We start from the raw sequence: 72089 nt of genomic DNA, 5'->3' as shown, positions 1-72089 counted from the left end.
CGAAAATCTTGGGGTCATCTTGATCCCTTCTCTTTTACCAATCCTATCTGCTTCTCCAGCATATCCTGAAAGCTCTCTCTTTAAAACATACCCAGACTCTGAACATCTCTCTTCTGCACATTTGTCGTAACCTGGTAACTAATCTATGTGCTTCTACCTTTTCCATAATAAAGTGTATACTCCACAGAACCAAAGTGAGGCTTTATTATTTATTCAGGACACAGCACTTTATTTACTGAGTCAGACCACATCACACCCTGCTCATAACTCTCCGATAACTTCTCATCTCACTCAGAATAAAATTCAAAGTTCTAGCACAAGATGCCTCAAGACCTGATAAGATGCAGCCAGGAATCAGAGTGTCTTGCATCTCAGTTAACTTAATGCCCTTCTCCAATGCCTCATCCTCAAAGACATGGTCTCTGACCAGAGGACATAAAACTACAGCACATCCCCCGTCACTCTATCCCCTCTGTTGTAATATGCTTCCTTTTTATCCATAGAACTAATAACATAGTATTCCTACACACTTCCTGACATTTATTTATTATATATTAACAATCTGTCTCTCCAGACCTTGCTGTTACTTCCATAAGAGCCAGATCACTGGCCAGGAACAAAGTAGGCACTTTATCAATATTTGTTCATCCACTGAAAAATATTTGCTTCACTATATTTAGTGTTCAGAACAAAATGTTGAGCCAAATATCCATGTGTTTGATGCATTATTAAATGGATAGCAATGAAAAATGTATTTTGGTTTTATAAAGGATATGTAAACAGAACCTCTCATCTGCTCTAGGGAACTGTGAGTCACTTCTCTGAAGAACTGACATCTGTACAGATATGGGTATGTGAAAGGTGTTTGAGTGACAAGGGCATTTCAGGTGGAGGATCAGTTTGTGCAAAGGCCCTGTGGCAGGAGGAAGCAAGGCCTAGACATGTAACTTAGAGAAGCCCTGTGTGCCTGGTGAAAACAGAAAAGGGGGAGACTAAGACTGATATTATGGGCAAAGCACAAAAGTCTGCACAGATCTTGATAAAAAGTGTTCTTTATCTTTGAGCAAGTGAGCAGTCAGCGCTGTTTGAAGTTGGTGGATCAGATGATCTGGTTTCCATTATAAGAAGACAATTATGCCTCCAGGGCAGGAAATTCAGAGATGTTTGCGGTAATGTGCAATATGAACTAGGAGATGGATGACAGTCTATCCGTGTATGGTTTCCTAGAGATATTTGGAGGTTAAATTGGCATTGCCTGGTGACTAACTAGGCTCAGAGAAAATAGTTAAGTATTGAAAACACATCCTAGATGAATAGCTTGCTCAGATGGAAGGAGAGTGGCGCTAGTCCCTGATTTGGGAGGGAAAGGAAGGTGTGAATATGAATGTGGACTCATGCCTTTCTCTGCTTCAGCACTGACATTTAGAGACTACATTATTGTTCCTGCACAAACTCTGCCCTCCCAATTCTGCAAATTACGTTGGTAAGAAAGCTGCTCATTTAAAAACTGTCTTCACATGTGTGACTGCCTCTTAACTGTGGCAGAGTCTCCAAGTGTCCCAGCAAATAACTTTAATACGTCCCTTCTGACCTTCGTTTTCTCTTTGCTATGCTGCTGAGGAGTGATTTACTCACACTACTTTGCAGGATAAGGTGGGAGAATTTGAACCTAAAGAATATTTTAAAAAGTAATTCTTGTCTCCAAACAATTTAAAGTTTGAAATATGCAATAAATAATATCTCAATAATAAAGTAATATATCTTCTAGGAACAGTTTTCTATAGGAAGCAGGTATCATGGATTATCTTCATTGCCAATAACCAGAATCTTAAATCAGAGGCAAAATATTAGCCCCTGAAATATTAGTGTCAGTAGAAAAATATAGAGATGCCTCATCATTTACTTTTGTCAGTGGCTACCTGAGTGTTTTCAAATAAATGACAGAAATAAACTCAACAGAACATTTTATTAAGTTAAAAATTGGTCATTGAGTGGGTTTGAAATAATAATTCTGTTTTACTGAAAATATAGATCTTGAAGTCAACTAATTTAGGTTTGAGGTATGAAAGAATCATTACTTAGATGCCTTAACAAAATCAAAATATCTGAATAATTATGTACTTTTGCTTTTTATATAAATGGCTACTATTCTATAGAAACAACTGCAATTGTAAATGTATCATTAAAACCTAAATGCAATATATTAATTTTACATTTTGGTTCAGAGTATAATATTGAAGGAAACAAAAAACAAGACTGGATCTAACTCATGAGGAGATAAGTAAAACAAAAACAAAAACAAAAACAAAAAAACACAGCTACACATCTAGCTATTTTCCATTAGTGCAGAGTATTTTGTGACTTAGAAAGTCAGCCAGATATCCCACAGAAAGGAAAAATCACAAGCAGTTGTCTTTGAAGTAGGTCTGACTTAAACTACCTAGAAGCTGAAAAGCACATTGAAAAAGAATCTTTTTGTGATTTGAAGGCAGTCATTTCATTGTTGTTGAGAATGATCAGATGATCAGAATTGGAGTGGGAATGTGTAAGGAGAAATTATTTTAAAGTAGGTTGGTTATCCTTAAACAAATGAATACATGATAAATCTACATAAAACATGGAATTGCCATCTTTGTGTCTATATAACATTTATTTTGATATCCTGGATATATATAAAACATTTGGCAAAATTACTAGAAAATCATGTAATAATCATTTTGTTATTGAACACAATTTGTATATAAGAAACTTACTAATTTACAAGACTGGGCTCTTATGAATAAAGCCTGCTGTGAACACTTGTGTTCATGTCTCTGTGTGACATGTTTTCATTCATTAGAATAAATATCTAGGACTTGAATTGCTGGGTTGCAGGCAAAATCTATGTTTAATTCTTGAAGAAATCCTCAAACTATTTTCTTAAATAATTTTTCATCCTATCCCGCAACACAGTGCAGTTCCAGCTGCAACAAATATTCACCATCCTTTGGTATTGTCAAGCGCAGTGGTATTTCACTATGGCATTAAATTGCATATCCCTAATGACTAGTGAGGTTGAGCATCTTTTCATGTACTTAACAGCAAGTTACGTATTTTGTAACTCGTGTTCAAATTTTGCCAATTTATTTTAAATCATCTTTTTATTTTAGAAAAAGTTTCAGATTTATAGAAAAATCTGTGAACACAGTATAGTGTTGTCATAAACCCTAAGCCCAGTTTCCCCTACTATTAATATTTTACATTAGCATGGTGCATTTATTAATTTCATTTAGATGATGATATTGGTACATTACTATTAGCTTAAGCCCATGCTTTATTCAGATTTTCTTACTTTTTCCTTTTTGTGCTTTTTCTGTTCCTGGATCCTATTCATGACAATGCATTACATTTAGTAATCACATCTCTTCAGGCTACCCTTACTTGTGATAGTTCCTCAGTCTTTCTCTGTTTTTGGTAACTTTAACTTAAGTGCAGAGTAGGGGTCAAGGATTTTGAAAAATGTACCTCTACTGGGATTGTTCTGATATGTTTCTTATCATTAGCTTAGGGTTATGGGTTTGGGGGAGGAAGAACACAGGGGTAAAGTGTCATTTTTATCACATCATATCAAGGGTACATAAATCAATGTGACCTATTACTGTTGTTCTTAACCTTCATCACCAGACCGAGGAAGTGTTTGTTGGGTTTCTCCACAATAAACCTACTCTATTTTTTTTTCCTTTTCCATACTGTGCTCATTAAAAGGAAGTCACTGGCACAGCCCATGTTTAAGGAGAGGGATTTATGCTTCAATTCTTCAGGGGCAGACTATCTATATAAAATATTTAGAATTTTTCTGCAGGGCAGATTTATCTCTCATCCTCCATCCATTTATTTACTTTATGAATATCATTTATGAATATCAGTATGGACTTATGGATGTTATACTTATTTTATACTTTGTGTTATAATCCAATACTACTTTATTTCTTTTATTGCTCAAATCATCCCATCTTTAGCCACCGGGAATTCTTTCAGTTGGATTTCGTGTTGCTTGGACATTCAGTGTAGGTTTTTGTTTGCTTGTTTGCACAATTTCGTTACTTTTTGGCACTACAAGATATACCAGGCTCACCCTGTCTATTTTCTGCTCTAGTTCTATAATTAGCATTTTCCCAAAGATCCCTGAATGCTTTGATTGGAAATGTGGATATCCAGCAGCAATAATTGTCCTTATAAAGTTTTCAGTGACAGAGAAAAGTTTTTTAAATGATAATTTGCTAAAGCAGGATAATCCAAATAGTCTCTCTTTATCAATTACTACTTCATATTTGAATATATAGACTTTGGAATCTGTGATGAGTCATGTTAAACATTACAAAAGATGACCCTATGTTCTAGATATTTTAATTATTTAAAAATCTGGTGGGTCACAAGAGAATTTTATAACAAGTATAAAATTTACGATGTAGCCTTTTCCAGCTATCGTCTCCAACCTTAACATACTCTAGGGCACAAGAAAAGCAGACTAAAGTATTTATTAAATGCCTGCCCTACCTGCAGGTTTTTTCCAGTTAACCTTCCTGTGTATGGTACAAAGAGACATTGCAGACTGGTTGGAGAGGCAAGGGTACCACAACGTAACAATAGTAAATTCCTGGATTAGACACCAGTACATTTAGAGTCTAGTTTCAATTCTGCTCTACATTAGGTACTTAATATAGATACTGTAAAAATCACTCAGCAGCCTCGGGTCACTTTCAGTTAGGTAAGGAGATGAGATTAGAGAATTAGCAAGATTCTTTCAGGTGCTACCCTATTTTGCAAACAATGCAGCCACATAATTATGAGGTGAAGTACTGAAGTATCATTGCTACAGGAGTTGCAAGAACAAAAAGAACGATGCTTGCTAAAACCACAGGGGAGGAAATGATGAAAGAGATGTGTGACCCAGGATTTCAGGTGACTGCAAAATATTTAGTGCTTGGATTTATAACCAAAGTCAAATGTTTATGACCTGGTAATCACCCTTATGTTTTATTTTGTGTGACAACAGCAATGCTAATCTGAGCCACTTTTAATCAAATTGATCAGTTGTTTTATTAAACAGCTTACTATTGGACAGAGGTTTAACAGAAATGCAGGACATGTGTTTCATATAAGAATAAAACACAGTGTTTATTTTAGGCCTAACTTATCTGCAGGAGTAAAACACCTGATATTTTAGTTGTCCCTTACTAATGAACTGTTCCAGTGCTAACAGTATCACTGCTGACTGGACCATAAGATGGCTTTTTAAATGATGCCCAGATGTTGGAGAGTTCTGGTTAGGTATTCTACTTGAGTTATTTTTTCTGGCCCCAAGAATTGTGTGAATCCCCACTTGCAATCAGAGAGCAGCATATAGAAGGATCTACCAAGTGTGGCAAATAATGTTTGCTACCAACTGCTGCTCATCATTTTTTTTGACAGATTCAGCTCACGATTAGAGACTAAAAAAACATTCCCCATGGTGTTGAGATGTGAATTCATGAAAATAACTGCCATTGGTAAACATTTTAAATGTTGAAACAGCCATCCGCTTCCAGTCCCAGGGAAAAATGTAGAGTATAATGAAATTAATAAAAGGAATAGATGTGTTTCTTTGATTCAGATCCTAGTATTACTACAGCACAGGGAAATTCATGTGGTTGGACGAAGAAGGTGAAAAAAATTCTATTTATTTATATTTTGTCTCTGATTCTCAAAAGTAAGATGCCCCAAATTTAAGATTTAGGAATTTGTTGTGGCTACACTAAGAACATTTCAAAATCACTTGGATGGTAGTTAAAGTACAGATGCTAATATTTTATCAGTGGGACTATCTTCTCTGGGAATGCTGCATTATTCTTTATAAAGAAGTTGGTTTTGTTTGTTTACCAATTATAACCTCACATGTGTTTTTATTCTTTCTTCTAGGTTGGTAATTGCTAATTGAAGACAACTTCTATCTGTTCATGTAGTAAGAAAACAAAAGCAAGCAATGAGAAGAAAGCAAGATGTGAATTAAATCCTAAATAACAAACTAAGCTCTGTTGAACTGATGCAATCGACGAGTAGAAAGAGCTCTCTCTTTGCAGCAAATCAGAAAACCAAGACTCTTGCCCTTATCACCAATTCAATGTGAAACTTAGACAATTCATGTTATGTATCAGAGTTTCAGTTCCTATGTTAAAAAAAAAAAAAAAGAGTAAATAGGAAAGGATCACCTATAAGATTTCTTCCGGGCATCAATAACTGGTATTTATGTTTGCAAGAACACTACCTCCAGAGCAGAACTTTCAGATAAAAGAAAGACTCCACACTAGCAAAGCAAATAAATAGAAAAAAGAAATCAAAGAAGTTTGCTAGACTTACACAAAAATATCCTGAAAAGAATCACATTTGCAAGGTGTATTATACCACAAATAATAGAATATTTGCATGTTAAAGTTTGGCCTTCATGAGACAGGTGAGGAAACTGGCCTCCGAGGAGGGAAGGGACTGATTTGAGGTCAGGGATTGTAAAGAATCCAAGATTGGTAGTGAGGATCCCAGATGGCCAGTGCCCCAGCTACCCCTCAGATCCCCAGGACCCTTCTGTCATTGCCACCTCATTCGTTTTTTGTTTTTTGTTTTTTTTGTTTTTTTTTCCACTTCATTCTTAATGACATTCATTACATGTTCTTCCTCTTCCTTTCATCCACTCTGGGGGAGTAGATGTTCCTCCTTAATCATTCATTCAGCTCTACTTATGGAGCATATACTACGTGTCAGGTACCACTCTAAGCAAGGGATGCACTACTATAAATGATGGGGTATTTTTCTGTCATTAGAAGAATGCAAAACAAACATTGTATGAAAATATGTATCTGTAGATGACATTTTGGGCTTCTCTAGCACTTCCACAGTGAGAGTGAAATATCTTATCAGCTCAGATTATCTGCTCTATATCAGCAAACAAAAACTGAATGTGGACAATGCTACTAAGATTTAAACATAATCCTTCAAATAGATACAAATTTGAAACAAAAATCATCAAGGCAAATCTTTGTTTCCTAAAAGATATTCAAAAAAAGTTATGGATCTTGAATAGATGTAGTGAGTGTGTACAGAATGAAATTCATCCACTTAAACATGAATCTATCATTCTCAGAAGCACTGACATGGTGTTAGGGAAATAAAAAATAATTGTATTTTTGGGTAGGATTTCATATATACCTTATCCACATAAATATTTGGATATTTGTTACATGTATTTAATTTTTTAAAAACTTGAAAGGCTATTATAGAGATGGAAGTACAGAGATTAGTTATAGAGATAACGATGCCCCAAAGAAATCAGTTCTCTAATATAGAACACCTATGGATAACAGAACTAAATAAAAATGGTAAAAATACTAAAAAGAATGGCTTTGAAGATTTACATTATTTTTCCCCATCTCTAGCCTAAATTGATATTTTTGCCCATCTTTGGGAGATGTTAACTGGACTTCTGTGATACTTGTGTAAAAATGCTGATTGAACATGAAATAAAAATTACATCCACATTTTCTTTAAAATTTCTCGAGAACCACATGAGTGCCATGGGTAATTCTGCAGATGAAGGATTGCTTGAGAAGATGTATTTAGATGCCCAGACAATTTAGGTCACTTAGTAAATAAGGAAAATAAAAATAAGCAAGGCAGCAACAACAAAAACATTGAGTAACAAACTCTGTAAAACAAATAAGCCAACCAAACCTATGAGATAAATTGATAAAATTGTGAAAATAATTTGCAAGACCAAAGCAGAGGGAGTGAGAAATGCACATGAAATTTTTAAAAAGCACATCAAATAAATGTGGCGGTTTTTATGGATCATTATCAAAAGATCAGAGTGTGAAAGGAAATGATTTCCTCAATCTCAGGGTTGGCAGCCTCGATTGATGAAGTGCTGAAATCAAATCAACAGGGTCCGTGTGCTCCCTGAGACCATCCTCACATAGCAAGGGGGCTGCACTGACACATGCTGGAAATCCAGACTATAAGCCTGTGGTCCTTAGACTCAGGGACCACCAGCTCCTCCCACTCCTGCTGTATCTCATCACATTTTCATCGTCCACCTAAAAAACACCTCGCCATGGCCCAAAACTCATGAGATACAGTTTCTACTTACTAGTCAGTGCAAGTGGCAGTTTTACTGATAAACTGCAGGTTACCATTTTTCCAGCATCTAAAAATTTTTCTCACTGGTTCCCAAGCCTTTGCAGCAGAGTTTCTTGGGGTTCCCCCCAACCCAGCTCTGGCTAATGTTTTCCTTCTTCCCAATGCTGCGTATTTTAGATTCTTGCTAGGGTTGCGTCCCATTCCTAGGTCACACTTTTTATACCACAGTTCTGCTCCTGCACAGGAGCCACCCCCAAACTTACTGACTTAAAATAACAATACTTTGTTCCTGCTTCCCTAGTCTACTCACTGGGCTCTCTCACCTGTTGGGAGTGGCTGCAGGTCAGCTAAGGCATCTCACCTTCTAAGGGGCTCTCTCTTCACACTTCTCTTCTCTATAGTTTCTCATACACCTGCTGGCCAGTTCAGCCTCTTTCAAAGGAGGCCAGATGATTCTGAGAGAGAATACGAGCAAGCAAGCCTTCTTGAGTGGTAGGATTGCAACTGGCACACCGATACCTCCTTTGACTTCTATTGGTCAACTCAAATCATAAGGCCAGCCCAGATTCCAGAAATGGGAAAACAGCTCTCTCTCCTAAGGGGAAGAGGCTGGACCACAGGAGACAAAAACAGGCAGAAATGAGGTCATGTCAAATCAAAACTTTCCCCCAGATTTCCTCTGTTCTGAGCTGATAAATTAATTAACCAATTAATTGAACATAAGAGCACATATGCTATAAAGAGCCAGTACTGACCCTGTGCCATTAAAAGAAAGGTCCCTCTTTCTGAACCATCAAAAGCAATAAACATTTGTATTTGTTACTATCCATTTACTAAGAGCAAATCATACTGAGTATATATGATTTGTTCTATATAGCGTGGCTGTTATTAAATATATGTAATGATTCCTTTTCCCCTTTTCCTACTACATTCTATCAAACAGTATGAAGTAAATACCATGACTGGGATTTCATTGCCACCTGCAGAAGTGAGGGGATCGATCAGCTTTTGTTCTTAGTCATGTTTCTGACATTTCATAAAATATACGAGATATGCATCTTAAGTTTTCTGTTGTCCTAAACTCGTAAAATGAAATTTCCCATGGCAATCTTTGTAGCTATAGTTAAGGATAATGAAGTGAGTGACCAAAAAACAGCAAACTTCCAGATGGTTTATTTATTTTTTAAGATTTTATTTATTTATTCATGAGAGACACAGAGAGAGAGGCAAAGACAGGCAGAGGAAGAACCAGATTCCCTGTGGGGAGCCCAGTGTGGGACTTGATCCCGGGACTCCAGGATCATGCCCTGAGCTCAAGGCGGATGCTCAACCACTGAGCTACCCAGGCATCCCATCCAGATGGTTTAAAAGCAGAGTAAGCAAACCAGCAACCACTTCTCTTTAGCCCCCTGGGTGCCATGTGGTTCCCCACAACCCATCTGTGGTCCCTGTTACATAATTTTCAATCCTGCTTCCTCAGGTTCCCCAAGCTCTCTCCATCTCTGCTTTCTCAACTGCAATCACACCAATGATAGGTGTGAGTTTTGCTTTTTATTCATTCTAATAATGGAATATTTCCCAGGAAGAACCAGACCATCAGATATATGAGCCAAAGGCTTATTGTATTTTAAATATCTAACAATGTGTGATGTTTATTATTTGTTAGTTTTTGTATAAAAAACTATTGAGAATGTGAAGACATAAAGGGTTATCACCAAAAACGTCTTCTTATACTATTTTCTTGGGAAACTTTAAGAGTTCATTGCTTTCAATAGTTGACACAAGTTCTAAATCCAAAGTTGACTCCTGCTACTTGAATAGATTAGACAATCATGCCAGTTAACAACGGTCCAGTCTGTCTCCCTCACCCCCTGAACCCACAAGTAAAAGAAACTTTAGTATAGAAACTAAGCCATATTACAGGTATTTGGTACTTCTCAACCTCATCTCTGAAAGGCCCATTCCTACTAATTTAGCTCTTGGTTCTCAACCTTGGCTAAATATTAGAATCACTAGGGCAACTTCTAGAGTATACCACAAGCAGAGCTACTCCTTCAGATACTCTGATTTGACTGGTATAAGATGAGGCCATTGTTCTATTTTAAAATGATCCCTGGGTGATTCCACTGTACAGCCCAACTCAAGGACTATTATTAGTAGCCACTCACTGAACATTCTTTTGACTGAGAGATACTTAATTTTTTAAAAACATTGTTTCTAAGTTTACTGACACATTTTGAATCAACATTCCATTCATTGTTCTCTCATGTGCACACATCATCTTTCCTGATAACGGGTTATTGTTAGGTTATCTTTCCTGATAATAGGTTATTGTTAAGTTATAGGAGCATCCACATGACAAAGATGGAAAGGCATTGTATGACAGAATAAGCTTTGCATACAAATTACTTCAGCTAATCATATTTTGGGAACATAATTAGCAGCCTGGGGAAAAATAAACAAAGATAGCTGTAGGTTCTGATGCAGCATCTTCGGGCCTTAATCTCTCTGGTATGGGAAATCTGAATAAATGTATGCTCCTTTGAGATTGGCCAAATCAGAGAGTGGCATATATTATTATTCAGCACCTTTGATGAGTTACAATATTAATTAAATGTTACAAGTAAAGGACATTCAATGCAAATGAGGATAACTTTATAATGTGATTTTTAATCTGACCATCTAGGGTCATAAACAAGAAGTGACTTTTACTGGTTTCCATGTAGGTCAATAAAACTACATTTTTCCATAAAGTGGAACATGTGTCCACACATCACTGGAACATGCATGTACACCAATGATAGTTAATTCAACACATTTATATTGCCCTCCCATATTGATGGGCACTGTGAGCTCGTAATACTACAGTTTCTTCAGTCTATGATATTGTTGAGTGCTGGGTGAACATTTGGATGTATCACTGAGAGAAAAAGTTGCTGATCAAAACAGTTGCCATTGCTAACAAGTATCTTAGAATTGGTAAAAGCAAAGACCAGCAAAATTTATTGAACACTTACTATGTACCAGGCATTGTGCCAAACTCTAAACATCACAATAACCGTATGAGGTATCATTATAATTCCTAATCTAGGGACAGGGTGGGGGAGGGATTAGGTTTAGGGAAGTTACTTCCCTAAGGTCCCGTGATCAGATACTAAGATTCAGAGTCCTGTCTTTTAACAACATAGCATTCTATTACTACTACTATAGTCTATTAAAGAAAAAACAAACTTTACTTTCAAAATAATATAATGTGTAGTTTTGCATAGGGTTTCATGGTACCTCAAAGGAAGGACATTTAGGTCAAACTCTGGGTTCTCAGAAAATACCCTGGAGCAGAGAGTTCTGGTTTTTAAAATACATTGAACAACAGGTTTTGCAAAACACATAAAGACTGCCAATTTGTATAGGTAACTGAATTATATAAAGAATCTGAGAATTTTAGAGGGAGAAGAATATTATAAATCATTTAGCCTAGCTTTTAGAATGAGGACTTGGAATCCAGGGAGGTCAATGCACTTGCTGAAGGGCAGAGTGGCAATTCATATCACAGACAGTACAGTGCTAATAGCTCAGGACCTGCTTTCAACAATGCCATTATTTACAGTGCAAATTATAAATTCTGTAGACATGGTAACCCAGTAAAAAGTATATTAGGCAAGGTAGGGACACAATTGGAATTTTTATTCTAAGAATATTTTATTATTGGCAATGTGACAGATTTTGGGCAGAGGAAGACACGTATCAGATTATTACCTAAGTCAAGTGGTTCTCCAGAGAGTAATTTTGATACCTAAAACCACATTTGGTAACATCTAGAGGCATTTTTGATTGTCAAGACTGAAGGGAGGTGCTACTGGCATCTTGTGGATAGAAGCTAGGGATGCTGCTAAATATCCTACAACAAATGGAAGAGCTCCTTCCTGCTACCATATACACATAATAATTTTCTGGCCCCATGTCAATGATGCCCAGGTTGGGAAGTCCTTTGGTCATCCAATATGACATCAAGATCTGAACTAGCATGGCTGCAGTGAGGATGAGTTCAAGTTTCATTCATGCATTAAATATTCACTGTGGATCTATTTTTGTGCCAGTGACTATGATGTACTGCAGATAAAAAATATAAAGATATGCACAGGGAACCCGGGTCCTCCATGGTTTACAGTATTGTGGGAGATATCGGTGAGTACTGAGCTACTTAAATATAACATTAAGAGGATCATGGTGGTGGAAACGCATACAGAGGACATGGAGAATTAGCCTCCTACCAGAGGCTTACCTTCTGTCAGTTTCTTACATCAACCTTTTCATAATGTAATTATAATTAAACTGTAATGAAAAAGATCCTAACACATATATGGTGCTACAAGGGTAAGAAATGGGCCTACACTGGGAAGTCACATTGAAGGTACAATTTTAAGACAAAGAGGAGGAGGAAAATTCTCCAGGTTGTTGGAACACCATCTGCAAAAAAAAACTGAGTCAGAATTAGAAGGAAGGTAACAGATGGTGACCAGATCACAGAAAAAAACTGTGTGGGGAAAGAGGAGGCTGATGAGGGTCATGGGGCAAGATCATACCAGCCAATCATTATTTTTAATCCAGCAATGGAAATAAAGTGCTCTGAAGTACTGATCTGTAAGAGAACAATGTCCACTGATCTTAGTGGAAACCCTTGATGATGTAAACATGAAAAACACACTTCCACACGCAGCTGTGCTTTCTGAACAGTACAGAGGTACGATTAGAGTTTTGGATTCATTTACCAGGTATTTGGGGATGGTCCTATTTAGGATTTAGAATGGTCCTATGAACTTTTGGACCTGATTTCAGTTGTAACCCCCCCCCCCCAATACATATGCGTATACTATTTATTTAAGTCTCACTACATTTTTTAGAGAAACTACTGTAATGGCTATGAACTTACTTATTTAAAGTCATCAGAATGTAAGAAATAAAGCATCTGTGAATGTGGCATTTCAGTAAATTGTGGCCTTTTCTAAGAACATTTTGAATTGAAAAGGAGACTTTTTTTTAAAAGAGATTGCAAATGAAAACAGGAGAAAGGGTTTTTTGGGGGTCTATCTTATATTTTCTTAACAAAAATTAGTTTTGGAGAGAATGGCGTCCTCTGATTTCATGGTGTTTATATGAAAAATCACGCTTCTCAGGGATAGTAATTAAATAACTGAAAAAAAATTAAGATGATAGGGAATTAGTGGTGCATAAAGAATAAAGCTATTTCTCTTCCTTTAAAATACATTTGTGAGGTTGAGTACAGCCTCTGTGTGGCAAAATGGTGAATCTCTGTAGTGTTTAAGATATTTAATGCACAATTTACCTGTGGCATAATTAAACTAAACAATGAACTAGCAATTTGTATAAAAAGCAAAATGTCAAAGAGGAACAAGCACAGACATTAGAATCTAACCAACCTGACTGTGAATCTTGGCTATGGCCTCTTGCTTGCCCAATGGCCAGGTAGTTTTGAGGGAAGGCTGGGTTAGGGTATCTAGGACCTGTTACTCAAAAACTGAATATTGTTGGAAAAATGATATATGAAAGCTAGAAAGAAGGCAGTATAGGTTAATTGTGTCAAAAAGACCTTACCATTAGAGAGATGGTGTTTTCTTTCAGAGTAATGTTCCTATTGGTGGGGAACCAATAGGAACCTTGATACCAAATAAATGGTAAGGTCCAGCTTACCTATTTTAATACCTTTAATTTTCTTAGAGAATTTGCCCATCCAGTGCAAATGAAAAGGCAGGATTAGGACATAGAGAAATTGGAAATGGCTTTAAACTGATAAATTATTTCTTGCCCTTAACATTTGGGTAATTCTAAGTCATTTAGACACTGGGTTGACATACATATTATTTAAAGTAGCACTGATGTGGCACCCATGCATCTTCTTTTAAAAAGTGACATTTCACTCACAAACTTCTATCATTAATAATAACTGGGCATGATAAAGATAGTGACATATTTGCATTTTCAGTTTTAAGGGAGCTGTACTTTGTGATATGAGTTTAGTATTTCCAAATTTCCCAGAGGGCCTAAAAAGCTTGTTATAATATTACTGCAATTATAATGATAGAAAAACAATGACAGATGATGGCTTTGTTTCTAGGGAATTACACTGGAATATGGGAAATATGGAAAATTAGACTATTTTCTAAGTTACAAATTTGCTTCCAACTTGTTTGTATACTTGAGATGCAAAGTTTGACAAATCTCCTCTACCCATCTGAATGATTATGGCTTCTTGTTTCCAGTAGAAGGTGAGCTGACCTCCTATTTAAAATGTAAAACAAAGTGTCAAAGCTGCCAAAAGTATCTTTAACGGACTGGACAAAGGAGAGACTAATTGAAATTCAGAGCAAGCAATTAACTCCACGGTTCATCAAATCACTAAATCTCCCTACTTTCTTTCTTTTTTTTTTTTTTTAAAGATTTTTTAAAAACAAAACCCATGATAATCAAAAGACTTCCTTCTTGTAAATTAAGCATGTAAAACCACATCTGCTTCTTCAGGATAATTAATTCATTGACATTTAAATCAATTGATAAGAGCTCAAGCTAGTGCCATTAGGTAATTAGTAACCTAAGAAAACACGCGTGGAGTGTTTACCGTGTCCTCAGTACGGTACCAAGGGCTGGAGACACAGTAAAGAACAAGATGAACAAGATGTAGGCACAGGCCTCACAGAGCACATGGTCTGCCGTGGGATTCGAAGTTCAGGCTTATCTGGAAGCAATCGTGGGTCAAGGCTAATGCTGCCAGGGGCCACCCAGTTCAGGCAGCAGGTGGAAACAGGAATGTGACGAACAGGAAGACACACACTAATACAACACATCGTGACGACCACACACATGCCTTTGAAACCAAGTGTGAGCACCAGCTTCTACCTGGAGCCCTCTGGCTTTGGAGGACTGGGCTTGTGGTGGGGGGGTGGGGGTGGGGTACTAAAAGTAGAGGGAAGTAGAAGTGGCAGGTGACTGCGTGCAGCCCACTGCTCAGGTGCTCATCCACGGGCCCCCATCAAGTCGAAACCTAACCTGGATGGTCTGTGATCTGTCCAGTCTTAGCGGATCTGATTCTGACTCATGTGCTAGGAGATATTCCTGGGATGAGAAGGCCGCCTGCAGGGAGCAGGCTTTCAAACTGGATTCTGAGACGGGGTCATCAGAATTGCCTTGGAGGAGGCGAAGTGCACTGGCCACCACGGCCAGACCCTCAGGCGCCCCTGCCTGTCCCCACTTCGACTGGAGCAGAGTCCCCTTCTGCCCTACTATCCAAGGGATTAATGGAGGTGGCTTTCTGCTTGAAAAACATGAAAACAGGGGATCCCTGGGTGGCTCAGCGCTTTGGCTTCTGCCTTCAGCCCAGGGCGTGATCCTGGAGACCCAGGATCGAGTCCCCCATCCGGCTCCCTGCACGGAGCCTGCTTCTCCCTCTGCCTGTGCCTCTGCCTCTGCCTCTCTCTCTGTCTCTCATGAATAAATAAATAAAATCTTAAAAAAAAAAAAACATGAAAACAAATGGAGAATAATTAGCTAATTAAGTCTTAAATCCTTTAATATTTAGTAAATTGTGTGTATGTATATATGCATATATATATAATAGTTACATAAAATAAATAGGAGATAGATATAAAATAAAAATGAAGTCATTTTGGCTTTGGGTGGGTCTTTCTCGGGTTATTCGCGTTACCACTGACTGGATGTGTGTCATCGGCCAAATTATCTAATTCATTTAAGCCTTGATTTCTTCTGCCAAGTGGGGTTAATAGAGGTACCTGTCTGCTAGCGCGGCCGAGAGAACGAAGAGTCGGTATGGACAGCGTTTAGAAGACAGCCTGGCACAGTGAGCTCCCAAGCGGTGTCATCGCTTCTCCTTCTGTGGCCAAGGGCACCTGCTGCATCAAGGAAGAGCGGGATGTTAAAAGGCGGAGGGAAAAAGCAGCCTCAGGATTCTGCTTTTGACTTTTAGCTAAGACTTTTGAGTCTGGAGTGACAAAAGAGCTTTCGACAGCTGGAGGGGCTTTGTGAGAAAAGGATATGCTAAATTCAAAAACCTCCTGCATTTTACAAACTAAGTCAGGGTGGTTAGGAGTGTGGGTTTTACGGTGAGTAATGAGGTAGGTAGGATGTAGAAAGGAAGGCAGCCGGCCTGAGAAAGTGGGGGTGCAGTGGTGCCATCACCAGGTGTGGTGTCCTGACCCAGCCCCGGAGGGAGGACCAGCATTCTCACCCCTGGGCATTGGTCGAAGGGGGGTGTGAGTGGCAGAAACTGTGCCAGCACCCCACTTCACAGGGTGTGAGAGCTATGCAAGGTGCAGGGTGGAAGGTGGTCCCTGAGGTCAGAGCCTTGAAACTGTACCCCGAGTCTGAGCTCCCACAGGTGGCACTGCCAAGCGCAACAACAGCCGGGGGTTCCCAAGTGCTTAGATCATGAGGACGCCAAGGGTACATTCAGCTGATGACCTGTGGAGGCCTCTGAGTGGGACAAAAGTATCTGGGGCCCTTTTAACTGCAGGCAGAAGGCTACAAACAGCAGTGGGCCCCAGACATCATCAACACCCTCTCCGTCAAGAATAGGACAGATAAGCTGCTGCTCGAAGGCTGAACCCACAACAGGGGCCCCAGGAGCTTCATCAGCCCATTCACTTCTGAGGGCAGAGCGAACAGAGCAGGACTGCCCAGACATACTAGGATTTGCACACAGCCTTCTTCACACAGCAGCCCTCTGGGGGATAAGGAGGAAAAAAGGAAAGAGGGGTTATAGAGAAACAGCCATGAAATGGGATTTCAATTTTGCCGGTGCTCTCCCCTAATGAATCAGAACTCAACAGGAAGAGATGGTTTTGAACTGGAAAAAAAAAACAAAAAACAACCCCCCCCCCCTTCAAAAAAAAAAAACTAAAACCTGTTGCCTTGAATTTATTCATTTTAAATCATCCCCATCTCCCTGCCGTGGCTTACTACTCAGGAATCGGGCTCCACAGAAACATTAAGAAAAATGACTTCTGTTGAACATTTCAGTTTGAACAGGATAAAATCTGACCCCTCTACAAAACATAAATGGTTAGCCATTGTTAATGGGGCCATCCATCTCCCATTTATAGAAGGTCCTCTCAGTTTTGTGGAGTCCCAGTGCGGGGGTTTCAGAGTGGTCACCACAATGTGATGTTTCTAAGGGTGGTTGTGTACACAGAGGCCTAACATCCAATGTCCTTTCCAAAGCCAAGCGATCCTCGAATGGGAACTCAATGAGGGCTGACCATGAATCAGGAAGCATTTCTGATTTTTTTTTTTTTTTTGAGTCACTAGTCATCCATTAAGAACATCCACCTTGCTTTCTGTAATTTCCCCTTGGGTGGGCTGGGGAGAATGTCCTAGAACCTTCAGAATTAGAAGGAACTTTATAGAGAATCTAGTCTAAATTCATAGACAAACTGAGTCCCGGGTGATCTAGATGACTTGAGGGAGGCTGCCTAATAACATGAGTGGCACATCTGAGCCTCAATGGCCTCTTGGTGCCCACTCAGAGCCCTCAGACACACACTCCGGGGCACATCACAGAGGTGGCTTGAAAAATGCATGAAGGCTAGCCTTCAGATCCACTGAGACCAGCATTCTCTTTATAGTTATCCATTAGAAAGCAATTTCCAGAGCACAGCGAGCACACGTTGTTAGCTCCCACAAACAAGAAACTTTGACCAGGGTTAGCCACATTTTTCTGAGTGCTTGATTTTCTGAGGAAACCACTAGTTATCAAGTTATCAAGAACTGAGTGAAGAGTGTACCCATTGGGGGACCTGATGAGGAAAAGCAATCTCATTTGGGTTTTGTTCAGAAGAGGGAAAGTCATTTGACTTATAGGTTCACAAAAAAAAAAGTAAACTTCACTGCAGAAAGAGAACACTTCCAGTTGAGAATTCCTAGGTTTTATTGGAGTTCAGTAAAAGTAGAAGCTATTGATGTAGGAGGTTAATGTCTGTCACAGTCTGGGTATTTTGCAATGACTTCCTTCACAGCGTGTTCATTTTAAGAATAAAGAGGTCTTTATGGTTAGTAGAGGTTTAATGAGGATTACAATGGCCCCCCAGATGCTTACAACCCATTTAAATAACCCATAACCCCTATGTTTATCATGAGAGGGAACATGCCAATTTAAGGTATTACAAACATTCTCCTGAAAAACTTTCGTTTCCACAGGCATTTTCAATAATTTTCCTCTACATTCTGCAATTTATAAATTGCAGAAGTTGTGTCACTATGGAAACGACCTCTGGTCTGTTACTCGAATGCATGAACGATAAGCTTTGGGGATACACCTCCACTAGCAAATAGCTTTCTTTACTGTTTATCCCTCCATACTTCCTTCTCCTGTTATACATGTTAGCTTGGAGACATCAGAGTAGGTATCACAAAGAAGACAAATATGGAATTAAATAAAAGCACAGATGTTTTCTGGGAACGGAATCAGGAGAGCCTGAAGAAGACAGAAAAGTAATAGAAGTGATGTCATCACAGCTATTATTTGTTGACTACTTACAATAGTTTGCTTCTGTAAATTCGAACTTTAGTGCAAACTAACATCAGGATCACCCAGCAGCTTGGTGAAGCACCCTGCTGGGCTCCACCCCTTCAGTACAGAAGACAGCAGGTCTGGGGGTGGGGCCCCAGCTTTGCTTTCTTAGCGAGTCCCAGGTGAAGCTGATACTGCTGGGCTAGACACCCTGCGCTCAGCATCCAAGTATTTTTTAAATTGTGATGAAATACACAGTATATAAGATTTGCCATTTTGGGGCATCTGGATGGCTCAGTGGTTGAACCTTTGGCTCAGGTCGTGATCCTTGGGTCCTGGGATCAAGTCCCACATCTGGCTCCCCTCAGGGAGCCTGCTTCTCCCTCTGCCTATGTCTCTGCCTCTCTGTGTCTCTCATGAATAAATAAATAAAATCTTAAAAAAAAAGATTTGCCATTTTAACCATTTTCAAGCATATGGCATTAATTACATTCACATTGTCATGTAACCATCTGGTGATGGTTCCACCTCCCAAATTCTTCTAATAAGTAACTTCTATTCCTCCCTCCACCCAGCCTTTGGCAACCACCATTCCACTGTCTCTATAAATTTGCCTTGTAGGGACCTCATAAAGTGAAATCATACATTATTTGTCTCCTGGTGACTCCCTTATTTCAGTCAGCATAGTGTGATCAAAGTGTATCCAGGCATGTGTCAGAATCTCCTTCCTCTTTAAGGCTGAATAATATTCCCTGGGTGTGCATACCACATTTGTTGATCTATCCATCTGTTGATGGACATTGGTTTGTTTCCATCTCTTGGCTGTTATGAATAATGCTGTGAACACGGCTATACAAATATCTGTTCAAATACCTGCTTTCTATTCTTTGGGGTATAAATCTAGAAGTAGAATTACTGATTCTAAGCATTTTACATGTATACTTACACTACAAATTTAGAAAAAAATAAGTTCTCATCCCTATCTTATAGTTGAGGTAACAGATACCCGAATTCACCTTCTCTTCCACAGGCCATGCAGCTTGGTAAGCAGCTCCGGGGTCCTGGCACAGGCACGCTGCCTCCTCCTCTCAGGTACCCAGGTCACTTAATTTTCTTTTCCACCTGAAGAAAGCATTTTATTTCCTGGGAAAACTCCCCTCATTGATACAGACATTAATTTTTGACAATAAAGGTGGAAGTAATTACCTTTCAAAATTAATGGCTAGCATGAGATTAAATAATAATATGTATATAAAAATTCTGGTAGGGGAAAAAGCAAATTATTCTTTCCAGTTTGTTAATTTATGCATTTCTCCTTTAAATTATTTCTGGAATAAAGTAAGCTCAACTATTTCGAAAATCTGCCACTTAGGGGCCAGAGCTATTTTCCATTGCCTCCACAGTTCAACAAAATGACAATCTGACAGTGGAGTGGAACAGTCCTTCCAATGATCAGAGTAGCAGGATGGGCCATGGTCATATATTCGGCCCTCTGGATAATTAAGCCAACCATCCACTGAGAAATTCCTGCAGTGGGCTTTACATGCAGTTAGGTTAAATTAATATGCCACAAGAATTAGAAGCCATGATCTGAATACTATGGGGAAAATCTAGTACAGAATATAGGACATAGGAAAACAGAACAATGTGGCTGAGAAACTCACAGGGAGCCCAGTTTAAAACACTAGATTCTATTTCTGGAATATACCTTCCTCCTATGTGGATTGCTTATGTCCATAACTAAGACTCAAAAAAGCTGGTACATGTGACAGTGCACGTCAAGTATGAGGGATGATGAAGACGGTGGATGAAAATGGTCCGAAGACTGGAGAGTATCATTAATTATGGATATTTTAAATATTTTAAAAGTGAAGTGTGCATGTATTCTCCTGGATTCATAATCAGGATGTGGTGGGTTTTAAGGCTGTGTGTAGGGAAATAAGCATTTCCGTTCTCCAAATCCTGTCTCAGATCATACATAGATAGTCTTCCTAGCCAACCCCAATCTTGGAGAATATTGAAAGATTTTTAGAGCGTTATTGCCTTTGTAACTGAAAGCTAACCTTTAGGTAAAAGAGACAGGAGAGAATATGAGAGTATATGAGAAAAGCACTTTCCCACTCCTTGGTCTAGTTCCTCAGGCAGTAGGATACTGTAATTCTAGAAATCAAGCGGAGAGAAGGATTTGTTATAGAAGCAACTGAAAGGTTGGCACTTTGTCCTACATGGAACAAAATCTGGCAACTATTTTCCCATCCCTAGTCCTGTAGACTGTAACCTAGAAGTTGCTGGCTCTCCTAGTTGCTCCGTGAATTGTATAATTTTCCATCTTACTTGTGGAACTCTAAATGAGCTGTCTTTTGTGGGAGATTATTCCTAGCCTTTCCCCCATCTTCCAGAAAATAGTCCTTTCCCCCTTACATCACCATAAGCATGGCCTTCCTGGTACTTTTAAGGTAACATTTAGGATTGCTATTTAATGAATCTGGAAATTTAAATTTTCACTCAATAACAAAGGGCTCTTATCACATCTCCTATAGTTCCACTTTCACTAAAATATTTTTCTCCTTCCATTTCAAAAGTTAGTGATAATTCATTCAAAGGGAGAACAACCAGGGGGTAGAGCAAGGTGGTGGAGGAGTAGGGTCCCCAAGTTACCTGTCCCCACCAACTCACCTAGGTAACTTTCAAATCATCCTGAAAACCTACGAATTCAACCTGAGATTTCGAGAGAGAACAGCTGGAATGCTACAGAGAGAAGGGTTTTCACCTCTAACAAGGTTGGGGGGGGTGGGGGATAAAACAGAATCCGGGGGGGGGCACGGCAAGGAGCTGGGCTAAGGCCATGGGGAGAGCTTGGGAATACATGACCACCAAACCAGCTCTGCAAGAAATATTAAGGGGGACTCTGTAAAAAGAAAGAGGAAGCCCAAAGAAATAAGCCACAATAAAAGGGGGTGAATAGGTACTATGATGACACTAAATTCATATCTTTCAATAGTAACTCTGAACGTGAATGGGCTTAATGATCCCATCAAAAGACTCAGGGTCTCAGACCGGATAAAAAAGCAAGACCCATCTATTTGCTGTCTACAAGAGACTCATTTTAGACCTAAGGACACCTACCACCTGAAAATGAAAGGTTGGAGAACCATTTACCATTCAAATGGTCCTCAAAAGAAAGCAGGGGTGGCCATCCTCATATCACATAAATTAAAGTTTATCCCAAAGACTGTAGTAAGAGATGAAGAGGGACACTATATCATACTTAAAGGATCTATCAACAAGAGGACCTAAAAATCATGAATACTTATGGCCAAAATGTGGGAGCTGCTAAGTATATCAATCAATTAATAACCAAAGACATACTTAGATAATAATACACTTATACTGGGAGACTCCAGCACGGTGCTTTCTGCAAATGACGGATCCTCTAAGCACAATGTCTCCAAAGAAACAAGAGCTTTATATTTTTTTATTTTTATTTTTTTGGGGGGCTTCAATTTTCCAACATATAGCATAACACCCAGTGCTCATCCGGCCAAGTGCCCCCCTCAGTGCCCATCACCCAGTCACCCCAATCCCCCGCCCACCTCCCCTTCCACTACCCCTTGTTCATTTCCCAGAGTTAGGTGTCTCTCATGTTTGAAACAAGAGCTTTAAATGATACACTGGACCAGATGGATTTAACAGATATTTACAGAACTTTACATCCAAACGCAACTGAATACACATTCTTCTCAAGTGCACAAGTAACTTTCTCCAGAATAGACCACATACTGGGTCACAAATGAGGTCTCAACCGATACCAAAAGATTGGGATTGTCCCCTGCATATTTTCAGATCATAATGCTTTGAAACTTGAACTCAATCATAAGAAAAAATTTGGAAGAGACTCAAACACATGGAGGTTAAAGAGCATGCTGCTAAAAGATGAAAGGGTCAACCAGGAAATTAGAGAAGAATTAAAAAGATTCATGGAAACTAATGAAAAAGAAGATCCGACTGTTCAGAATCTTTGGGATACAGCAAAAGCAGTCCTAATAGGGAAATACATTACAAATATCCCTCAAAAAAATAGGAAAAAACTCAAAAACACAAGCTAATCTTCCACCTAAAGGAACTGGAGAAAGAACAGCAAATAAAACCTACACCAAGCAGAAGAGAATTAATAAAGATTCAAGCAGAACTCAAAGATAGAGACCAGAAGAACTGTGGAACAGATCAACAAAACCAGGAGTTGGTTCTTTGAAAGAATTAATAAGATATATAAACTATTAGCCAGCCTTACTAAAAACAAAAGAGAAAAGACTCAAATTAATAAAATCACAAATGAAAGAGATATCACAACCAATACTAAGGGAATACAAACAAGTTTAAGAACATATTATGAGCAAATATATGCCAATAAATTAGGCAATCTAGAATAAATAGATGCATTTCTGGAAAACCACAAACTACCAAAACGAGAACAGGAAGAAATAGAAAACCTGAACAGGCCAATAACCAGGGAGGAAATTGAAGCAGTCATCAAAAACCTCCCGAGACACAAAAGTCCAGGGCCAGATGGCTTCCCAGGGGAATTCTATCAAACGTTTAAAGAAGAAACCATACCTATTCTACTAAAGCTGTTCCAAAAGATAGAAAAGGACAGAATACTTCCAAACTCGTTTTATGAGGCCAGCATCACCGTATTTCCAAAACCAGACAAAGACCCCACCAAAAAGAAGAATTATAGACCAATATCCCTGATGAACACAGATGCAAAAATTCTCACCAAGATACTAGGGTGATACAATAGGATCCTACAGTACATTAAGAAGATTATTCACCATGACCAAGTGGGATTTATCCCCAGGATGCAAGGCTGGTTCAACACTTGTAAAGCAATCAACGTGATAGATCATATCAACAAGAGAAAAAACAAGAAGCATATGATCCTCTCAACAGATGCAGAGAAAAGCATTTGACAAAATACAGCATCCATTCCTGATCAAAACTCTTCAGAGGGTAGGGATACATTCCTCAGCATCTTAAAGCCATCTACGAAAAGCCCACAGCAAATATCATTCTCAGTGGGGAAACACTGGGAGCCTTTCCCCTAAGATCAGAAACACGACAGGGATGTCCACTCTCACCACTGCTATTCAACATAGTGCTAGAAGTCCTGGCCTCAGCTATCAGGCGACAAAAAGAAATAAAAGGCATTCAAATGGGCAAAGAAGAAGTCAGACTCCCTCTTTGCAGATGACATGATACTGTACATAGAAAACCCAAAAGCCTCCACCCCAAGATTGCTAGAACTCATACAGCAATTCGGCAGCGTGGCAGGATACAAAATCAATGCCCAGATATCAGTGGCATTTCTATATACTAACAATGAGACTGAAGAAAGAGAAATTAAGGAGTCAATCCCATTTACAATTGCACCCAAAAGCATAAGATACCTAGGAATAAACCTAACCAAAGATGTAAAGGATCTACACCCTAAAAACTACAGAACACTTCTGAAAGAAATTGAGGAAGACACAAAGAGATGGAAAAATATTGCATGCTCATGGATTGGAAGAATTAATATTGTGAAAATGTCAATGCTACCCAGGGCAATTTACACATTCAATGCAATCCCTATCAAAATACCATGGACTTTCTTCAGAGAGTTGGAACAAATCATCTTAAGATTTGAATGGAATCAGAAAAGACCCCAAATGCCAGAGGAATATTGAAAAGAAAACCATAGCTGGGGGCATCACAATGCCAGATTTCAGGTTGTACTACAAAGCTGTGGTCATCAAGACAGTGTGGCACTGGCACAAAAACAGACACATAGATCAATGGAACAGAATAGAGAGTCCAGAAGTGGACCCTCAACTCTATGGTCAACTAATATTCGACAAAGCAGAAAAGACTATCCACTGGGAAAACGACAGTCTCTTCAATAAATGGTGCTGGGAAAATTGGACAGCCACATGCAGAAGAATGAAGCTAGACCATTCTCTTACACCAGACACAAAGAGAAACTCAAAATGGATGAAAGATCTAAATGTGAGACAAGATTCCATCAAAATCCTAGAGGAGAACACAGGCAACACCCTTTTTGAACTTGGCCACAGCAACTTCTTGCAAGATACATCCACGAAGGCAAGGGAAACAAAAGCAAAAAGAACTATTGGGACTTCATCAAGATAAAAAGCTTCTGCACAGCAAAAGAAACAGTCAACAAAACTAAAAGACAACCTACAGAATGGGAGAAGATATTTGCAAATGACGTATCAGATAAAGGGCCAGTATTCAAGATCTATAAAGGACTTATTAAACTCAACAGCAAAGAAACAAACAATCAAATCATGAAATGGGGGAAAGACATGAACAGGAATTTCACCAAAGAAGACATAGACATGGCCAACAAGCACATGAGAAAGTGCTCCACATCACTTGCCATCAGGGAAATACAAATCAAAACCACAATGAGATACCACCTCACACCAGTGAGAATGGGGAAAATTAACAAGACAGGAAACCACAAATGTTGGAGAAGATGCAGAGAAAGGGGAACCCTCTTGCACTGTTGGTGGGAATGTGAACTGGTGCAGCCACTCTGGAAAACTGTGTGGAGGTTCCTCAAAGAGTTAAAAATAGACCTGCCCTACGACCCAGCAATTGCACTGCTGGGGATTTACCCCAAAGATACAGATGCAGCGAAAAACTGAAACACCTGCACCCCGATGTTTCTAGCAGCAATGTCCACAATAGCCAAACTGTGGAAGGAGCCTCGGTGTCCATCGAAAGATGAATGGATAAAGAAGATGTGGTTTATGTATACAATGGAATATTACTCAGCCATTAGAAACGACAAATACCCACCATTTGCTTCAATGTGGATGGAACCGGAGGGTATTATGCTGAGTGAAATAAGCCAATCTTAGAAGAACAAACATTATATGGTCTCATTCATTTGGGGAATATAAAAAATAGTGGAAGGGATTATAGGTGAAAGGAGAAAAAATGAGTGGGAAATATCAGAGAGGGTGACAGAGTATGAGAGACTCCTAACTCTGGAAATGAATGAACAAGGGTAGTGGAAGGGGAGGTGGGCAGGGGGATGGGGTGCCTGGGTGACGGGCACCAAGGGGGGCACTTGACAGGATAAGCACTGGGTGTTATGTTGTATGTTGGCAAATTGAACTCAAAAAAAGAAAAGAAAAGAAAAATAGGGGGAACAAATTAAGGATACAGGATGGCATTCTCTATCTTTTTTGAACATATTATCCCCACCCCAAGTCAAGCCTTTATTTTTTATGTTATTTTTTATGTTAATTTTTATGTTAATTTTCTTGCACAGAGGACTTTAAAAATACTTTTCTCATATTTAGAGATACTGTTGAATCATGAATAAATTCTGAATGGGTCCCTTCTTGAAACTGTTTCTATAGCTTGAGGCTCCTTCCTTATATCAGTATTTGACTATCTTCCTTTCCATATCTAGAACATTCTTTTACTGAGCTCTGATCAGAAACAGTGGTTCCACTAAATAACTCTTTCAGTTCTCAAGGTACTTATGATTCTCCAGACATTTAATGGGAGATCCAAATATTTACTTATAAAGCTCCATCCTGTTGTAATAATGAATCTTAATTATTTCTTATTGATATTTCCTTAAATATTGGATTCTCCGACGTCAACATGGTGCCTGAACATTCAGTGTTCTCTTGCCCATCAGTCAGGATTCCTTTTTGCATATAAGAGACACACACACTGGACAATTTGAGCAAAAAAGAGCTTCATGAAAGAAAACTGAATAGTTCACAGTTGTCTGGGTCCAGAGAGAGTTGGGAGGTTTTCAGGAATACCACCCCAAATCTTATCAACAGAGCCTCCTGCATATCTGTGCAAAATCTGATTGGCCCCACTTCTTTCTCTATTCAATGCTTCAGGAGTCAGTTCCATGAAGACTTTGATGGGTTTTCTGAATGTGATATCAGACAGTGCCTTGTCTTGAGCCTGCCTGCACAACCTACTTTTATCGCCTGAGAAGGAACTTCCTGAAGCTGCTGGGAGAGACAGCCTCAAGAACCCAACCGTGCTGGGGAGCCAAGGCGTATGGAGTCACAACAGGGCAGAGGATGGGTCTATGCTGATCCCTTCCATCACTCAGGTGCACAGTTAAGACCTTTATTTCATTAAGGCTCCTCAGATGGTCCTGGGAGGATGCAGCCTTATAGCTCATCATGGTGGCTAAATGGGTAACACATCTTTGTATCAGCTTGCTTTCCTTTCCTGTTTCAACTCCTACTATGAGCTCCTGCTCCCTGGGATCACATGCCCCCCAAAACTACTGGCTCACAAGTCTGTTCCTTCAGACTTTTCTTTGAGGAAATCAATGATAAGAAAGCTTGGTTTACTATGAATTTATAATTCCATTTCTATCTCAATTAGCTTATAAGTATAAGCTTATTAGTATACTCTTTTATTATTTTTTCAAAAGTTATTCTATAGAACTGAGGGTTGATGGAAGAAGGTGGGTCGGGGATGGACTAGATGGGTGATGGGCATTAAGGAAGGCACTTGTGATGAGCACAGACACTTACACTGTCTGTAAGTGACGGATCACTGAATTCTACTTCAGAAACCAATACTGCACTGTACGTTAACTAACAAAATTTAAAAAGAGAAAAACGTTACTCTAGAGATTGCAACATGCATTCTTGATTAATTAAAGTCTAATTTAAATTAGTACTTTTTTCATGTCCTGGTCAGTTGCATGGAGCTTTTTCTCTGACACATGGACTACAGGTGCTGAATATTTTATAAGAATTTCAAATTCCACATGGTATCAGGATGTGTTGTTCTGTACAATAGATAATGACTATTTTTAAAAGGAAAGGACTATTTATTAAGGAGGAAATAGAGTCTTATAAATTGCTTTCATAGCTGAGGTTGGTGCCTTATGTGTCAATACAGTGGCAGAAAATGAGCAAGTAAACCATGAGTTTAGTGAACTCATCACTGATGCACCCCACCAGAAATACTATTTTTTAAGCTGCCAATAGGTACTGAGTATTTATGTATTCTTTGTATCTTTGTGTGTACATATGTGTATTTCTTTTTCAGTTTTATTGTGGCAAAATACACATAAGATTTACCATTTTTAAAAAACATTTATTTATTCATGAGAAACACACACATACAGAGAGAGAGAGAGAGAGAGAGAGAGGCAGAGACACAGGCAGAGGGAGAAGCAGGCTCCTTGCAGGGAGCCCGACATGGGACTCGATCCCAGGTCTCCAGGATCATGCCCTGGGCTGAAGTCTGCGCTAAACCACTGAGCCACCGGGGCTGCCCCAGATTTACCATTTTTAAGTGTAAAGTTCAGTGGTATTAAATACATTTCTTGTATGATGCAAGCCATCATGATATCCATCTCCACAAATTTTGTCATTTTGTAAAACTGAAACTGTATATTCAAAATGACATACTTTTGCTAGCATATTGATCTGTTTAGTTTTACTCTTTGATTTGCCTTTAATATAATTTTCTTTCTGTGTGAGAACACATGTCAGTATGACTTTGAATGAAAGACTGTGGTGACAGATGCTCTCACATTTTGTTTGTCGAAAAATGTTTTGCTTCCGTTTTCCAAAGGATGCTTTTATTGGGCATGGAGTGCCACATTGACTGTTACTTTCTTTTAGCACTTTTTAGAAATAATGAAAAATAATTGTATCTTGGCTTCCACTGTTTCTTGTTGAGAAATCAACTGTCATTCTTATTTTCCTGCTAGGAAGGAAAATATAAACTTTTCCTTCTGGCTGATTTTTGAGATTTTTCCATTTGTCTTTGGCTTTCAGCAGTGTTTTGGGTGTGGCTTTTTTTTTTTTTTTTTTTTTTTTAGATTTTATTTATTTATTCATGAGAGAGGCAGAGAGTGAGGCAGAGACATAGGCAGAGGGAGACGCAGATTCCCCACAGGAAACCCAATGCAGGACTCCATCCCAGGACTCTGGGATCACAACCTGAGCCGAAGGCAGATGCTCAACCAATGAGCCACCCAGGTGCCCCTTGGGTGGCTTTCTAAAAGCACCCTGCTTGGAATTTGTAACACTTCTTGTTTATGGCTTAACGTCTTCCATGAATTTTGGAAAATCGTCTGCCATTGTATTTTCAAATATTGCTTCTGCCCCATTATCTTTCCTCTTTCCCGCAACTACATGTAGTATTACACCTTATGTCTAAGTTTTATCCATGTCATGTATCTCTTTTTCATTCTTCTTAGTACTTGTCCTACTTTTTTCCACTCTCCGCTTCATCCTTGAAATTTTCTTGTCACCTACTAGCCAAACCATCTCGCAAACTATGTCTAACATATATTCATCTACTTGGCAACTCTTTCCGTTTTGGATGGCTTTGTTGCTAGAACTTTTCTTTGCCCTTCATTAGACATTCTAGTTCTCTGCCAATTCTAACCTGTCTTTTAAACTTGGAAATGTTTAATTACCATGATCTCAAGGCACATATCTGATATTTTCATTGTTTTTCTTTTGCATCTATTTTTATTGTACGATTTTTTTCTTTTATGCCAAATCATATTTTATTGAGTCTTGTACATTTATATAAAGATATGGAATAAGGATTTGCTTTTGCTACAGACATATAGCTGGATTGGAGAGTATCACCTAAATCTAACTAGGAACTGAGTAGGTTTTAAGTGAGAGATTTCAGTATTAGTGACTGCTGGTTTCTGGTTCTCCTATCACGTTTTGTGTGGAGATTTTGGGGAGCCAACAGAAGTCCCTATTAATTTAAAAGGGTCCCTCTCCTTGTGGGGTGAACATAAACTCCGTTTTTTTTCCTTCTCCCAATCTAATGGGACTATTGGAATGTTTACTCTCCAGAGTCCCTTAGCAACTGCTTTTAGCTTTCTCAGTGCCTTGAGTGGAGAATGATGCCAACTGCCAGACTTCTATTTCTTTGGCTTTTTTCTTTTCCTAGATCTTAGCCCCCCAAATACTTACTGCCTTAAAAGTAGCTCTCTGATTTCTTCTAACAATTTTGTTTGGTTTTGTCCAGTTTATTCCAGTGATTCTCAGGGCAGAAGTTGGTCTATCACAAACTATGTTGCTATTAACATAAGCTGAGATTACAAAGGCTAGGAAAGATTTGATGGAGCATTTACACACCCACTACTATATTAAGAGCAAATCTCACTGGCTGGTCTTGCCAGTTTCCCTAAAGCTCACTCTCTTTCCCCAGATAGAACTCTGGCCAACAGAGTTAATCTCATCTGAGTGTTCTGGCTAAAATGCCTCTTGGATATCGATTCACAGATCAACAAGGTGATAATAGCTTCCATTTTCACAAGTATTGTTTGCTGACAATTAAAGCACTATCTTTTTTTTTAGGCTAAAATAATTTTTCTTCCAAATGGCAGAGAAAATGTGGATAGTGCAGACAGTAAAAATTTACAATAAGAATCAATAAAGCTGCAAAGCAAGAGAATAGACAAATTATGAGATTGCTGAAAGATACTAAAAATGAATAAATATAGTAACAGTAATATTTTCATAAAGCATATTAACTTCCCTTTGGGTAGAAATAGTGTTGTTTCATAGAACCAAGAACATGCTAACCCTGGTAGGTAAATATAAAAGCAAAGCAAAAGCAAAACTATGCTGGTATAATAAATGTTAAATTCTGGTTTAAGTTCACTTTGCCAATAAATGGTGGTGAAAATGAACATGTTAATGTTAATATATTGTTAAAATTGTGCTAGTGGGGAGGATATGGTATCCCTGCACTCACACACTCCTCCATCTGGACAGCTCTTCCAGACTTTCGCAAGCAGATGCATAAGGAAAGGCAGGGAAAGCATGAGAGTAGAATACATAGTTCAAGCATTATGAATCTATCAATCTGGAAGAACTAATGGCAGAGGCAATCTCATATTGCATCTAGAAGCCCAAGTATGTGCCAATTATTTTATATAATAATAATAATAATAATAACTGTTCGAATATATGAGAAATAGCAATGTCCAATGTGCTCTGTTCAAAAAGTTAAGATTATAAGCAGTTTTCACTTTGGAGAAACTGAAAAAGTAATAAATCCTGGATAAAGAGATAGGATAAATAGCAAATGTTATTTATATACAAAAACAATCTCCACAAGCTTGTACTTTGGTTTGATTGATAATAATAATTTTATTAAGCAAAGTTTGAGGGATTCTCAGGTATTGACTTCACTTTGTTAGGTATTAAGAAACAGAACATTAGCAGGACTGCAGGAACTCCTGTGCTGCTACATCTGGTCATAACCTCCAGCCAAAAATAACCATTACCTAGCTTTCCAATCCAATTGATTAGTTTTGACTGTTTGTGAAATCTATCTAAATAGCACATTGATATTTGTGTCTTAACTTCTGTTGCTCAACATACTTGTAGAATTTATACATGGTTGTTTCTTGTAGCAGAGGCTAAATAATTTCTTTTTTTTATACATTATTCCATTATATGGATATACTATAAATTATTTATCCGTTCTACAGTTGTTGAGTATTTGGGTGTGAGTTTTGCAAACAACATTGCCATGGATATGATCATGCATCTTTAACGTACATATCCTATGCATTTCTGTTGACCCATTCCAGTGGTTGAATTGCCAAGTCATATTTAGTCACATTCATATTTAGTATCAGACCAAAGACCGATCCCAAGTGCTAGTAACCATTCTACCTTCTACCAGCAGAAAAGGAGTTATTTTCTTTCACACCCTCTCCATCACCAGCCTTTCAACTTTAACACTCTGGCAGTCATATAATTTGCATTTTTGAATGATGATGTAGAGTATCTTATATACTAATGCCTTATTGGTTGTTTTCTTTTGTGAAGCATAATTGGTTAAGTTGTTGATCTATTCTGTATATGAGTTCCTTATTTTATATTGCAAATAACTTCCTCCACTCCCGGGTTTGCCTTTCTAATCTCTTCTCTGTGTCTTTTAATGACCCAAAGTTCTTAATGCTTAAGAAAATCCATTCGTCAAGATTTTCTTATATGGCTTCTGTTTTTTAACCATAAATATTTAAGTTATATAACATTATGCTGTGACATACACATACATTATGAAATGAGTACTACATCCAAGCTAATTAACATATCATCTCACACAGTGACTAGGTTTTTGTGTGATGGGAGCACCTGAAATCTATTCTTTTGGAAAATTTCCAGTTTTCAGTATGCATACTATGGTCATCACACTGTACAGTATATCTCTATACTTGCTCATCCCATATAACTGCAGGTTTGTACCCTTTGACCAACATCTGTCCCAGTCTCTATTTTCTCTTTCTCTCCATCCCTGGTAATAACCATTCCACTCTCTGCTTCTATGTTTGTGGTATTTACAATAGCCAAGATTCGGAAACAATCAGTCTGTTAGCAAATGGATGGAAAAAGAAATCATGATATACACACATACAGAGGAATATTATTGAGCCTTAATAAAAGCAGATCCTGCTATTTGCAATAACATGGATGAACCTAGAAGACGGTACGATTACTGCTTTTGGCATCCAGTTTAAGAGAATGTTGCCTATTCTGAGATTATGCAGGGATTTTATATAGACTCCAGTTCTCTGTGGTGGACCCTCTAACTTACCATCTTTCCTCTTGGTCAAAATCAGTTTAAAACTTCTTTTCTAGGTACTTCAAAATATGGATGCTCATTGGCCCTGTTTCTAATGTTATTTTCTTGGACCTACTGTTCACCTCATTTAAAAAAAAAATAAATGTCACCCATTTTCAATGAAAAATGTACAGGCTCTAGCTGATGTTCTATTCCTCTAAGAAACTAGGTTTTAAATTCTTGCATGTACTAATTTAGGCATCCCCTTACACAAGCAGGATTTGTACAGGTTCAAGGGTGGGTTTGGGTTTTTGTAAGGTCTGGTCCATTTCCCAGATACCTTTTTAAGATTTTATTCATTTACTTATGAGAGATGAGAGAGAGAAGCAGAGACATAGAGAGAGAAGCAGGCTCCCCACAGGGAGCCCAATATGATATGGGACTCAATCCCAGGACCCTAGGGTCACAACTTGAGCCAAGGGCAGACGCTCAACCACTGAGCCACCCAGGTGTCCCTTCTGGCTACTTTTCTTACAGGTTATAAGGATCCCTTCCTTCTTAGGGGACCTAGATTCTAGGTTTTCAATTTCTCGTGCTGTGAATCTACCAAAATTTCTGAGAATCTTCAGACATTTAGGAACTGATCTCTGCTTTGCCTTTTGCTCTATGATCCTATTTTCACTGACAACTTTGAGATGAAAATGGAAGCAGTGTGAGATTTCCTTTGCTTCTCTTCCCTTCACTATAGGAGTTGGCCTTTCCAGTCCTGGCTGCTGTAAAAGATCTGATCCCCAGTCTTTGGCTCTCACACCTGTAAGACTGTCACTAACACTGCTTAGCTGCTACTTTCTGCTCAGCTCTTCTACATCCTGCCCCATGCTGCTGAACAATCTGCAAATGCCCTAACTTAAAAAAAAAAAAAAAAGCCACAGAGAACATTGGGCTTACCTCCAATGCGTTTTCCTTCTCTCCAGGCTCTTGGCTCCACAAATTCTAACTGCCTTGATAACTCCCCGGTACCTTCAGAAATGTGTTCTCATTGCATTTACCTTTCCTTGTGTTCTTGGTTTTCGGTTTGGTCAGCTGCAAACGAATGCATCACAGCCAGAAGCAGAAATCTTCGATTACCACACTCCTGAGTCCAAAACTAAAGCCCTGATAGTAAAAGAAAATGATTGATAGGTCAAAATGACTGGTAACTGAATATATTTAAGTACATGCATGACCATATTTCAAATGAGATTATCTGGTGAGTTGATCATTCAAAGGACTCAAAGAGTTACATAAATGATGCCAACATGTAAGATATAATTTGGAAAATAGTATGTATTTAATCCAATTGAAAAATATAAGAAGTTTATTTCACTTAAAATAAAATCTACGAAATATTCTTGCCACAGAAAGCCACTGCATGATGAACTCTACCAGTAGCTGGTATTTCATTGTACATAGTACTTTAATCCACATTTGCATTAAATACACAAAAGGATCACTGATATTTCTATTTTGGAAATGAGGAAACAGGCAGAAGAAGAGAAACTTGTTCAATGCTATAGTCTATAGGCACCAGAGAAGTCAATATTCCAACTCAAGTGTATTTGATTCCAAGGCCCAGAGGTATATCGGTTGTATATGCTGTTCAATAAACCTACCCAGAGTTTTATTTGGAGGGCAAAATATTGAGTATGAATACAAATATAAATATGGAACACTCATATAAAGCTAGCCACCGAAGGAAATTCCAGCATTCCTAACGTGGTGTGTACCCACAAAAAGGACAAATGAAACAATGGCTTTCACCTCTACTCATCAGATTCACCTAATCTGTTACGATCCTTTAATAGTTTGAGGTTCCCGCTGGGAGAGACATTTCTGATTACATAAGCTTCACCAGGAGCTGCAGCTGTTCCTGGACCCATGCTCGTTAGCTCAATAACGTGGAAGTGAGTATGAAGGCTGTGGGGGCCTCCGTGATGATGATATTGTTAGGTTTTAGGATGTTATTTACAATTTGCAATACAAATGAGTTGTCTGCAGGAGGGGGAGTCACACTGTGATCATACCTAATCAATGTAAGAATTAAAAACAAGCTAACATGTGGGGAGGCACAGATGTGGATATTAGGACCTAAGCTTTAGCCTGCCATTAGCCTGCCAATCATCGGACTCAAGGTCAGGACGGATGTGCTCAGGTTTATTTTATGATTCTGTCTGTCATTTTCACTGAACAGAGACAAAGCTAGCAAATCTTACAGGAATGTGGATAAAGAGTTCTCTTTCTTTCCCAAGCTAAACAGAGACTCATGGGACCACACTCCTTGGAAATCACACAGACTGAGAGGAGAATAAATGAAATCAGCATTTACATACTGCATTCATGACCAGAAAACATTTTGGGGGGAATCTTCGTAAGGTTGTAATCTCTTTCATTTCTTCTCTTCAGCAATTCCACTGCGTTAACTCAAGCATCCCATGCACCCCGCATCCCAAGATCTAGGAGCCAGTAGAAATTCTGTATGAAGCAGGAGTCAAGCACTTTTTTTTTTTTTTTTTTTAATTTATGATAGTCACAGAGAGAGAGAGAGGCAGAGACACAGGCGGAGGGAGAAGCAGGCTCCATGCACCGGGAGCCTGATGTGGGATTCGATCCCGGGTCTCCAGAATCGCGCCCTGGGCCAAAGGCAGGCGCCAAACCGCTGCGCCACCCAGGGATCCCGAGTTAAGCACTTTTGAACAGATAGGAAGCCTGGGAGTATAAAAGGACTTCACAACATGTAACACTTCATCTCCAGGAAGTACAGTCTCTGGTGTAAAAAATATGCATTTCCTTGAATTTTTTTTTTTTTTTGCCTCCAAGTGATGGTTTCTTGTTTCATTGTTCCAGTGAAACATTTCTAATGAGTCTTAAAATTATATTTTCACTTCATACATATACTAAGATTTTATCTTCTTTATTCTGACAACAAGTTGAGGTGATTGAGAAAGGATTCATTGAAAGCAATTGCAAATAATCTAAAGAATAACCAACAGGCCCACAGGCAGGTTGTGCTGCTGTCCAGCCTTCAGAATCTAATTACCTCTTTCTTCATGTTTCCATTTAAATGTTTTTTGGTTGTCTTTTTTTTTTTTATAGCAGAATCCACTTCAGCAATATTTTGTCCTCCTTTTTGTGCATCGTATCAGGAGGCACCTGCTGTCATTTTATCCTATTAACAGTGATATTAATTTTGATCACTTGGTTAAGGCAGTATCCATCAGGTGTCTCCACTGCAAAGGCATTTTGCTCTTTTTGTTATGAATATCTGTGGTAAGGAAGTTTTAAAACTTGTTAAGTGTCCTGTTGACACTTACACCTAATGATTTTAAGGACTAGTGTTGCACTAGTTCCAAACTAGTTTCAAAATTAAGGTTTCTCTATAGTCCTGTTTATAGAAATGTCTTTCTACTCGGAGAAACCCTTCTCTCTCCTTACGTTTGTCTGTTTGTGGATATTGTTTCATATGTGAAAGAACAATTTTGTAGAAAGGGAATAATTATTTTGACAAACTTCAAAAATACGAGCCACAAACACGCACTACATTTGATGCCGGTTTCTTGGGAAATTTGGTTCAAGAATCTGTGCTGAGCACAGTGTACTTGAATATTATTGGCACAAAATCCTTTCTGTTTCTTGGTATGCGTCTGGTTGGGACGTGGAAAGAGTTTTTAGTGAAATATTTGCATGGCCTGGAGAGAACGTGCCAGAAACAAGGAGAGACAGAGGATTCCTAGCCTGAAACCCCATGCTCAGGATCATGTCTGAGTCTGTGGCCAGCTACTGATAGGAAAAGATGATGCCTTGCTTTTCCCACAGCCAACAAACCAACATGTCTCTCCAGTTTTGATGAGTTACTTCCAATTGTTAAGTAGGCACATGCAAATATAAATATATATATTAATTAAATATATTCAAAAGTTCCTTATATATTTTTAGATAATTTGACTTAAAGTGCTTTGTAAAACTTTCTAGCTTTTTAAAACTCTTTTGATTGTGACACCTTATTACATAAGATGTAATAGGTTACCACTGTATCTTTTACATGCATTTATTTGCCCTCAAACTCTAAATGTATCTAGAGTTTCTGGCCTCAAATCTTAACTTTTTGAATGATGTCTGTCTTCAATTTTGCTTATAAAAATATTTTCATAGATCATGAAAGTACTGGGAATGGTACATCTAGCTAAAAAGATTATATATAAGATTATATTAATTTTTTAACACAACCCGATTGAATTGTTTGGTTTTATCAACAATGATAGATGAGACATTTTCTGAAATCAGCAGGAAAGGTTTTTAGATGATTATTTGTTTGGTTTGTCTTTGGGCTCTCTTGGAATTTTTTTCCCCTAAAGATGATAGCTCTGTGGTCTAGAAATATGCTACATAAGACTCATCTTTATTTAGCCTTGAAAACTTCAATAGTGAAATATTAAATGCATGTAGTTAAAACACAGCGATTCAGCCTGGGAGCAAACTGAATGGAAGAGCAAGAAATGAACCAAATCCAGTTTAGAAAGAGCTACGGGGATGTTGATGGCTTGTGTTATGAGCACAGACCCCCTGCCAGGCCTTCACTGGCCACTCTGTCGATGAAATGTTTGAAGTGAATCATTACCCAAGTCAAAGATGGCCATGAGAAAATTCAAAGAACATGACTATGTTGCAACTTGTTTCAACAATATTTTTCTTTTCAAGATACTCACATATATTAAATTCCTTTCAGAACACAGAACAATGGAAAGGAAAGGAAAAGGTCAAATTTTGGAGGTGTGCAATCAGTGTGTTGTGTCTATTATGAGAATGGAATGAAACATAGGATGATTATCTGACATGGTTAGATTTCTTAAGTGATACGAACTACTACTTCATCAAGCAAGCCAAGTTTAATATAGCAATGACTGAAAAAGTGGACTATTTGCCACAACCACATTACTCAGACTGCAGAAACTCAGACATCTATTTTATTGTGTGTAAATGCAGTCCTGATAGAGATGTGTGTGTTCCTCATCCACTGGCAGTGACATCCTCTTTGAAATCTCAAGATACAGAAGTTCATAATTTTTTTTTCAGAAGTTCATAATTTAAAACTGCTCATTGCCAAATAAAAACAAAGCAAATTAGTTTTGTGAGTTTCCAAATAGTCCTCCAAAATACTGATTGCTAGAGAGGATTTGATTCCATGGTAATTTCCTGATGCTACAGAATTACAGTAAAAAACTAACATACCAGGCTGTGCTAAGCTTTCTGAAGACAGAAATCAAGGAATTTCTCCCACTAACTCTTTGAATTAGTATCTGTTTTGCAGGCAAAGAATTGGAGGTAAAAGAAGGCTAGTTAATGGTCATGGTCATTCAGGAAAACTAAGTTTTCATAAGTGTAATGTCTGAGGTAACTAATAAAATATGTTAAATTAATAAACATTTGATTCTTTATTTTTCTTAAAATTAACCTATGTAGTTAAAATGTCAGCATCTAGTAACTTTTTAGTGGCAAACAGTCTGGGAAACTGAAACAAACATTTGTTTACAACTTCAGAGTTCAGTAATATGTGCCAGTGGGTGAAAATATCACTTCCATTGCCAAAGAACCATCCCAGTGTTTGTATAAAGATCCACCAAACTGTAGAAGTATCTGTGGCTCTCTCCCATTTAGCCTTAATCGTTTTTGAACAAATCCTGCTCCAGACTATACTGTGGTGTTCATTTCAAGAGTTTTATTGTCTTTCCTGCCCAGCTCCTGCACCTTGCTGCCCACCCCAGACCTTGGTATTGGCTCCTGGATTTGTTACGAGGCAGCAAAGGTAGGGCCCGACACCAGCTGTTCCTGGCACAAGGGTCCAGGATCCCTGAGAGGCCGCACAGAGTGTGTGTGCGTGTGTGTGTGTGTGTGTGTGTGTGTGTGTGTCTGAGTCCAACCTGGCCCTTGTGTGGGTCTCTTGGTGACATGCTGTTGGTGTACTCCTGTGTATCTGCAGATGAGTCTTGTGCTTTGCTTTGTGTTGCTGGAAAAGATGTTCTAATGAGGAAAAGAATAAGTAATAAAGGTTTTCTTTTTGAAAAAAAAATTGTCTTTATAAATTTTTTAGTACATTATTCTTTAAAGTTAATTTATGTTAAGAACTATGCAGTACACATTATTTTAGTAGCTTTCATTTCATTTTTAAAAAGTGTCCCTGGTGATTTTGCTAAGGTGTATACAGGAGTCAATAGATGCAAAAAAAGAGAGAGAGAGAGAGAGAAAGAAATTAAAAGATGTATAGCAAAGCATACAAATGGAAATGGAATGTAGAAGGATGCCTGCCTGGGTGGTTCAGTAGTTTGGCACCTGCCTTTGGCTCAGGGTGTGATCCTGGAGACCTGGGATGGAGTCCCACATCGGGCTCCCTGCATGGAGCCTGCTTCTCTCTCTCTGCCTGCATCTTTGCCTCTCTCTCTGTATCTCTCATGAATAAATAAAATCTTAAAGAAAGGAAATGGAATGCAGATAGATATTTCTCAAGCACAGGCACAAAATATTTTTTCTCCTCTGTTGCACAAATAAAATGAAGTTTAAAGATAGTATGGTTTATTTTCTTCACAAGAGAATAATATTTAGGGTGTGAATATATTTGAGAATTTACCTATATATAATGTGTTTGTACGTGTAATTAATTGTTGTTCACAAGTTGTTTCATTTGTATGAAGCTGCCACACTTGTCTTTTCTTAATCAAGAACTTCCTCCAGGGTATTTTGCTTCTGTTCCTAAGATTTTTCACCTGTTAAGAAATTAGGACTCTTTCATTTACGTTATGGAGGGGAAAAAAACATGGACAAATAGAACAGTGTCTTTCAAAGACAGAAACAGAGGGAGAATGGAAGGAGAGATTACTGGTGAAATTTTATTTCAAGAATAATACTATATTTTTAATTTTAGAATTCATTTTATTTCATGAATAAGGAAGCTGAGATCCTAGGATATCTAGGTGAAGTTCATAAGATACCAAAGCACAGTAGTGTGATACCATTAGTGACAATCAAAAGTTCTCTAGATTTGAATTTCCTCTTCTTTAAAATGAGGAAAGGAAAATGTATGTCATCTACTGAGGTCTATTCCAAATCCATCACACAGCTGAGAATCAGACTTATATTTATATTCCATTAATGATTTTAAAAAATGATAAAACACTTTTGGATACTTCCATTGTCAGAACTGCCCTTAGTCCTTTGTGAGTTTCCAAATAGTAGAGAAAATCCTTTGTAGAGATGATCATTTTCCCATAGTCCTTAGAAGAGGTATCCCTGTTTTTCCTGTGATTCCACCTTCTCCTCCCCCATCCTGCTCATATATATATGATCAAGCAGGGATAGACACCTGATCAAAGATAGCCAACCCTGTTCCCTTTCTTTGTTCTATGAACTTGCTTGGGGGTAACCACAGCAATCTTATGTACAGAGAAACAGAGAGTGGGGCACATTCAGAGAAAATGGAGGTAAGAGGCCACAAGGCTCTGGACAGACTGAGCAGGAAGCAGAGCTGTGCATTAGCTGGACAGAGTCCCTGTTTCCAGAAACAGACCACTCAAGGCCAGGAAATACTTTACTCTGTCCTTAGATTCTACATGGTGCTCCTTACCATAAAGATTTTATTCATTGTATAGAATTTGGGCAGAATTGATGTCCTTACTAGAACAAAAATGAAACCCTCAAAATATTTCTTTGGTGAATTCTGTAATTCAGTGAACAAAAATCAATGTTTTTCTTTTTTTGTGTGTGTGTAAAGTAAATGAATCACTTACTTATCCATTTATTTAACACATTTTGATAAAAATAGGAGCACCTCATATATTCTAGGCATTTTCCAAAGGTCTGTGGATCAATAAAATGGACAAATATATTTGTCCTCATGAAGCCTGTACTTCAGTGGGGAACACAGATAATAAAAGAGGAGTATTAAAGAAGCAGTAGATATTAATGACACATTCTAGAGAGGAGAATGTAAAAGAGAAGACAGGAAAATGGGGGGGGGGGGGGAGTTAGGATATTCTATGAAATGTCTCCAGAGAAGCCTTTATGTGACAAAATGACACCTGAAGAAGATGAGGGGGTGAGCACAGACGACAGCTGAGAGCAGAAAATTCTAAGGAGAGGAAATAAGGAAAAAGGATTTCAGGTAGGTGCAGGACTGCCAAACAGTAAGAAGAGGGTTCCCAGTTCTCGCAGGTAAGGACCTTGAAAGCCACCACTCCATCCCAATAAGTAAAAGCTGAACCGACTGAAAAATCAGCAACTGTTGATCCCTTGGATCCATAAAAGAGGTGAGGACACAAGGTAACCCACTGCCTCTAAGACCAGAGAAACAGGCAAATAACAGGGAGTCACAGCTGCCCTCTGGAGCAGAGACTAGTAAACCACCATGGGGACCGGCGATAGGGCTGGGAAGCTGCTCTGTGATTGTTCAAGTGCTGGAGGCTCAGTGGACACCAGTCAGTTAAAAACTCCAGGGTGGGGCAGCCCGGGTGGCTCAGTGGTTTAGCGTCGCCTTCAGCCCAGGGCCTGATCCTGGAGACCTGGGATCGAGTCCCCCGTCGAGCTCCCTGCATGGAGCCTGCTTCTCCCTCTGCTTGTGTCTCTGCCTCCCCCCCCCCCCCCACCGTGTGTCTCTCATTAATAAATAAAATCTTAAAAAAAAAAAAAAAACTCCAGGGTGGGTCTAGTCATAAAAGCACCCACATAATATCGTGAGATTTACCTCCAGAAGCTCAACTGGGTGCCCACAGTAAATATCAGGAAAAAATCCCTTCCTGTTCCTGGCAGGGGGAGGGGAAAGGAAACACTTAAAATACATCAGAGAACTCTGTCCTTAACAAGGCCTGTCTTTAAGAGAAACTACTTACTCAGAGCCTAACCCGCTGAGGTTTATTATCAGAGCCTCACTGACCAGTGAAAGGGAAATATCCAACTGTGGCTCACTCTAGCCATCCTACCCCACCTGAGAGGGAAGAAATAACAGAGGAACCCTGGTGGAGTTCATGGGCCAGATGCACAGGCACACTCAGAGACTGAGACCCATCAGAGGATACAGAATACTTCTCCTTTCCCCATACCTCTTGGCTACATTACTAAAGGCCTATTTCCTTTTTACTCTACATCATGTCAAGCTATCAAGAAAAAATTATAAGACACACTAGGAGGCAAAGAAACAAAAACAAAAACAAAAACAAAAACCCCCTACCCCCCCCCCACACACACACACATACACACCCTCCTCACAATTTGAAGAGACATAACAAGCATCAGGACCACATGTGGTAAGGATGTTAGAATGACCAGACAGGGAACTTAAAACAACTACAGGGTGTATGATAAGGGCTCTAATAGATAAAGTTGACAATGTGTAAGAACAGATGGGCAATATAAGCAGAGAGATGGAAATTCTAAGAAACCATAAAAAATACTAGATATAAAAAATACTATAACAGAGATGAAGAATGCCTTTGATTTGTGCTTCAGAGCAGACTGGACACAGCTGAGGAAAAAAGCTCTGAACTTAAGGACATCTCAGTAGGGTCTTCCAAAACTGAAAAGCAAAGAGAAAAAAGACTGGAAAACACACACACACACGCACGCGCGTTAAAAACTAAAGACTGTGGGTCAACTACAAAGGTACTCACATTACCCATGTAGTGGTACAGTATTATTTGAAAATGGAATTGGATTAGCTAGCTATAGACATATATCGTAAGCTCTAGGGATACCACTGAAAATGCGTTTTTTAAAAAGGTATAACTGATATACTAAGAAGGGAGAGAAAAATGGAATCATGTAAAATGCTCAGTTAAAACTACAAAAGGGGGATAACCTGGGTGGCTCAGTGGTTGAGCATCTGCCTTTGGCTCAGGTTGTGATCCCAGGGTCCTAGGATTGAGTCCCACATCAGGCTCCCAATAGGGAGCCTGCTTCTCCCTCTGCCTATGTCTCTGCCTCTCTGTGTCTCTCATGAATAAATAAATCTTTTAAAAAATTAATAAATAAAACCATAAAAGGCAGGAAGAGAACGGAAGACAAAAACAGAAACAAAGAACAGGATGACAAGTAGAAAACACCAATGAATATGGTAGATATTCATCAAACTCTATCAATAACCACTGTATCATTATCGATAACCAGCTGAATGTCAATGGTCTAAGGACACTAATTCAAAGAGATTTTTCTGAGCCTATCAAAAAAACATGACCCCACTATATGATGTCTATCAGAAGCCCTCCTTATAAAGACACATATAAGTTTAAAGTAAATAGGTGGAGAAAAATATGCCATGTGAAACCAGCGAGGGGATAGGGTGGTTCTAGTGAAGTAGGAGAAGAATAGTAAAATAGAGATCCCAGAGGTAGTAAGTAACCAGATTATGTAGAGCTTTTTTTTTTTTTTTTTCCAGTTCTCTTAATTAAAAAGAAAAACAGCTTTATTGGCAACCAGGGACAAGAGATTGTGCACAGACGGGCATCACCACCTGCTGCTGAGTCATAGGAGGCTGTTATGATACACGCGTTGCTTCTTACTTGGGTGCATCGGACGAAGCACAAATAAACGTCATAAATTTAATTCCTGGTTATGCTATTTACATCACGTGATAATGGGTTCATTACTTAACTCTATAGGCTTCAGTTTCTTCATTAAAATTAACGATAGGGAATTTCATGGATTACCTTAACTTTCAATATAAAAGTTCATGACTCTGGCTCATATCAGCGTTCATTAACACGAATCTATGGGCTGTTAGTCAGGGCTCATTTGGTTACAGAACAAAACAAAAACTCATTTTGAAATGAGCTCGTGATGAAATCTAACAGTGAAGAGGGGACATGGGACTAATGCCCACTGGGAGCTTCATCCGTGTCGAGTGCAGAGAGAAGGGCAGCACTCGATGCTCAGGACCCTGGGACCCTCATCTCCACACTCTGCAGGCTGCCTACTGCTCTCTTCCTGGCTTGTCCCAGGAAGGCTCCAGCAGCTCCAGGAACACATCTCCTGCTCTTTGGAAAGACACTCCTCACTCCCCAGTTCTAATTAGAAAAACCCCAGAGCTGCATCATCTGCTCCCTTCTCTGCCCAATCTCTATGAAAACCACATCGTTAAGGGTGAGGCCAAGAGCAAATGTCCTTCCCTAAAGTGCAGGAGGGAGAGTGTTCCCATCAGAGCGGAGGTACATGGTACAACAGACAACCGAGCAGATGCACTTTCTGTAGATGGTTGTGACTCATCCATGTTTGACTTTAAAATGTTACGTGTAGATGTTCAATTTTAAGGAAAGTTTTTCCTTTGTTACATGAATTAAGATTAAAGGTCTCTGGGTCATTTTAAAATTTAATTGAACTTTCTGACAGCATAAGATGGAGATAAAGAAAAGAGTGGGTGGGGGAGATCTCTCCTGACTCACCAAAGTGGAACCTGGAATTTAGCCCTGAGCTCTCACTTTATCAGTAAATTCCTTTCATCTGGGAAAGGAACAACAATCTGACCTCAGGTCTCCTCCGGTAACAGAAACTACAGATAATTTACTCTTTAGGAAGCATTTCGCCAATAGATTGTTTGGCCCATGGGGTCCACCCCTAGGTAATCTGCAGGAGACACTGAAGCTCAAAAGGGCTTGAAAAAAAAAATATATTGAAGGTAGTAAATGCAAAGGGATTACATTTTTTGGTTTAGTTTATTATGGTCTGTGGTCTATTTCCATAGAGTAAAATTCATACATTTGATATACAGTTCTATGAATTTTGACAAATTCATATAGTCATGTAACACCACCACAATCAAGAAATATTATATTTGACATCAGCCTTAAAGGGTTACTCATGACCAGTTCCCCACTCCCCAAACCCTGGGTGACACCAATCTGATTTTTGTTCCTATAACTTGCCCTTTTCCAAATTGTCATGTAAATGAGGGCACACAGTATGCAGCCCGTTAAGTCTGGCTTCTTTCATTCAGCATAATGCCTCTGAGATTCATCTAAGGCACTTATTGTGTATATCTAGAGTCCATTCCTCAATACTGCTGAGTAGTATTCTATGGTGTAGATGTACTATAATTTTTCCATTCATTCCCCAAATGACATTTGGATTATTTCTGGCTTTTTGACAATTACAAATAAAGCTGCAATATACATTCATGTAAGGTTTTTGTGGCGACATGGGTCTTCTTTTTTTTTCTTGGGTAAATGTCTAAGCGTGGCATTGCTGGGTCATATGTCAAATTCTTTTACAAAGGGGCTGTATCATTTTTGCTTCCAAACAGTGATATAGTTGAGTTTCAGTTGTGCTATGTCTTTGCCAGTATTTGGTATTGTCAGGTTTTTGAAGTGGATTTTTATAACACAGCTGATAAAAGAGAACATTTGAATTCACACATAAATCTTCTGCCTCTAGATGGCATAAATTAAATAAACTTGAAAATGGTTCTGTATTTACAGAATTATAGAGAGGTTTCTGCAAAAAGTGCTTATTTTCTATATGGGATCCCATGGTAATGGATCATAGTCTATTGCCTAATTCAAATACAGAAAGTCAGATCAGAAAAGTCACCATATGGATTGTTTGTCCTGATTTCAATTTATTTGCTGACTTAATGACTGAACACAGCTTGTCTTTAATCAGTATCAAGACCCGCAGAATTTGGGGAACCAAAATTTTCAGAATTCAGAAATTAGAAATTTTACTTTGGGCACAGTTTCCCTATATTGTCCTTAGAATTAAAAAAAAAAAACAAAAACTATGTGAAGCTTGATGGAGGTTCCTCCTACTTTGGTGATTTGGTAGTCAGAAAAGAACAAACTAGATCACATATAGTTGTGATCTTCCCTCTTTCATCGACGACAATTAATTGAAGATACTCTCATTGTAAAGCACTATGAACATCGCAGTGACATCAAGTCTCTCCCTCGGGAGGAAGCTCTGTGTCATGCCCAATGTATAATTACTTCTGTCCTTCCTAAAATTTTGGGAAAGAACAACTGATGGCCTTTGCCACTCCAGATCTTCACGTAAGTGGTAACTATTATGAGGTTCCTTGCTCATAGATATTCTTAAGAAGTGGAGGATGGAGGGTGGAGTGCATCAGATTCTTGAGGAATGAGTTTCTGTCTTGTTGCATCCTGTTCCCAATGATGTTTGCATTTACTCTCAGGAGTTGCATGCTATTAAATCTTTTTTTTTCTCCCTTTTCCCTCCAGGTTCTTCTTCCTTCAAGTAGGATCCCACTCTCTCTCAGTGAAAATAGACTATAGCCATTTCCTAATACGTGCTCATGTTTCATCTGAGAAAATTATTTCAACTAATGATCTATTACGAGTGAGATGAAAGACTACCCTGAAAAATGCTTTGCTTCATATACTTTCCATTCAAGATGCCTAAAATTTGATTTCATTTTTTTGAAATCTTGATGCACATTAATTTCAGATTATTTTATAGGTGTTTTATGGAACTGAGGGAACAGCTATTTATGTACGTTATATAAGCTACAGGGGATTTCTACATCTTCATGATTACTGTCTTCACCAATAAACCTAACACTTTTTAAAAGAAGTAACTGTCATCTGGTAGATTTTACTAAGGTTTTGAGTCTATGTCATGTACAGAGAGACAAAAAAATACCCTATTTTATATCAACCATTGATTTCTATTTCATTTTCCACTTTAATCTGTTCACCCTCTTGGGTGTTTCTTAGGTGACTTTGGATCTGACTCAGGCCTTCAATATTTTTCCCTGTAGGGATTTCATTTCCATCCCTACTCCCACCTTTTTCTTTTCTTCTTATTTATAATTTTGTTCTGCAGAAAATCCCATTCAGGAGGAGAAAAGTCAAAGAATAGTTACTAAGATAACAGTTGGTGAAACAGAACACCTGGTTCTCATTGCTGATCCTACTACCTCTAGCTTTTGTGACTGAGCAAGTTATTTACCTGCCTATAACTAGCTGTCTCATTTGGAAAAGTTAGTATAAGTACCACTATTGCAGAGGGTATTTGAAGAGTAGATGAGTTAACCCACAGGGTGCACAGTTGTTTTCCTGGGCATGCTCAGGGCCCCACCAGTGTCAGCCACCAGTTTATATTGCATTTCCATGGAGAATAAATCAGGCCTGGTTGCACTCTTTAGAGTTCTGTTCACATCCAGGCCCCTAGCTTCTTTTCTTTCATCCCAGAGGGCATGTTAAATATTTTACAAACAACAACAACAAAATAGTTCCTTCTAAAGAGAAATTTGAAGTTAAATCATCAGAGAATATATTTATCACATTGTTAAGGATCTATGTCTTCCATGGTGCTGGCCAAAGTAAATGGCATGGGAATACCACTTTCTTCACATATATCTTATTTATAACTGTATTAGCAATGTTTGTGGTAATAGTAACGACAGCTTAGCTAACCCTTAAAGGTAGCTAATAATTAGGAACCTGGTATTGGGATAAATTACTTATGTTATTTTACAGAAAAAAAGTAGAGATTAGTATTTCCTGTTCCATCTATCTCACTGTTAGGAGACTTACATAAATAATAGAGATTTTAGTAAATCAGAATAACTATATCACTGTGTAGTTTAGACACCCTAGAGGAGTGGAGAAAGAATGGGTTTTGGCAACCAGTTCCTGGATAGGTGACCTTGAGCAAGGAACAAACTTTGAATTTCCAGTCTCCTCCAAGAATGACAATACCCATAGAAACATTCATTACAAGGATTAAATGAGATGCATGCAGTAGGTATCCATTAAATGTCATCCATTTCCCAATCCCCACACAGATCACAGGCAGCAAAATTCATCTTTAGCATCCTATTAATGGGATAATTAATTCAACTCCTCACTCTGTGACTGATTCCAGTGGCAGCTTACAGATGTAGTTTCTACCACAGGTAGGCCAGAGGCTTGTGCTGTCAGGAAAAATGGTAGAGGGCATATGGCCTGGGATAGCTATACTTTCAGTGGTGGTGCAGCCTACGCCGTGCAGGGTTGAACATAGTAGAAGGGGACAAAGGAAATTTAGATTCACGGCAAGAGATCAGAGTAGAGCATGAGCATGTGCAAAATTAGCTAACTTGGTCATGAAAAACAGCTGTCGACTGTCAGAGGCATAGAGAAATAAGCATTTGTTTGCATGGGTCTTCAAATCAGCTAAGTTTGGTTGACCTTGGCTCAGCAGCTCCGCTTCTGGCTGCAGGAGATCGAGTGGCTCTACTGTGCATGTCTTCCATCCTTCTTGGGTCATGATGACTAGGGCTTGCTCCTTTCATGGCAAAGGCCAACACACAAAAGGACAAGTAGAAATACACAAGATCTCTTAAGGCCTACGCTAGAATTTGCACAATTTTTACTGCCAATGCATCATAGGCCAGAGTACCTGCTGACACACAAAGGTTTGCCTTGTCCTTTGCAACTCCTAACAAAGTCCCAGCTGCTCCAAGAGAGCTCCTACGTACCATCTAGTGAGGCTCACTAAAATGGCCAGCAAATGGTAAAAATTGTCTTAAGTCCTAAAACTATTCAAACTCAAATTCTTATCCTATGACTAAGACCTGCACGTTTCAACTGTCACCTTATTAGGTCATTCTCTTCATCAAGGTTATAAATATTTAGAATGACCAGAGAACTGAGTCTTGCAGCTCAACTATATGGGTATCAATGAGCCTTCCAGTAATGCATTCATTGAGATACTTTATAGGTTATACAGACTACTCTCTTACAGCAGTATTTGATAAAAACTTGAGAAAGGTTTTTGATCTGGGTATTAGCCACTTTAAAACATGACTGTATAAGCTTATCTTGCAGGATTGGAAAAATAAAAAAATAATTTCAATCAGAACACTGAACTATTTTAAGCTTTAATTTATATTCTGTCTCTGATTTTTATTCTAGTTATTGGCTTTAAAATGATGTCATATGCAATCCACATTCTACCAGTGTAAATATAAATGAAACTTCATGAAATTTAGCATGGCTCATTGAATCACAAGCAAATGGCTTCTCTATTTCTGGTTTTATAACAAATTAATTGTCAGTCGTTTGCCTAAAATATCTTCTCTATTTTAATTCATGGGTGATGCATTTTTTTTTTCTTGTCTTTTGTGCATGTTTGTTCATTTCGTTTTGCTCATGGTGTTCATTACAAGTATAATTGATACCCTGCCAGGTCCCCAGTGCATCCATCCCCAGCACTCTAGGGTTTGGCCACTTGTGTCTCATGTGTACTACCCCCTCTCTCAGAACTGCCCTCAGCCCATGGAAGCTACTTTCCAGGGAGTGAATTCTCCTGCTTTCCATCACAATGCAGACTTAAGGGGTCTTGCCACACTGGATATTCTGCAGACCATACTCTGGTCCATTATATTTATGACATCATATTAATCTCTCAAGCAAGAAGCAACAAATACTCTAGATGCCCTGATAGTGGGAGAGAAAGTCTACAAAGATTCAGGAAATTGCCCACACATCCCCTGAAAAATAAAGGACAACCACTGCACATTGCATCTTTTACAGCAAAAAAAAGAAGTGCACATGCGAAACTTCTTCATGCTTAGCAGACTTGGTGCTTGAGGACAATGCCCTCACCCACTTATTGGGTTATGTGCAAGACTTTTAGTTTGGAGTGTGGGCCTGAGGACAAAAATATTTGCTGCAGCTGATGCAGGCTGAGACACATGTAGCCCTCCCTCTTTAGCCATGTGATAGTTTAAAAAAAAAATAAAGACACATAGTTTATCTAGAAAAACAAATGTGTTACTATACTTGCAGAAGTAATTGACCCTAATCACAGGAAGACACTGCTGACATCAACATGACTTTCTAATGAGGATGTTCATCTTGATCAATGCCAGACTTCTTCACTGTAAATTCTCTTTCCCTATTTCATTCTATGGAGGCTAGTGATTAAATCTAACCCAGACTCAGCAGAAGGGCAACTGGTATACCACACGGTAGGGTCATATCTTCCCCAGGAGAGGGAAGATTATTTGCAATTCTTTAAAGGAAGAGTCATCCCTTCTCTCATATTTACTCACTTACCCATTTGCTTATATAAATATTGATCAGGAACTTATTTTTTGAATTATAATAAAATTCCTTCATAATTTATTTTGTTTCTCCTCATTTTCCAGCTTTGGCCACCGGGAGCTCTTTCGGGTTGACCTCTATGTCCTTTTGGCAGGCCTTGGGTCCCCCCACCCCCCCTACTCTTTAGCAATTCCTGGTTTTCTCGCATTACTACATCCTCTAGGTTCATCTTGTATTTCCTGCCCCAGACCAAGAATGAGACATTTCCCCAGGGAGCCATAAGGCCGTTTTAAATGTGTTCCAGGAAATGGAATATGCCAAACCAGTTTATATTTCAGAGAGTAAGCTTATTGCAGAGTGGGTTTCGGGGAAAATACTTATGATGCAGGAAGATATCACATTCTGGCACATAATATGTTTCCCTTGGTCTTTTCTGTTTTTCCTTATTTTCAGTGGGGACTGCTTTCTGACTTCAACACATACATTATCATAAGCCCGACTACTGCTCAGTGATAATGGAGAACAGTAGGAGGCATTTGTAGATTTGTGTCGTAACTTGTGTCATAATTAATCTCGCTTCATCATGCTAAGTTAATGGTTATTCTTCATTCAGTTACTGCTAGCAGCTCAAATGATGAAAATGGAGAAGAATGAAACATTTTCATCATCTAGCATTTTTGTTCATCCAATAGGAAACTGAGTAACACTTGAGGGACTGGACAGAGTGGTAATGGATAGATGGGACACCAGGCAGCTCCTCCTTGGTCCATGGAGACCTTACTTGATTTTGAGGGCTCAGAAGAAAGCCCTAGGAACTTTATACCAGGCACAGAAGACAAAGACAAAGAGAAAGATCATACCTCTTCTTTCTGAATACATTTGTTTACCGGCTTTTTGTAGATTACCTGTTTAGACAGTAGCTAATTGAAAGTGCATGCATTGGAAAGATATAAATTCCAGTGGTTCTCACTTTTCAAAGTTTAAGGTAAAAAAAGAAAAAACTTAATGAACATTCAGACTAAAATTTGTTTCAGTAAAAGACTTCACAATCCATTTATGACTCTCACCTCCTCTTGGCCCTCTCTACAGGAATTGCTTTGTTGGTGTACTCACACGTTCTCTCAAATAGATTATGTAAATAAGGGACAGATAATTTGTTGAAAAGCTTTAGAATTTTTGAATATAGCCACTTGGAATTTTTAAATACTTGTAGTAATAATTGTTGGCTATGATAATTTATTTCAAAATCAGGCGGTATTTATCTGAAAATGGACTCATCTCCAGCATGTCTCACAATTTAATTAATTTCCTGAAGATGAGACTTTATGGCACCATTATAGATGCAGAGAAAAAAAATGCTTCCGTTAAATGAAAAGAAGTCAAAATGCAAAGCTTAATTAGTAGAATATATTTACCAGTAAGAAATAATTAAATACACATTAATCAGTTAAGATAAATGTAGCAGTATTAGGCTCTTTCTGCAGTTCTATTCATTCTGTTCTATGCCATTAGGATGCCTTTTCTGTTTTAGTCACCCTGCTCCTGGTTTTGCTTCCTTAACCACTCCCCTTCTTATTCTGCTTTGTTGGCTTACTCTCCTCCTATGACCTCTACAGGCTGCTTTGTCCCAAGGTTCCGGGTTGAGTTTTCCCATCCATCTATACACTTTATATAAGAATTAATTAATAGCTTTAAAAGTCTATACATTTCCAGGCCTGACCTCTTCTCAAAGCTAGAAACTCTTAAATCCACCTTCATATGTGACTTCTCACCTGGAGCCCTGTTTGGCATCTCAAACTTGCAGCCCCCAGGTATACCTTTACACCTCTACCTTTTGGTCTTCTCCATGTCATTAAACAGGCTCAACATCTACCTTCTTCCTTTGGCCAAATGTGAGAAGTCTTCCATAATCTTCACTATTAATCACATATATCCAGTCTGTTTGGCTCCAAAATAATTCTGTATCTAAAAATGTGGTCTTTTGCATCTGATTCCTTCAACTTGGCATGTTTTTGAGGTTTATTCATATTGTAGCCCATAGCAGTAGCTTGTTCCTTTTTAGTGAACAGTCTTCTACTGTACAAATCTACCACATTTGTTGATTCACTCAACTAGACATTTGGACTGTTTCCAATTTTTGAATATTAACAATAATGCTGCTATAAATATTTGCATTTAAGTCTTGGTGCACAAATACTTTTTTCCTTTACTTGGGCATATTCCTAGGAGTAGAATTCCTGAGATGTATAGTAAATATTTATTTACCTTTCTAAGAAACTACCAAATTGTTCTCCAAAGTGACTTCACTGTTTTATTAGCAACCTGTAAAGTTTCCCATTTCCCTAGATCTTTGCCAACCTTTATTATTTCTATATGATCCCAATCATTTTTGCTTTAAAGAAGTCTAGTCAGTGAATTCTAATGGAAACCATTAATTCACATGTCAAGTAAATGTGAATGTCCTCTGACACTGTGTTTCTCCTGAGTCAAAAAGAGGAGAATGAATAAAAGAAAATTGTGAATGTTTAGACTATGAGCAAGGACAGCCAATTCCCATATAGCAGGCCAGCTAAATCTTGGATTTGCAGAGGTTTGTTCATCAAATTAAATTAAAATGACCTGCTTCCCGGTTGCAGCCACACGAACAACTAGGTTCTCTGGTACTCAAATATTCCCTTATTGTCCATACATCATAGGCAGGGCTAAGATGAATCAACACACAGAGGAAGTATAAAATTAAAGACAAGAAGCCAGTAATCCAAAGTAATACTAAAATTATCAGCAATGACCATGAAAAAAATAAATACAGCCCTTGAGAGCTTTCATTTGCTCCTGGGGAGTTGACTACTTGTTCAAAACAAAAAGAAATAATTGAAATGAAATGATTATCTGGTAAATCATCAACTCTAGTTCAAGGTAAAGGTGCAAAATTGATGAATGTTATATTTGAATTTAATTATTAGCTTGAATTTTAATTGAGGTCAGTTTATATCCTGTAAAGGTTATTAGGGTCCTAATTAATTTCTCCTATAATATTTGAATCTAAAATATCTAGAATCTAAAATATCTGACTAAAGAATAAATCTACAGAACATTAAACGTGGCTAGCAGATTTGGGGGTCTTTGTTTTCTTAGAATGACAATGAAAAATGAGGGTATTTTTCAGGATTTTCCAACAGCCATATATGCACAAACTTTATGTTAACAGAGATGTTAAGCTTCCCACTACAGGCAAACCATGTAAGAGAAGCTGAAAGGTCATTTATTTTATATTTTGGAATATTACATTTACACAAAGTTCAAGAGTATGATATGTGAATACAAGGTAATAAATCATTTCAGGCAGAGAGTAATTAAAGAGATTAATAATATTCCCTTTTGCCTTGATATTGGGAAAAAAATGAGTTCCACATCTTCTTTATATCATATTTGCATATTTCTCTTTCTATCACACTTATCACCCATCTTATATACAATACGTATATATTTCAGGATATAAACATAGCCCCTTCTTTTTCAGGATTACCATATTCTAAATAGCAAATATTTATGCAGATATTATATTCATAGATATTTTTAAAATTAAAATCAATGGACAAAACTCATTTATCATGAGCCTCTAAAGCCCTACAGAAATTATTACAATTATAATTATTTGTGGTCTTATAATATGCATACTAATATGACATTTCCAGCAGTCCACATGGTCTCTAAATAACTATCTACTGATACTCTTAAATGAGCATATTCTGTAGTCCCAAGCACTATACTGAATACTTTACATTGCCTAATTTAATCCTTCCTATCATTCTATGAGTAAATATATGTACTCACTTTTTAAAGTAAGACAATATAAACTTATTAAGTTTAATGATTTGCCCAAGATTTCTTGGCCTTGATCCAAAATATTGGATCTTGGATTCGAATCTTGACATATCTGATTATAGAGTTTGGTGGCATAACTACTGTGATATTCTATCTCCTTCCTCACTGGTGTTGAAAGAGACTGCAGAGATAGATACCAGAATCACTTCAGGATTCAGGCACACCATGGGCCCATGTACCTGTGTTCCTCTAGAAGATCCACTGTTGGGATCTGTGCTTGGGACAGCATCCAGAAGAGGGAGGATGAAGACTCAGGGTAGAAAAGAGAATAAAGGCTGGGGACACATAGTCATGAATCAATTAGCACAACTGGAGATTTGGGCATTACATGCTCTGAAAGGTACTTGCATCTTTTTGCACATTTCTAGCTAAAGTTTCCTCCTTTAAAAGGAAACTAGCTAAAGTTTCCTCCTTTAAAAGGGGCCTCCTACAAAGCTAGGAGGCCCCACGCATATCAGGGGGTACCTAAGAGAGTGCTTCTGTCATGCTACTACTCAAAGCAAAGCTTTCCTGTCTCAGATTCTACTAACGTTCTTGCTTTTCTATCTGAAAAAAAAAAAAAGTGCCAGATACAATGAAATATAAAAGACATCAAAACCACCATGTAATCCTTTGGGAGATTATACCGAGAGAGATAAATAAGAAATCCACCTATTCCAATCCCCTGATTGAACCTACAATTCTTGGGGGATGAGAATTCACATAAAAACCTTTCATTTAACCTGCCTTCAGAAAGCCCATATCTTGTCTGAGAACAAGTCATGCAGCAACATTTTGAATAATTGTCAAATGCACATGTAATACAAAATGAGCACAGGGTGGTTAATTAAGCACATCAGAGTGGCATGCCAGTTGCCAGATTTACTTCCAGAAGACAACAGATATCACTGCCGAAGCTGCCATAGCATGCTCACTTTTCTAGAAATCACACTATGGGTGTGGGCTGATGATGGCTGTTCTAACTTCCACCTACTAAAATACACATTTAAGGTATTACAGAAAGGTTAATGTAAATAGGCTCACCTCACCCATGCATCTTTCCAGTTCACCAGGATCTGTCTGAAAGTTATGATCATCATATACAGTGGTGGCAAAACCAGGCTCTGTGAATATCAAGTTTGTTTGTTTGTTTTAGATTTTATCTGAGAGAAACAGAGCACACATGAGTTGGGGAAGAACAAAGGGAGAGGGACAAGCAGACTCCATGCTGAGCACAGAGCCTGACATGGGACTCAATTCCACAACCTTGAGATCATGACCTGAGCCAAAATAGAGTTGGGACACATAACTGACTAAACCACCCAGGTGCCCCTCTTGAATTCTTCATTGAAATATACATTCTTGCATCTGTTGGCTGGGATAATTCTATGTGGCATTCCCTTCTGGTGCTAATTTGCTTGATTTGATGGTGCTTCTTTGGTAGGCAGAAAGGCCAGATCAAAGCTGACAGCTGCACAAAAGTCAATAGTATCACAGTCACAGCTGTGAACTAAAGACAGGCGCATCACACATCTTCTCCCAGGGGAGCCCCCAGAAAATCTGTGAGACCCTGGTGTAAGGCAGGGAACCTCAAAATAGGTCTGAAATTCAATGTCTAGAGAACCCTGTCAGGTAGGATCACAGACCTGGTTTTACAGTGATTGCGAAGTATTACATCATTCGGGCCATGATACCATGGAACAAATATCTATCAATCACCTTGGCAAAATTTTTCTAATAAGGACATTGTGTTAAGTGCCAAGAAAAGCATTAAAATGTGTAGCTTTCAAGGAAAAGCAATGAAATTCAGCATTGGGAAGAGTTATTCTAAGTTCTTTAGTTAACTGTTATTGTAGGCACAAAATCGATTAGGTCAAAAAATACTTGAGCTGCTTCTAGAGCATAACACAAAATCTCTGATTTGCATCTGAATATTATTCAGAGAACTCTAACATGTTTTCAGGGAAGTATTCCTTGAAGGGAAGATGGGAAGATGGCTGGCTGGAGGTATTTGGCACGTAGGTATACAAGTATATAGATACATAGATACAACATCCAATCCCATAGTGAAACAATGAAGAATGGAAGTCATGATTCTCTTCTGATTTTAGGTTTGATAGGTGATAGGAAGAGGAATTCACTATAGGATATATATTTTATGCAAACCCTTCACCCAATGATACCAATAGATACATATGCTTCCATGTAGTCACTTTAGGTTTGTACAGTTGAAAGGCGATGGTCAAAGGGCGGCTTTCGAACACATCTCCTAGGTTTTATTGGCAGATACTTTAAATGGTGCCTTTCCTCCCAATGTGTGATTGGTAGATTTACTTTCTTTGGCATATAATTTCCTCATTCAAACAGAACCATAACCCTTTTTAAAAAAATTTTAGAAGATTTATGTATTTATTTATTTATTAATTATAGACACAGAGAGAGAGAGAGAGAGAGAGAAGCAGAGACACAAGAGGAGGGAGAAGCAGGCTCCACGCCGGGAGCCCGACGTGGGACTTGATCCTGGGACTCCAGGATGGCACCCTGGGCCAAAGGCAGGCGCTAAACCGCTGAGCCACCCAGAGATCCCCATAACCCTTTTATGCAGACAACTAAGCAAACAACAAAAATGATATTAACAGCATATTATCACTTATGTGAATATAAATGTAATAGTTTCAAGAAGGCAATCATCCCTCTCTAGGAAATATCCCCAGTCTCTCGCACCTCTGGCCATTATTGGACCAGGCAGCTGATATTCTTCCTTCTAGAAAAAGCATGCTCCCTTACACAAGAAAGTGCATGCACATACACATATCATCATTTTATGATCAAATGGAGAAAGAGGAAACAAACGAAACAAAAACAAATGGAGAAAGAGGGATGCTTGCCAAGAAGTCACATAGTATTTAAAATCACTAAGACAAACAATGATACTAGCAGTCTGTCAGGGAATAGGAGTATTAAAAGCAGATTTGCTTTCTCTGGGGACACAGGATAATTTTCTGGGTATTGCCTTTTGTAAAATAGGCGATTGAAGGTGGTGATATGGTGACCTGGGAACCAACATGGAAAGGTTACATCAAAAAGGAGATACCAGGGATGCCAGGGTGGCTAATTGGGTTAAGTGTCTACTTTTGGCTCAAGTCATAATTTCGGGGTCCTAGGATCAAGCCCCAGGTTGGGCTCCCTGCTCAGCGGAGAGTCTGCTTCTCCCTCTCCCTCTGTGCTCTCCCCTGCTCACGTTCCCTCTTGCTGTATCTCAATAATTAAATAAAATCTTTTTTTTTTTTTTTAAAGAAGATACCAGATTCTTTGCCCTTGTCTTAACTTCTGGGCAAACTAGAAGTTATTAAATCTATTAAAATGCATCAAATTAAAATTAAGATCTCCTTTCCTAACCCTTTTCCATTCCACAATTTATTTTTTTTTAATTTTATTTTATTTATGATAGTCACAGAGAGAGAGAGAGAGAGAGGCAGAGACACAGGCAGAGGGAGGAGAAGCAGGCTCCATGCACCGGGAGCCCGACGTGGGATTCGATCCCAGGTCTCCAGGATCGCGCCCTGGGCCGAAGGAAGGCGCCAAACCGCTGCGCCACCCAGGGATCCCTCCATTCCACAATTTAAAAGAAAATTTCTATGTAAGAGTCTAAGCCTTTCTCCCCTCCAAATCCTATGCCTTATTATGTAAATTGAGTCTTGATTTTCGTATGAAAACCAGCTATCAAGCTTCTGAGAGGTCTGAACATACTTACTTAATTATTTCAACATTATTTTCTTCCCAAATAATTTCCAGTATCTAGGTTCACAAAGTAAACAGAACACCCATTCACTTACAGTGGATTTTTAAATTCAGGGTATGAAGTGAGACAGGGCAAAGGAAAAGAGTTCCTTTTATTTTAGCCAATGTTTTTTATTTACTTAATCCTCAACACCCCAACACAGAAGCACAGACATGCATCCCTGCTTTCTCCTTATTTTCATTCTTTCCCTCCTCTTCCTTTTGGGCCTGTGGGGTTTGACAGCAGAGCTGGGAGGGAGAGGAGAGCTATTCTCCTATCATTAGCACCCAAGATCTGGTTCCAACATAGCAGTCTTCTTTTTAAAATGGCTCAGCACACACATGTACACACACATGCACATTTTAACAACCCACTCTTTCAGAGTTGTAACGTTTAGAATATAAATACAAGGCATTATGATTTACTGGAAAAGTTATATCTATTTATTGTCCCCTTTACCCACCACATTATGAATCCTAAAAGTAGGGGTGATCATTTTGTGGAAAGCCTATGAAAAACATTTATTGTTGAAAAAAAATGATTTCCTCAACCAGAACCCAAATAAATACAAGATAATGAGTACCTGAGAAAAGAGGAGAACAAAACCTGTGCATTCCTTTATAAACTACACAGAAAAAAAAAAAAAAGGTAAGTGGTAAAGCCTCTTCTTAACTAACAGACCCTGATCTCATAGGAAACATTTTAAATAGTCTTTCTTATTTTAAGAAAAAAACAAGCCATTTCATCTTTTTTTCCCCCTAATTTCAAAATGCCCATGGTTTCATTAGTTCTGTTTCTGGTGTTCTATTTCTGGGGCTGTGATGAGAGCTATTTCACATCTTTAAGAAGTGGTAGTGCAGAAATAACGGGATCTCTACACCCCAGATAATTTAAAATGGAAATCCGAGTGGCACTTCTGGGAGTGATAAAGAGAAGCCATATGCACAGATATACTCTCTTGAGCCCCAGCAAACTTTTCAGAGGTTTGAAAAGCACTGAAAAGTAGAATTTTCTCTGGTAGAGCTATGCCATGGTTTGACTCAATCTAATTTTATTCCAGAACAACCCAGAAGAACCCCCCCCCCCCAACACACACACCAAGAGAGAGACAGAGAGTAAAAATGGATATCCTGGACTTTGATAGCTCCTTGCAATTATGATGTGATGGTCATAAATTAACTACTTCATCTAAACACTCATGGTTTTTTTTTAAAGATTTATTTATTCATGAGAGAGAGAGAGAGAGAGAGAGAGAGAGGCAGAGACACAGGCAGAGGGAGAAGCAGGCTCCATGCAGGGAGCCTTATGTGGGACTCAATCCCTGGTCTTCAGGATCATGCCCTGGGTGGAAGGCAGGTGCCAAACCACTGAGCCACCAGGGATCTCTAAATACTCATGTTTAATTTATTTTAGATATATTACCATAATCAAAGAACCTAAGGGGAGATCTCACTAATAATTTCTGGGGTCCAGAATCCTTGTTAGCAACAACTGGTAGTACCAGCTGGCTCACTACGAAAGACAGAGGGGATGAATAACCAGAGAACCTCCCTAAGGTTGCTGTTCCAAGGAAGAGGGGCCTGAGTCAGAGTTCAGCATTCCCTTTGTTTTATTCCAGGCAAGAGTGGAGGAATGGAACTGGTGACATTTGAAAGTAATACTCATCATTTTCAACCCTTGCAAAAAGCCCACATCACAACTGTATGATCCATGTGGGGCACCCCTTGCTGAGCTACTCCTGCCAACGTCCTGGGCTCCCATACCTCTTTGTGTCCGTCCAGGTACCTGAACGCCCATTCTACCCCATTCTCCCATACCAATACTCCAGCTCAACCCCCCAATTCCCACATCATTCATCCTCTATTAAAATTTGCAAAATCCCTATTTTGTATTTCTTCCTTTAAGTGTATTCAAAGCTGTCGCTTGCTAATATTCCTTAAAGGTGAGGTCCTCATTCACCTATTTAGTTTATCCTCAATATGTAGTATGGTAGGTGACAATCATCACTCAGTAAATAGGACATTGAACAAATTAAGTAATTTTTGAGTATTCAAATTGAGGAACATACTGAGGACCTTGAACATTTGGGAGGCTAGCACAGTCCTCCAGTCATCCAATGATAATATCCTAGACCAACCTGATGGGATTTGGAATAAAAGGAAAGATTTGAGATATACTTTGATGATTAGTTCATGATTTGGTATATATGGAGGGAAAGAAAGGACTCCAAACAAAGGCAGTATCTCTCTGAGCTTTAAATATTGAGGGAACCAATACAGGATAGCGAGAGAGTGTAGTAATTGAATAAAACCTGATGCCAATCGAAACCACATCACATAATTTTACTATTTGTGTCCTAAATTACACATTGGTCCACTAGGAATGTACTCGGCTGCACACAATTTCTCATTGGATTTGCCCTCTGGGTTCAGGAGCTCAGTGAGGCTCAGCTTGCAAAGATTCCCAGCTTTCTGCAAAGGCCTGGAAGGAGGGAACAAAGCTGTGTGCAGCAAGACAAAGGGGAAATCAGAGGGAAGATTCCGTGATGGCGAGCCTAGGAAACCCTACTCCCACAGACATGGTGGATATGCAGAGGATCCAGACAATTGCAGTAACCCTGAATAACGGTCCCTGGCAAACATACAAATGAGACGATTCTTCCAAACTCACAGGTGCCATTTCAGTGGCTCCCTGTCCCACAGCTGTGACACCAATGATCCATTTCACTTTCAGAGACATGAACCCATCAACAGCACAACCCATATTCTTCCAAGTGATACCATGAGTCTTCATAAATATCAAATTTCACTCTTAAAGACAAAAACACATAGGGAAGAAAAGCTCCAGATATTTTATAGGCTTTGACTTCAGATCAGCATCCCAGATAATTTTGTAGAAGGCATGGGTTAAGAGTTCTTTTATCTCCTTCTTTATTCTGGCTGGTTACATTTCTCAAAGGACATGGTAACATCCATCTCAATCTTATCTCTCATCTTCCAGAGAAAACAGAAAGTAGGTTAATGCTGAACTGGCTCAAGTTTAGGCCCTAAATATCACAGTTGCTCTTCTTCAAAGTTTAACTTCCAAAGCAGCAGGTTGTTGGGCAATATTGTCTTTACTCCCCAGTGGATTTCCTCATGTGGCCCTTGGGTTTATCTTCAATTATTTGCCCATGGGACCTTGGATTGTGGAGAATCATAACTGCGGTCATGTATTTCACAGAATCTCAAGTTCATCTTGCGATGTTTATCACTAACCATCTCTATCTATGCATATTTTTTTCAAGAAGGACATCTACATAAAATACACCCTTACCCATCCTGCAAAAGTGCAAAAATAGAAGATGAAAGTGCTGTAGGCTTACATGAGCTCAAATACAGAAAATTCTATTCAGATGTAATCATTCTGATTGATAACTTAAAGTCTTCAGGTAGACTCTTTAATATCTATTATTGATTAAGGAAAAAAGCAGGCCTGCTTTTTGAAAGAGAGACTTTCTGCTCCTAAACTTTAGGACAAATCACTGATAGAAGCCCTACAATTACCACACATTTATGTGCATGCCATCAGAGAATGCGGCAGAAGCACCCTTGATAAAGGGAGCCTGGAAGGAGAGACACCTCAGCTCTCCAAACCAGATTGGTGAGAACCATTGGGTTCTTCCCCAAAATGGCAATGCTTCTTCTGCAACGTCCACATGCCCACTGTCACCCGTGTATGTGCAGTACAGGAGGTACAACAGTATATCAACAAGAAAGTATACTTCTGAGTAAAAAAAAAAAAAAAAAAAGATAAAAGAACAAATGTAGCCAGAAGGTTCTGTGATTGTACTTCCACTTCTCAGCAAGAATGTCCTTTTTTCCCTTAAGGGATCATGAATGATTAAAAACATGGTAATACAAAAAAATTTAATTTCAAACATGGAAAGCAGGAATGTTGGCTAACCATTACTTTGCTATAAGTGGCATAAGATGCAACAAGTGTTTTACTTTGCTCTTATCAGCTTCACATTCAGGGGTATTTCTAGAATAGGGCACCGATTGCGTTCAACATATGCATAAGGATAGGCTCTTTCAGGTTCCTTGCTCACCCCTACGAAAAGTTGTCTAATGGAAAGAAAAGCACATCCCAATAGAACACACTGAGGATGTGCTAGTTCAGATCCATTTAGTTCTGCCACCTGCTAATCAGTTTGCATGTTCTTCCAATTAAGTCCAATTTCTAAAGAGAACCTGGTTAATTATAATGCGTATTATGTTTAACTTCTCAAAAGGTTTCTTAATATAAACAAAATATGATGGTAGATAACATATTCCCTCTGCCTCTCAGGCACAGCTAATTATAATATTGCAAATAGCAAAAGGATAGAAACCTGGCGTGGCATGGCTTAATATAATATGCATCTTGAATCAGGGCCTGCATTGTTTGGGGAAACAATGTTGAAGGCAACAAAGGAATCAGAGATAGATCATATTAGAGAGGGAATGTTTTTCAACAGCACTGCTTCTTACTAACATCCTTCCACATATGTGAAAGCAAAGCTAGCTTAGGGACAGAGAAGCAAATCTTTAAGCAAACTCCAGTTCAGTATCCTAGCATTATATTTAATTGTACTTTAAGGGAAGTTTTTGTTTTGTTTTCCCTCCTGGGATAAAGTTAGCTAGGAACCTGGCAATGTTTTTGTGGCTTGAAGTCTTATCCTTGCTTATATTTTTGTACTTAGGGCTACAGTGGTGGATCCATTCTAGATTTCTCTCCATGCGGAGGAATAAGAAACGAGCTAACAGAACGAGCTGGTAAATAAATAGACATCAGAGATTCAGGGGAGGATAAGTGAGCACACCAAGCGAACTCCTTATTATAAGAGAATGTTTCCAGCAAAGTGTTAAGCCACAGGCAGCCTTGGATAAAAACTACTGATGTCTTTCTTAGCCGATTCCTGCAAGCAAATAGAAGGTCAACAGAATCGATGTTATACACAAAGTCTTCAGATAGGAAATAAAACACATAGATTTTTTTTTCTTTCTAATAGTTTACACAAGAGTATGAAAATATTAACCAATCATTTATGGAGCAAAAAAACCAAAGTGGCTTTGAAAGCATTCTGAACACTTGGCAGGAGCTGCCTTTTGGTGCAGTCGGACGAAATGGGGAGCAAAACGAGTCTGCAGCATCAAGGAACCCAGCAAGAAGTAGTGCTACTTTCTTATTCAAAACTTTTCTTATCCCATTTGGGTGCTCAATCTGTAGTGACACAGTATTTATTACCCTGTGCCTCTATTTGCTGCAACTCTAAAGTCACGGAGATATTTTTTACCGCGTCTCAGTGGCGTTTTGAGCATAGAACTGTTACAATTGGGAAGACATAAGAAAGCTTTAACCCACTCTTTACCTTTGAGTGTACACATCACAAAAACTTTCCTTGATCAAACAGGAAAGTTCTACTCAGTTCCTCCCACTTCCAAAAGTGTGTGGGGCTTTGTTGCACCTCGTCTCAATCACTGATGGCTTTATATCAGACGTCTTCAAGCAATCACGAGCAGAGGACAGGCATTCACACATACAACATAAACTGGAGTGGGCATAAGTGTGTTGGCTATGATTTTCTGCTTGAAAGAGCATGTGTACAAATCTGTTCTGGATGTATTTGGCAGAAAAAAAGGCATCAAGGTTGTTCTCCCGGTATCATATCTCAGGTTCCATAATTAAAACATGGAATCGATTCTCTCCATTTCCATGAAAGTTTTCACATTACAATGGCTATTTACCAGCTACAGACCACGAATAAAATATGTTTCCATGAATCGTAGGGCCTTGTCTTCCTAGGTTTGCCCTGTCAAAGAGCCAGTTGTTCTAGATTTCCTTTTTTTCTGCAAATTAAAGGAATTATTTTCCTACTAAGATGTGAAGAACTGTCACATCCTGCCAATCTTTCCCTATCACAATATCATTTCAGAGTTTTTCCTTATTCCTCAAAACGTAGGCACATGGATAACTCAACAGTGTCCGGGAGCCCTAGTACATGCTATTGGTGGCCTGCACATATGCCCAGGCCCTATCAATTCAGTACATGCCACAGGGTGCCCACACCCTCATCCCCGGAACCTGCACATATATTAGGTTACGTGGAAAAAAGGATTTTGCAGAGGTAATTAATGTTATCAACCTTGAAATATGGAGATTATTCTGGATTATCTGGATGGGCCTAATCTAATCACATGGTTCCTTAAAAGCAGACAACTTTCTTCAACTGAAGTCAAGTTCAGATGCAGCAGAACGCCAAGTCAGAGTGACTCACAGCACGAGATGGTCTTAACCTACCATTGGTGGTGGGAAGCTACATGGAAAGTATGAGAAGGCGTGTGGGCAGCCTCGAGGGGCAAAGAGAGCTTCATTCCTACAACCGTATGGAACTGAATTTGGCCAACAACTTGAATGAACTTACAAACAGGCTTATTATCCTGGAAGGAATATGGCCTGGCTGCCGCCATGACACCTGTGAGGCCGTAAGCAGAGGGTTCAGTTGAGTCCAACTGTACTTGGGCTTCGGACTTCCAGAACTGTGAGATAAGTGGCTGTTTTAAGTCAATAAATTTGTAATAATTTGTGCTATAAGACTAACACAAAGACTGACTTCCAGCTGCTAGGGCCACAGCTCCTTCTCTGAAGGCTTTCTCTGGCTTCCAGAGCACACTCTGCCTGGTAGGATGCAGGACATAAGTGCCAGGGAACTGATGATAGATAGAGAGCGGGGCTGGGGAGACACACACTAGCTCACTTGCCCCCTTAGTGAATAACTTCGAGGTGTGTGTTCTTCACTGATCCTCAGAGTTTCCTGGCAGGGCTAAGCTTCAGTGGTCCATGCACGGTGGTGATATGCTTAACAAAGCATGGTGACATACTATCTTTGGAGGGAGAGGGTGTTTTCTTCTGCATATTACTTCCCTAATCTCTTCTGATTCTTGGAATCAATTTCCAAATAAACTTTACGATCTTATTTATTTATTTGACAGAGAGAGAGAGAGAGAGAGAGAGAGAGAGCACAAGCAGGGGGAGTGGCAGCGGCAGAAAGAGAAGCAGGCTCCCCTCAGAGCAGGGGGCCCGATGAGGGACTGGATCCTAGGATGCCCGGGATCATGACCTGGGCTAAAGGCATATGCTTAACCAATAGCTACCCAGGTGACCCGCAAAGAAACTTCTTAAATCTATGACTCAGGAAAAATAGTGCTGCCTTGGTTTGGGGTGCCTCAGGAGAAGACCCTATCTCTTTTGTAAAATTACATCAGCTAATCAATATGAGAATCCTGAGTAATTTCTCTATGAACGTATTATGTATCTTTACCATAGGAACCACTTTCTATCCATCATCCTTTTTTAATCTCCTCAAAAAAGCACAGGGCTGTAGCTGGACTATCCACCACCAAGTAAACAAGAAAATGGAAGTTTAGGGATGCTACATAATCGCTCAAGATTTCACAGGTAAGGGATCCCTGGGTGGCGCAGCGGTTTGGCGCCTGCCTTTGGCCCAGGGCGCGATCCTGGAGACCCGGGATCGAATCCCACATCGGGCTCCCGGTGCATGGAACCTGCTTCTCCCTCTGCCTGTGTCTCTGCCTCTCTCTCTCTCTCTCTGTGTGTGACTATCATAAATAAATAAAAATTAAAAAAAAAAAGATTTCACAGGTAATAACACAAAGAAAGAGACTCACGCTGTATCTGTGTGATTCTAAAACTGGGGCTCCTCAATCATGCGAGTTAGCCCCCGCCAGGCCTTCTTTTATTTCAGTGTGCAAGCCAGAGTCATGTTGAGTCCACAGGAATCATTTTATGAAGTACATTCCAACCAAGGAGATGAGGTTTGCATGGAGAGAACAGCGTCTCCCTGAGTTTCACGGAATCCTGCTTAGAAATGCCACACTGATCACATGCTTTAGGGGCCGCACCTTTTTCACTGCTCTGACCGTAGCAGTTAGCACAGCTCCGGATGCATGACCAGTGCACGTTCACCCCACATATGGATCAACCCCCAAGCTCCTCAATGGGTTGTAGTTTCTTTAGCAGGGACCCTTTTGGGATCTCTCTTAGCTCTTCATTTTTGTTTCAATCAGTCTCACATCTCCATAGGCTCTTGTTAGCAACTTGTTGGAAGACTCCTTTGCCAGGCCCATGACTTATATTTTCCAGGTTGTTGAGAGCTGATCAAAGGTATCTTTGTGAAGGGAGAGATGAAGAGAAGCCAAGCACACGCCCCTCTGTTCCTCTGTCTGGAAACTCTCACTTACTAGCAAATTCCCCAGAGGCTGTTGTACAACTCTACTGATGCTGACTAAATACCCATCTGCATTATTTCACTCTGCTGTGTCATCTCCTGGGGAGCGATGGATGGATGTCAGAACTGGGGAAGATCAAGAGATTAAACGAAACAATGAGGGATGCCTGGGTGGCCCAGTGGTTGAGCTTTCAGCTCAGGGTATGGTCCGGGAGTCCCAGGATCAAGTCCCACATTGGGCTCCCCTCCAGGAGTCTGCTTCTCCCTCTGTCTGTGTCTCTGCCTCTCTGTGTGTGTGTGTCTCTGATGAACAAGTAAATAAAATCTTTTAAAAAAATAGAAATAAATGAAACAATGATAAAGTTATAATAATAACCTGCCCGACTGTGAATGGTAATGGGGCTCACTCTAAGTACCAAAATGTGCTAAACAGTAGTGTTTTTTTTTTTTTTAAATAAATGTTAAGAAACGATACTGCACAAATTCATGATGCCCATACAAGGTGGCTTTTATCAGGAAATCACAAAGAGACTCATGTGTAATAGGCAAAGTTTCCTTGCCCATGGACCCTACTGTAATTTCTGCCCTGAATCAGATGGGAGAAAGTACTAAAGGAGGGAGGGGTATAGTATTGTCTTTCAGGACAACAAAGGAGATGACAATTAAGAAAAGCAGGACATTAGCTTACGTGAGACAACTTTTATAAAATAAGCACAGTACTTGGCAATAGTAAATGCCCCATTCATGTGAGCCTGAAATATTTGCACATAGGCATTTTTTTTAACAGTGGCATATTAATAGTTTAAATCAATGCAGACGTTAAACACCCTCACAAGCTTGACTTCTAGGCCCCAAGGACAGATTGTCACCATGCACAGAGATCCATCTGTTTTGGGAGCTCAACCCAGCTCTTAGTATCTTTGCAACTTTGGAAAAGTTATGGGACAGATGTATGAGTCAGCTTGGGCTTCCATAACAGAATACTATAGACTGTGTGCCTTAATCAACAGAAATCTACTTTCTCACTTCTGGAGGCTCTAAGTCCAAGATGAAGGTGCCAGCATGGTCAGAGCTGGTGAGAGATCCCTTCTTGGCTTGTTGATGCCTCCTTCTCACTATGTCCTTATGATAAGGGAGCAGAAGGCAAGCTGAGGACAAAGCACAAGCCCACATCCTGCAACCCCCACCCCTGTCCAGGTGGGATGTGTGTGACATTTCTTAGGCACCCCTGGTTGCCCTAAAACTCAGGGAAGGGAAAAACCAAATGGTTAACTGAGAGAGATCACTGTTCTGCAGGACATGAGTCTCTATCAGTTTACAAATGTCTTAGTGACTTACAAGAAAAAAGCATTCTCATCAATAACCAAACTTCCATTGACTCAACTTCCTGAAGAACTAACATCACCCTCCCCCTCCACAGTGATGTGGGAAACAAGGTAAAAGGGAATATAAGCAAAATAAAATTTCCTTATAACCTGCAGCCCATTGGTAAATACTTGAGGCAGGCAATCTAACATTCCTCTAGGAAACTCCCAACTGTCTTCATGTTAATGCCTTAAGGACACCTCCCTTTTGCTTTACCTCCCCCAACTCCCAGGTATAGAATCAGGCATTCATCACAACCGTAGCACAGCAGCTCTTTCTGCCCATGGTCCTGCCTCTGTGTTATAGAATCACCTTTTTGGGGCAGCCCCGGTGGTGCAGCAGTTTAGCGCCGCCCGCAGCCCAGGGTGTGATCCTGGAGGCCAGGGATCGAGTCCCATGTCGGGCTCCCTGCATGGAGTCTGCCTGTGTCTCTGCCTCTCTCTCTCTCTGAATAAACAAATAATTAAAAAAAAAAAAAAAAGAATCACCTTTTTGCACCAAAGACATCTCAAGAATTCTTTCTTGGCCTCGGCTCTGGACCTTACCATGACATTCCAAAACTACATCACTTACATGGCCTTTTCTTGATGCATGCACATGACAAGAATGAGCTCGCTCCCTTCCAAGCCCACTAATCCCATTCTGATGGTCTCAGCCTCAGGGAAGCATTCTACCCCCAACTACCTCCCACAGGCTCCATCTCTGAACACCATTACATTGGGGGTGAGAGCTTCCCCATAGGAACTTTGGGGGTCACAGTCTATAGTAACCGATTTCCAGTTTCAGTTTTCCCATTAAAAGTGGGGGCTTGAGAATGGGGAAACAAACTCTTTTCTCTGGAATGTTGTGGAAAATCCATCAAGTGGGGCACGAGCGTAGACTCCCCAGCAGCTCACATGTGACAGGAGATGAATAGATGTCAGGCTTTCTGCCCTACCCCTGGGATACTGCATCATTGGATCCAGTCATTCATCTCACAGAATAGGTCAGTAATACCGAGCCAGCCAAGCCATTCATTTCCATACCTGGATTTCAGCTTCTCCATCTGTATAATGAGGTCAGATCAGAGGTTTCCCCAAATCCCTAGAGTTCTAACATCCTCTTCCCATGCTTGTTTCATGTTATTGCTGACTTTGACTTCTTAAAATGATTGATGTTTTACATAGAACACATAACTTTAGTTAGAAGAAAAATATAAAACCTAATTAAGGCTCTGAAAAAAATACTTAGAACCTGAGTATAGTTTGTGATAAATATTAGAATTTATATTTTGATTATGCTATTATTTCTCTCAAGTCTTCTGATGATTTTCATTAGAAACTATCTAGAGCTTGTTAGAATGGTCCAGTGCTTATTTTATAAAATGCAATAATGAACTAAAAATGATATTGTGAGCACTTAAAAAATATTTTATTTATTTGAGGGAGAGAGAGAGAGAGAGAGAACAAGCAGGGGAAGCAGCAGAGGGAGAGGGAGAAGCAGACTCCCTGTTGAGCATGGAGCCCAATGCAGGGCTCCAACCCAGGACTCTGAGATCATGACCTGAGCCGAAGGCAGACAGTTAACCAACTGAGCCACCCAGGCACCCTTTGGGCACTCTTGAAAATAGGATATGCTTAAGTAAATTATTGCAGCAACCTAAAGAATTACACTAGTTTTGCTCTACTCAGAAAATAAAATTATTAAAAATTGCTAGTTACCAATTACAGAGGAACAGAAGAAAACAAGCAAGCAACCTGAGGGATGCAGGCAGAACATGAAACCCAAGAGTCTCTCATAAGCTCTGTAACCAAGACACTAACATGTAAAACTGGCTTCCTGATGGACCAATGCACTGTCATGAATATTACTCATAGGCTGACAAATTATCATCATGGTAGTGCACATTTACAAGAATTTTAATTTCTTCACATCCTGGCTGATAGCCATCTTCATAGATGTGAGGTGATATCTCATTGTGGTTTTGATTTGCATTTCCCTGATGGTTAGTGATACTGAGCATCTCTTTCATAGACCTGCTGGCCACTTGTATGTCCATCTTTGAAAAGTATCTACTCTTACCTTAGCTTGATTTTTAAAAATCAAGTTATTCCAGTTTTGTTTTTGTTTCACTATCGAGTTGCAGGTGTTCTTTATGTATTAGGAAACTAACCCCTCATCTGTTATATGGTTGGCAAATATTTTCTCCCATTCCATAGGTTACTATTTCACCCTTGGTTCCTTTGCTATACATAAGCTTTTTAGTTTGATGAAGTCTCCGTTTATATTTTTACTTGTGTTGCCTGTGCTTTTGGTGTCATATACATGACATCATTCTCAAGACCAATGTCACTATGGAGAACACATTGGTTATTTCTTTAAAAATGATCAGTAGAGCTACTTTATGATCCAGCACTCACATTTCTGGGTATTTATCCAAAAAGATTGAAATAATCACATCAAAGATATATCATCGTTTCAGTGTTCAATGAGGCACCATAGCCAAGATGTAGAAACAAGCTAAATATCCACTAACAAATAAATGGATAAAGAAAACATACAATAAAATATTACTCTGCTTTATAGATCAACCCTGCTGTTGGTGACACCATGGAAGAACCTTGAGGGCATAATACTAAGTGAAACAAACCAGTGAAAGAAGGTCAAATATCGGGATCCCTGGGTGGCGCAGCGGTTTGGCCCCTGCCTTTGGCCCAGGGCGCGATCCTGGAGACCCGGAATCGAATCCCACATCAGGCTCCCGGTGCATGGAGCCTGCTTCTCCCTCCGCCTGTGTCTCTGCCTCTCTCTCTCTGTGACTATCATAAATAAATAAAAAATTAAAAAAAAATTAAAAAAAAAAAGAAGGTCAAATATTACCTAATTCCACTTAAAGGAGGTACCTAAAATAGTGAAACTCACAAAAGCGGAGAGTAGAATGGTGGTTATCAGGCACTGGGGGAAGGGAAAAATGGAGAATTGCTTATCAATGGGCATCACGTCTCATGTAGAGGAGTAAGTCATAGAGATCTGCTGCACAACACTGTCTCTATAGTTAACAATACTACATTTTACACTTAAAAATTTAAGAGGGTAGATCTCATGTTAAAGTGTTCTTGCCACAATAAAATAAAATACAAGACTAAAATTAGCAGTTGGGTGGCTAAGACTTTGAACATGACCTTGAATAAAAAAAAATAAAATCAGTGAAGAAACGAAAGAATTACTTGTCTAATTAATAGCTCTAGAAGCTTTCATTTTCTTTAATAATACTTCTCAGAAACCCCAGCATTAAGTTGGCATAATCATGGAGGAGGATGGCAAATGCTTTTTTCCAGTTTTACTCTGAATACTTTTCAACGGCTAAAATCTTTTAAAAGTATCTATCCAAGCATGGCTTGTGGAAAAGAGATAAAAAGCTAAAAAAAGAAAACACATTATGCAGCAGAACTCATTTGAATGATTTATTTAAAAGTGTTACTGAAGAAAAGAAAGAAAATTCTTTAGTATACAGAATCTATCTCTGAAATCCTTTAGGGAGACACAAATTTATTTTGCTCACATAATCTGGGCAATAAAATTATGGCATAATCATACAAACATTTTATAAAATAATGCCAGGGAAGTGAGTAATGCAAATCACTAGGCAATTTCCAGATCTCCATATTATTTGCATATTTAGAACAGGCTACTTCTAGAAACCTATTTTGTAGAGCGACTAGGATACATGCACAAAGAAACTAATAGTTCTAAGAGTTATTAAGTGATTACTATGCCTCTATGTTGAGTTCATTTAACACTGAAAAATATCCTTTTCTACACATTGCTCCTCCCCCAACCAGTGACTTCACATGATGATTCTCAAAGGAAACCATTATCAGGAGAGAGGAAGGCTTGTGTTTTCCAGTTTGTCCTCACCATGATGTCTAGGGAGTAGTGGTATCATTTACAGACTAAGAAAAAGATCTGAAGAAGTCCTCCCTTCATAAATAACAAATTAAGATTTGAAATGCTGTATATAAAGTGATGCTAAATCATCCAAAATTATATTCCTAGACATTTTTAAAGCCTAATATTTTAGAGGAAAACATCATAAGGATACAGACAGTAAGAAGAGGTAAAGGTAAAACCTAAGAAAGGTCATTGCCCTAACTGTAAGGACAGAGGGATTTCTCGAGTTCAAGGCAATGTATTAGTTTCTCATTGCTGCTGTAACAAATGACCACAAATGTAGTCACTTAGCTCAAATTAAGTATCTTGCAATTCAAGAAAGCAGAAGTCTGAAATTGGTCTCACCAGACTAACATCAAGGTGTCTGCAGGGTTGGGTTCCTTTTGGATGCAGGGGGAAATCTCCTATGGGACAATCTGTTTCTTTGCCTTTTCCTGCTTCCAGAGGCTGCCTGCCTCAATCATCGTCCCCTTCAATCTTGAAGCTAGCAATTGCATCCTCTGACCTCTGATTCTATAGTCCTGTCTTCTCTTTGACTCTCCTATCTCCCTCGTTCATTTTTAAGGACAGTTATGATTACATTGGGCCTATCCAGATAACCAGGATAATCCCCCTATCGCAAGATCCTTAATTTAATCATATTGGCAAAGTCCTTTTTACCATATAGGGTAACATATTCTTGTAGGCTCTGGGGATTAGACTATCAAGGTATTTGAAGGGCCATTATGCTGCCAACCACAGTTATAAATGCATGTGGATATCAGCAAGATTTCAAGATGGGAAGGGGGAGGTGTGGAGAGGAAGCAGAAATAAAGATGGAGATTCTCAAATAATTCATCAGCTTACAGAAGATGAGTGACTAGCTAGCCCAGTTCTCCCTTTTTGAGCATGAATACTTGGAGTTGAGTGTAAACATACATTATTACAAATGTTTTACCAATAGTTTTTTTCTTTCTGTTTTTAAAAATATTTCATTTTTTAAAAAGTAATCTCTATATCCAACATGGGACTTGAACTCACAACCCCAAGATCAAGAGACATGTTCTACCAACTAAGCCAGCTAGCGTCCCCTAGTTTTTTCTAAGGTAAAATTTCCATTAGCAAAATGCATGGATGTTACAAAATGTATAATTTGATGAGTTTTGGGAAATGTACGCACATGACTAACCACCAAACTAAGATAGAGATTTTTTTCCATCATTCTAAAATACTCACAGGTTTTATATTTCTAGCAGTATCATATACATATATCAAGTATATTGGATATAAATATATATGTAAATACACACACATATATAGGGATATATATATATATATATATATATATATATATATATATATATACTGGGTGCCTCATAAGATTTATACATATACCTTTCTACCAGTGTATCCAGAATTTGCAAAGGATAAAGAGGCTAGCTCCTAACCAGGCTTAGAATACCTCAATTAAGTTGGTCCCCCTCCCCCCCATAGCGAGTTACTAATATTTACTTCTTAGGAAAGTACTTTAGCATGTAG

This window comes from Vulpes vulpes, chromosome 12, assembly GCF_048418805.1.
Source record: "Vulpes vulpes isolate BD-2025 chromosome 12, VulVul3, whole genome shotgun sequence".
In the NCBI taxonomy this organism is placed as follows: Eukaryota; Metazoa; Chordata; class Mammalia; order Carnivora; family Canidae; genus Vulpes; species Vulpes vulpes.
This window is presented reverse-complemented; position numbering follows the sequence as displayed.